General features: G+C 40.6%; 1 protein-coding gene across 1 annotated transcript; it reads left to right on the top strand.

Moving 5' to 3' along the window:
- The first annotated feature begins 8075 nt into the window (after window positions 1–8075).
- Window positions 8076–52842, top strand: tafa5l (TAFA chemokine like family member 5, like). The gene is made up of 5 exons (XM_044039277.1): window positions 8076–9205; window positions 22862–23011; window positions 34851–34978; window positions 48315–48358; window positions 50372–52842. Exons 1-4 carry the CDS (start codon window positions 9109–9111, stop codon window positions 48336–48338), a joined length of 399 nt encoding a protein of 132 aa, XP_043895212.1. The 5' UTR covers window positions 8076–9108; the 3' UTR covers window positions 48339–48358; window positions 50372–52842.
- Window positions 52843–57936: the final 5094 nt, after the last annotated feature.

Genomic DNA, 57936 nt, shown 5'->3' with positions numbered 1-57936 from the left:
AGCCTATCATTTGATCCAGACTAGAGAGGGAAGTGTCATTCTCCAGAGGAGGTCCTTCAATTTGTTTGGGAACACGTTCATTTATTCCTCCTAGCAGAAGGAGAAGGAGGAAGGAGCTGCACATGCTTCATGACAAAAAAGGCAGCAAATACTTTGCTGGTATTTACTTTATGTTGTGGTTTTGACATGGATTTCGTACTGAGCAGAGACTCTCTTCTCTTTTTGTGCCACAGCGCCACAATTTGAACCATGTTTCATAGCACAAAGTGTTTTGTGACAGTGTGAAAGCTCTATATCTGATTACGTGCTGGCTGAATGATTTACTATATTCGAGAACAGAGGCCACACAGTGACAACACGACTTTTCAGCTCCATCTAAAACATGCACGCTAGAAATCCAGAAACGTGATTTATTTATATATGATTGCTGTTATTTTTAGACAGAGTTTCAGTATAAGTGGTGCTAGTGGAATTGAAAGGTCCCACCTAGGAGGATTTAATTAGTGTTCTGAATGAATAACATTTTACCAATTTCTCACTCTGTCCTTGGTAATCAGTTCTGGACCATTAATGAGAGGATGACTATTGACTGGCAGAGCAGACTGCTGATAATTGAATGTGTGGAGGCCATTAAACATTCCTAATCAAACACAAACACTCTAAAGCCACACTTCCTGTAGCATAGACACAGAAATGGAAGCATGTTTGCGGGGCAAGAAAAAAGAAGCTTTGTGCATGCCCTTGTCTACAGTGTGGACTTTGCTTCTTTATTGCACTATAAGTGCCAACAGTTAAGAAGTTGACAGGCCAGAAAATAGGCTGAATTTCTCAGGGCATGGCACCATATTGAATTTGCCATGTTAGAGTTTCGAGAGAGACTGGACATAAAAACAGTTTGTATGCAAACTGCAAATGCAAACATGGGCAGTAAATCAGTGGCTGTGGCTGTGGTTCAGTGTCACTGCTCTTCTATTGACTCAGCATTATTGATCTGACTTCATTATCACCACAACTCATATGAAGGTGTTATGTCAATATTACTTGTTAACACAATCCTCTGCTTTATCCATGTACATTATATATTAAACTGTAACCTCTGGTGATATTTTTGTGGTTGATATTTGTGATGACATTTGGTTTTCATGAAAAGAAACTATATATGTCATGATGTGCATGTTTGTCCTTCAATGGTCAATCTTCAATTATACTTCGACCTGCAGCTTTACTCTAAACTTACTAAACTTACTAAATAAAACTAATCACTTCCTGTGCGCAGCAGAGAGAGCCACATGGAGCTGACGGGCTTAATCAGAACCGTGTGAAGTCGTTTGACAACGGTCTGTATCAAGCAGACGTTTGTTTATATCTCTACAATTTTTAAACGATTGCCTCAAGTGGGACTATTAATGCTGTTTGAATTGGATTGAATTGAATTGGGATGAGTTGAACTGAATTGAATCTATATGAATATGCATGTAGCTTTGTGTTTATGTGTAAAACATGAACAGGGGGAATTGTGAATGGGGGGGTGTGGGGGGTAGTTGTTTGGGAGCTGTGGGGAGTTCCACACTATAACATGACTCTTTATTCAGAATGGCTAGTGGGCCCTGGAACCCTAACACTCAACCTGTGCGTTTTAACGTGGACTTGTGACCCATACTTGTCTTGGTCTGTGGTCTGTTCACTGTTCACTGTCCCTGACTGTTAGAGCCTGGAGAGGAAACCACCACCAGCAAGGCATCACAGTCTGTCCCACAAACATCACTCACATGTCGTCGTCGTCGCTGACCCACTCTCTCGGTCTGCCTGGTTATCTGTTGTATCCACCTAGGATCAGTTTGTGTGCATGTCTGAGTGCATTTGTTTATAAAAGGTTTTTAAGTCATCACACCAAAATCCTCATTGTCGCGATTCCATTCCGTCTTCGCTGTAATGTTCATTCCATCCCAACAGAGCGTTTAACAGCTTCATTAATTGTCAGCGAGCGATGTTTATGTCGTTGTTGACCCTCAAACATGCTTGATTCATCACATGAGCATATATGTAGTTATTATTCCAGTGTGCACTATGCTCACATTACTCAGGCTACAATCATTTTTTAAAGCAAGCAAATGTCATTATGTGCAAATCTATGGAGAGCTATTATGCGTTTACGGTGTGGTGAAAAGATTAGCAGCCCCTGGATGTTTGTAACAGGAAATGTAAATGCACTCTCAAACTGGCTACACAGATTCATTGTGTTATTATGAGAGGAGCAAAACACATTTAATTATGTGAAAATGCCTTTGGTAATTTAACCTTGTGGTTGTTTCATTATAAATGTACAAATATGCATGTTCATGAATTAGCAGATTAGTGTTCTCTTGATGTCACCCAGTGATGATCCATAGAAGGAATCCAGAAAGAAGGAAAAGTCTTCAGTCTGAATCATTATGAGGAGCACGTTGCATCTTCAGTAATTGTGCAAGGGGCCTTGCTGTTCCACTTGAAATTGTTTGTTTTGTCCTTTCAAGGTCTGCTGCACCTCCAAAGCACAGGCGCTGCTTTGCCTTTTCTGTAGCAGCTTGTCAACATGACTCTGTCCATCAGAGCAGAAAGAGAGGTCCAGTCCATGTCCCATTGGAACGGCATGATGCTCACATTGTCCAGATGAAGGGAGCAAGAATGCTTGTAAATACTGAGAAGACACACATGCGAAGCATGGAGAGATGTTTCAGCAGACAGAGGAGACAGTAGGTCAACCCACATGGGTATTGAGACCTTACCTGCAACTTTGAGACCACAGCTCAGAAGTTTTTCTTATCAGTATCTTAATGCTGCTACACTCCCAGGTCTGCAGGAGGTAATAGCCATGACATTAACGTGCAAACGTCTGAAGAACAGACAATTTGTAGCCTAAAAACAATCATGGAGCTTATTTTTATAGGGTCTTGTGAACCCACTGTCCTGGGTATGACACTAAACTGCATCCAGGCGGAGTGAGGAGGTTGTGCATGGGATCAGTGCACCCCAACCTGAAACCTATAAAAAGCACACAGGTGACCGTTACTACTCACTCTGTGACTGTCGAGTGTGGTCGGCACCACAAAACTGAGCAGGCCTTTGGGATACTAGGGTTTGGAACCTTCAAGTCTCCAACGGCAGTTGTCTTGTAACTGGTGGATGAGAGCAGTGCCAGGTGGGCCGGTGTGGTTTAAGGCAGACCTTGACTGTAATCAAGTCTTCCGGCAGCTCGCTGCAAGCACCCCAACCAGAACCAGCACATCTGGAGAAGGCCTAAAGTGCGTGGGTCTCAGGCTCGCCGTAAACAAACTCAAGGCTATTCATGCCAGAACCAACAAGCCTCAACTCGCTGCAACATCAGCCATGCCAACTGGGAGTCCCTCGCCGAGGACTGCACTGTGGAGTGGAGACTTTCCATCATTCAGGGAACAGACCGCATGGAGAATGAACGATATTGCGAGGTAGAGGCCAAGCTACAACAGCGCAGAGAGCGGCTTCTCCTTCCTCGCTCACCACCCACCCTGTCCTGCACAAAGTGTCCCCGACTCTTTCTCTTTGCCCTGGGCTTGAACAGCCGTGTCAGACGCCGTCACTCCCTGAACAGCAACAATTGAGGCTCAAAGGATCTGCTATGGAACTACTGCTCGGACACGAGCAAATGCCTAGAAATAGTAATAGTGTGAACCCAGTCACCAGGTTTGTATGTTTGTGAGCTCACATTTCTCAACAGAACTGAAGAAAATGTCTAGTTGTTTACTACTTGTGGAAATGAATCAACAGTGATGGTGATGACCGTTTTCCTGCTTGTGAATATGGTTGGGTCTCTCTTACAGTTTGGTCATTTTTCACTCTGAAGTTAGTTCGACATTGGCACTCCTGTGAATACAGGCAGGAAACAGCTGGTGTTCTCTACAAGACACAGCAAGACACAAACTTCTCTGAGCTGCATTTCTGTCCTGCTGGCAGTGAACGCTTTTATTCAAAAGAGCTAAAGTTCCTGGCATGAAGAAAAACACAACTTTCAAGTGTTAAGTTTTGAATTCTCCTGATGACTACACAGTTTGTATAGTAGTTTGTATCTGCTCACAGTTTCATTATTTGTGAAGAACAAAGGTCCACTTGAGCAGATGCTTTGATGCACCATATGTTCCTGTGCAGCATGTAAGCATAAGTGAACAGCTGGAAACCAGGGAGTGGAGTTGAGTGTCCACATGGATGTGATTTGTATTAGTTTGATAGAAACAAAACAAACAAAACATTGTGAGATCCTTGCTTTTATCCCAGTGCCCGTGCTCACGGATTTAGAGGCTCTGATTTTGCCTGTTTTCCCTCTAATGATTTGACAAATGTTGCAATTAGCTAAAACAAATTCTGCACCTGTTCTAGTAAACCCGCACTTATGTGACATCTTAAGGCAAAGGCAAGGTAAACAAAACAGAAAATGTGCAGTAATATGCAAAAGTAGTAAAGTAGGAATATGACTTGAAATTTGATTTCTCTGAAATCTGATTTAGGCTCGGTGGTTGACTCAGAGGTGTCACATGGGAAAAAGCTGGGAAATGACTTTGGGTATTACTTAGTCAAGAAGTGAAAATAAAGGAGAAGGCAGCGGCTCCACTGAGGAGTCAGTGAGAAACAATTCTACTTACTGTCAGAGAATCACTGTTGCTATCATTTTAGACTATTTGCACGTGTTAATGCCACCGCTGCTACTTATCTCTCGCAATAACATGAAGTAAAGTGGATGAGACAAAAGGGACGGCCTTTGGTTAGAAGACAGGGACATATGGAGGGCATAAAAATTAAAGTAATGAAGAGACATTTAATTTAAAATACACCCAGTCTGTAATAAAGTATATTCACTACTTTTCAGCCGGGGCACAAACTGTACACTCATGTCAAATATTGGCTCTAATGACAGACGACACTAGCATTAATGAAGTTTTGCATAACAATCACAAATCCAAGCCTCCACAGTCATAGAGCGTAGGCACAAAGATTTCGCATGAATAAATTGCTTTTTTTGAAATGTTTTGTTGAGCACAGCGATTTTAAAGTGCAATGTATTGTGTTTCTGGAATTACAATTACAATCCACTCATGCCTGAATGCAATTAAAAACTAAGTCTGTATATTATTAGTAAACATGGACATAAATGTGATGGATAAAAAAAAAAAAGCGGGCTGGCAGAACTTTTGCTGCCCTGTCAGTCACAGTGATGGATTATGATTAATTACATTGCAACCCCTGCAGCTACATCACCAAGACAGACTGAAACATGGTTCTGATAGTGGGCCGTGCTCCGCTTCAGACGCGAGAGGAAAACAAACCTTGTCACAGCAGCAATTATTTCTTTCATATCATACCTGCAGTAAATAGGCCAGAAATTAGATTTGTGTCTGGATCAGTGTGTGTTGTTGTTGTTGTTTTTTTTAAATATGCAAAGATTGCTCCACATAACATAGTTTGCCCATGTTTTATTCTTTTTAAAGCACACAATCACAACCAAATAAAACTTCATTTTTGGTCGACTCGTAACCAGCAGTGAGATATGAAGCCAGATTCAGAGGAAGACACATTTTGGGTCAGATTTAAGCTATAATGTGTGTTTATTTTTGCAGGGCGAAGTGAGTTTTATGTATAATAATTAAATGTTTTTGGATTTTTACTGAAACAAATATCAGCCTGTCTGGTCTATCATCTGTAGCAGGACAGATTTAATGTTTGGGACGATTATTTTAGATATTTTCTAAAATAGATTTTGTTGCATGTGTGAGTTACAGAGAGAACAAATTGTTGTCGAAGAGTTTATTAGTGACCTCTAACAACCTCTGTTTTTTGTTTGTTTATAAAATTCCTGGAACTCACATCAAAATACTGTCAAGATCTGAGACATGAGACTATTTAAATAGTGTTTTGATGGCAACATTCTCCCAAATATAAATAATAACAAGCATAGGACTGTAAACAAATATAGTCTGATGTTTTATTGTTTCAGGAATAACCATCTTCCTTTGAGAGGTGGCATGAATGTATTTGAGAGATATTGCCTGTCAAATTTTAGATATTGCATCAGTAAGTTTGTTGCACTTTCTTTTACAATGGAATGGAAACAAAGCCTATGTTTTCACCTTTCACCATTCTATAGGGTTTTCCACAGCAGTGTAAGGAAAAGTGTCTTCCTCTCTACAAAGAATCTTATCTCTGGTTAACACGGCATCGAGTGGGCATTAAATTAAGTGCACTCTAATGCTAATTATTTGTTTGTTTTTTATATTTTTGTAAATTGCTGCTCAGTAATGTCTTGTTTTCTTCTTTTTTCTCTCCAGTCCGTCACTCCCCTCCTACAAGTACTGTAAAGCATAGAATATGCCAGAGAATAGAGAATAGTAAAGAAAAGATATTCCACTGACACGATAGTTGTAAAATGTATCTCTAGTATATGAATTCATAATCCATAGTGAATAAAAAGAAAAGCTTTCAGATTGTGTCTTGAATATTTGTCGGCATCTAGATGTGAGGTTAGTCCTGAGATAGTTCAGTGATATCTATAAGGCTGACAGACTCATAAAGAGTTTCCATAAACAGTTAGTTTCCAAAAACACAAAGTGGACACTTTCACTATTGGATTATAGTGATCAGATAATGAACCAGTCACCTTTCTTCTCCTCTTCTTCTCCTGTCTCCCTGTGTGTTTCCCCACAGTTGGCTCAGTGAAGGGAGCTGCTCCAGCCACTTACAGTGATGCTCAAAACATCAAATGCTATCACTTTCAAATATGAGACGCCCTGATGTGGCAGCAAGGTGGAATATCGACAATGTATCACGTTAATACATCGACGAATGTAAAGTCTTTGCCGTGCGAGTAATTTCTCATACATTTACACTGATGATGTGACAGGCCTTGCTTGGCCTGGGCCAATATGTCATCGTAAAAGCCATTCAGTGAGAGGCTGATAGCACAGCAGTACATTTAGGAAACTTCTCCATCTACTAATACAGTGCATTTACTGGTCATGGAATCTGTGTGTGTGTGTGAGAGAGAGGGGTGAGTTATAGTAATGGTCTTTGAGAGGCAAGGGAGTCTTAAATGGTGCCTTTCAGAAGATAGACTGGCATCTGCAGAGCTTTAGCTCTTGCTCTCTCCTTCTCCCTCCCCTCCCTCCCTCTCTCTCCTCACACACACACTTACACTTTCTACATACAGTCTGTGTACCTGATAGTTGATGTGTTATCACACACTGTATCATATGATGACTCCTGCTATAAAGAGCTCTGAGGCTCTGCCCGCGCTACGGCACCGGTCACCTGAAAGAAACATCGTCTCAATTTTGTGCTTCTTCCCAGAATGCAAGTGTGCTAAATGTTTACTGTCGTCCCCAGACCATGCAGCCCTCAAGGGCATTATTCTGTGTGAACGAGGCCATAAAGACACACAGGAAAGTAACAGGTCGTCATATGGGGAGGTTTGGGCTGCTGCTGTGTGTCTGTATAAATAAGCATCATCATGCATGAAATCTCAAAGGATTTTTCTTCCACTTCGAGCTTTGAGAGGGGAATTAGGACAGTGTGTGTGTGTGTGTGTTTTCTTCCTTTTCTGGTATGAACACAGACTCTTTCAGGGTCTTATGGAGACCAAAGCCTGCTTTAATGAGGCAGAATCTCTTTTCTGGGTTAGTTTAAGTTGTAATTGTAGTTAGTTTTGATTTGGCTGTCCAAATTAAACAACAATAACAAGAGGCTGTCCTAAAATGAATAGTGCAGACCTGTGTGTGTGTGTGTGTGTTGTATGGATATCTTTGTGAGAACCATAAGAAGTGAGGACATTTTGCCTAGTCCTCACTTGCTGTCACACCTTAAAATGACTGTTAATGTGTTGAGACCCACTTTTTCTTTTTGGGTTATTGGTAGAAGTGATTGTGATGATTAAGGTTAGGGTAAAGGGCTAGAGGATGTATTATGTGTATGAGTGTCCTCACTCACATACGAAAGAGAGTATACAACAGTGTGTGTGTGTGAGAGAGAGGGGGAGACAGAGAGAGAGAGAGAGAGAGATGGATTAGATGTAAATACTAACTCAAGGTAACTCTAGGCGCAGCAGCAGCAGCAGCAGCAGCATCATCGTTGTCTGAAGAACGAAATCCTCGTGTTCGACGTCGCCTGCATGCAAATGGATCCAACTGCATGGGACAGACTGAGGCTAGTTTAACAACAACCTCCTCTACCAGCACTTGCGAGGAGGGGGGAGCGTTTCAGCAGCTCACCACCAGCACAGAGACATTTCCAGAGCCTCCTCGAAGGCTCACACAGGTGACGAGGAGTGTTTCTAACTTCCACCGCCGCCACTGACGCGCTCACTGTGCGCTTTGCACCGGCGGCACTGCGCCGCGGGAGCCGCCGCTCATGTTTGGACGTGACATTTCGGTTTGCGCTGCGGCTCACATGTGGCCACATATGACGCATTTGCGCCCTTAGAGCTGGTCTTTTCTCGGAGGGGCGCTGGAGTCATGCGTTTTCTGACAAGTTTACTCTGTTCGAGTTGCATGTAGACTCGCGCGGAGCCAGGCTCCAGTGCACAAGTTGTTTGGGAATAAAGATGGTGATGGGATGCTGAGAGTGCAGAGCGCCGCCGACGAGGTAAACAAGGAGGTGACAGCGGCGTCCAGTTGGTTTTGAGCGGCTGCATCCAGCACCAGCACCAGCATCATCAACGTCTCCGTGTGAGGATCCAAACTGCAGGAGTGTGCTGCTGCTGCTGCTGCTCACTCCTCCACCTCTACACTCTCCCAGGTTTTTGCAGAAGCCTGACAGTGAATTTTCTGCACAGCTGCGCAAACTTGGCCAGACCTGACAGTGTGTGTGTGTGTGTGTGTGTGTGTGTGCGCGCGCGCTCTGGGCAGCCTGGATGGATTTGCGGCGCACCGAGGGAATTTGAACAGCAAGTGGGGATTATATCAGTCCCTCTCCTATTATAACCTCAAAATGGATGCCGACAACAGGCTGCGGAGACGCCACTGGATTAGCCACTCGCACACTGATCTGCTTGTCATCTAAACGGCACAGGCGTTGAAAAGTTTGGATAATCTGAAAGGCTAAAGGTGTAGAATGCAGTCTGGAGTGAAGACGCTCTCCGCAGGTGGAGGTGCGTCACTCTGCTGCCTGCTGCTTCTCTGGCTCATCTACTCCCATCTGCTCAGAGAGGGTAAGGGCAAATGCAGCTGTTTATTACTTGGTTAGTCTCTGAGGGCTTCTTATTGGGATGCAGCTGCACATGCTGTGTGTCACATGATGTGATCCCGAGAAAAGAAAAAAAACAACCCAGTGTCCAATAAAACAGCCCTACAGGGACTTGAAACATGTCTCAGCTCACAATTTATGGTGACCTTCTTGTACCTCGTGGTGTTCTGTGATACAGGCCACCATATGGTGCATTTGGTATCTCTAGTATAATAATGTGTGTGGAAATGTTGCACCTGCCATCATGTGATATAGAAAGTGTTCATTCATCTAAATGGCACCATTTAAAAGTTCCCTCAAAGCTTTTAGGGATCACGGTGTGATTTAGTGAAGCCACACATATCACTGCTTTCATGTGGTGCAGACAGGAAAAGACCTTCAAACTTAAATGTTTTTATAATTTCACTCAGTGTAAGGCTATGTTTTCCTATCCATGTTTTCCTCTTTAATAATTGACTTCACTGCAATTACACCCTCGTCCTGACACAGAATAGAAGGATGTTTCCCTGCACTTTATTGGCTACTGTCCATGTTAGAGCATTGTCGATGCCAGTGCTGTCAGAGACACGGAGAACAGGCTTAACTGGGACTTGTTGGGCAATGTTGAACACAAAGTTTGCAGATTAGATCTTTTAATCAAGAATTGACCAGCAGCATAATTACCAGTGTAGAGAGGGGACAGTGCTTACATCAATGTCTGTGGCAGTGTGCCAGCTTACAAAAGCAGGCAGTGATGTGAAAAATGAAGTGCCTGTGCACTGAAATGTGCTTCCTTTGCCTTAAATTTGCAGTGTTTTCTCCCTGAATGCTACTGTCACCGGCAGCTTATTGCTTCCTGTGATTTGAACCGTGAATTGTTATTTGTCTTTCAAGCCTTTGTGAGGAGCAGCAGCAACAACCCTCCCCTTCCCCGTCACATTTGTTATTGACTCATTTTCAGCTGAAAATGATCTCGTTAGTGAGTTATAGTAGAGAATCCTTCAATCTCTTGTGAACTTTCTTACCCTTGATATTTCTATTGTAAATAGATAGGTAAAAGTGCGTAGACACTATCTGCATGTTGCTCACTCCTCTTCTCAGATCTCAGCTGAATTTTAATTTTTAATCCATAATCATTGTCTTTAAGTCCTACACAACTTGTGAGTTATCGGACCAATCAGTGCTGCGGTTTTAAGTATTCCTTATTTCATCATTTCATCAGCCGGGATAATATTAGACCTTGGCTGTTTAATATTTTACTTATTGTAGTGTGTTTTGTGCTGCACCTCATTAGAAAGTCAAATCCCCCTTAACTTCCCAATACCAGATACTATCTCTTCACCACTTCCACCTCCATGACCCCTAAGGCTCTGGAAACTGTGACAACTGTGGGTAAAGCATTGGGCAGAGAGAGGTGAAGCTTTGTGGTGGTGAGTGGCTGTGTCGCCTCCGCCCTCTCCATAGCTCATCTGTCATGGTGGCAAGACAGGAAATCAAAGCACAGCAGTCCTGTCCACGCACACCATTGGGCCAACGCCCGCAACGATGAATGGCCTGTCAGCCACTCTCAGTGTTGCCAGTTTATTCCACAATAAATTGGAAATGTCTGGATTTTCCTCGCCGGACCAGATTCCGGTTCAGCGGTGCAGTCAGAAGTCAGTGGCAGCTTCTCTGCTTAACCACAGACTGAGGAGAGGCGGTGGAGGTGGTGGTGGTGCATGTTGCACGTAGACGCTCAGGTGGCCTTTGTTCAAATTCGACTCACATTCGATTTAAAATGGGAACATGAAAGCAGCTCACTTTTAAGATTCTTAGGTCAGGAATTATATTAATGAATAATTGACTTAATGTATCACCAAGTTTTTTGATAACAGGTTAATTGGCCTGGTCATTTAAAAAAATATTTCTGTTTGTTACATGCGAGTATAGTCTGGTTCCTTTGCTCCTCTGCGAACGTAAAGTTAATGTCTTTTTCCTACAGAAAACAAGATATTTGAAGGCATCCTCATTTACAGGTTTAGGAAACATGGATCATAATATTTCACCATCTGAAATTTGATGGACCAAACAACTTGATTATTTATTAACTAATAATAATAATAAATAATAAATAACATAACTGATTATTTATTAAATAATCAACAGATTAATCAAGGATGACAATGATCATTAAATGAAGCGACGTATTTGCCGGCAAACATCATATAAAACCCTGTTTCAAGTTTCCATTCAAGACGTTTATAGCACATCTGAAAATATTCTTTTAACTGGAGATTAAATGGACTGGCTGTGTAGAAAGTGTGTGGTCGTGAACCCGCAGAGAGAGTTATTTAACCTCTTTAAGATCATTGTTGTGGTTTTCAAGCTCACACCAGTCATTTCAGTCAGCATCAGACAGCTGCTTTCAGCAAAATAAAGTCGAGAGTTTGCATTTAGCTGGTGATTAAAGCTGAAAGTGTTAGTAAAGAAGAGCTTGTAAGAGAGGAAATATTGGACTTAAGCTGGTCACAACATGGTGTGTGAGGTATATGTAAATAGGCAACTGTTAACTAATGCTATTGCATTGAAACAACTATTTCAAATGGACATTTTGTCAGTTGCTGTGTTCTGATGGCATAAAGAAACCAGCTATTGCACCTTTAAGTCTCTGGTAGTTGTCATTCTTGTACTTTTTCCCTCTCAGTCACTTTTAATGCCAATCACTTACCCCCCACACGGCTTTTTCAGCTTCAAATAATGGGATGAAACATTAAACATCCCTTTCTAAAATTTGGGGAGTGACAACCAAATAATGAATTTAAGTCAAGACACATCCTAAAACTGGTGTCTTATTAGGGCCACAGACAATCGTGCTGCTTTTTACAACACATGTCAAAGTTAACGGGTGATACTTGCTGTATGCTTGAATAATCACATCAGCAGCAGACACATGTATCAGTACATCCTGTTATCCTGATGTGCAGTACAAGCTGCCGGTGAGAATGACGGCACACATTTTATGAGAAATGTCTACAGGCTGCACCACTAAAATTTGAGGTGACTCACTTTGGCTTTTACTGTCAGTGCGTGGCTCCACTGGTGAAAGACTCACACTGTGGACTCCAGCACATTTCTGAGACTTCATGTCCAAATGTAATAACGAGACCAAATGGGTTTTATCCCACTTAATTATCCTGGATGCTTTCACAGCCTTAACAAATCAGCTTCTGTGTGCAGTTACAGAAAGACGTCATGGGGTACCAGACTGAGAAATTCAAAAAACCTTTACTTGGTATTCTGTTTAAACTCAGGGAGCATGGGGCTATCCATCCAAGCTTTACACTCATCAGAGCAGCAGAATATTACAGAGCTTTTGAAGAAAAAAGGACGACTTTTATTCTGGTCTTCTTCAAGGCAGCATTAAGCATGCAAAGGGACCCCCACTTCGATTATGACCTTGGCTGTAAATTGTAAGCAAATAGTTGCAGCCTGCTCTATAGGCGGCAGAGCTGTAAATGTATGAGCAACTTTATGGAACAAAATGAAAAGAATTTCTTTCCCAGCTAAAACAGTCTGGCAGCACACAAAGCTCATATCTCCGAGCACCCTGAATATGAATTCTTTCTAGCCGTCAGCTTTGACCTCCCTCGTGGTTGAGTGTGGTGCGCAGCTCAGTTTATTTCTGCATTGTTATTTTCTCTGCAAAGCTCAGGGCTTGAAATTGCTCCTTCATTGGCAGATTGGTGTAAATGATTTGTTATATTCCTGCAGTCTCATGACCTGTTCTGGTTTCTCCCTGATGCCATGATCATATTTCTGTGAGGCCAGTTCTTGAATATTAAAGCCACTGTCACACGTTACTGTACCGTTTCTAGTAGGAGGGCATTCTGGAGGGCTATCTGAGGGAAATGTGAAGTGACTCACAATAGCTTTACAATTCTCTTTGTGTGACATTCAGCAGAGCTGTTTGCTTTTGCAAGGCATATTGTATGTTCACTCTTTATGCCGCGAGCTCGTATTCATCCACGGCCGTTTCTTTTTTCCCCGAGTACACTCTACATGTTAATATCTCTGCTGCGCGTGCTGCATCACTGCAACAGCAATCTATCAGGAGCCTCCATCATGTGTACTGTACAAGACGCGTTGAAGGCCAGACCTGAATTACAGCATCAGTCCTATAGCTGCTGGTGTATTGTATGGGGAATAGTTTACATTTGAATGTCACACAGTGGCAGCTCTGAATGTTGGTGAATGGTATCTCACCAAAAAAACAAAAAAAAAAACTATAAGTCTTGTGCCGCGACGTTAGCAAGCCATGCACATGCACACTCTTGCTTTCTGGTGCGAGGAAACAATCTTGCGCTTGTGAGTCCGACTTCCTCCCAAGGGAGCGCCATGCTACTGCTGCTACGAGAAGTTTCAATTTGTCATTCCCTGTGGGTGGAGCAGTGTACACACCTGACATGAGAATTAAATTTGGGCAAATAGAGCACATCTCTTGCGTCTTAGTGGTTGGGGGTACAATGGCTTTTTCTTTCTTGCTATGCCGGCCCACTGGGTGCTTGTGGTGGCATAAAAGTCTTGAGAACAGAAACTCCATCTAGTATTGTCATGAGGATGTGCGAGCTGGAACTCTTCCTCAGCACAACAAATGGCGGACTGACTGTGGGCCACCATAGCGCTGATTTTACTGCTTGCAGATAAATGAGCTTCATCCTATAATAGCATAACATAACCCTCATCTCCAGAAGTCACCGCAGCTGCTCCCACACTTCCCTTTGCCAGCGTTCCACATTCACTTCTGTCAGATTCAGATTAAACTGCATATTTAGGTACTATCACAGGTCCTCCTACACTTCAGTAGAGAGTTGCCCCCTTGCATAAATATTGATTAGACTGCTATTGAGCACTGAAATGGTATATGTGAAATCACGTGGCAGTGTTCCCTGTAAACGAAGCACATTAAAATGTTTTTTTTTTTTTTAAAGGGTGGTTATATGAGGTACTGACACACAGTCAGAACTGACTGCGCTGTGAACACACATGGATGCTTGCTCTCACTGGAAACGTGGCTCTCAGCAAGGATTTTAGCCATTTATCAAAAGGCACACCTAATACAATCTCTGTAAATCACTCACTGCCCTGCACCAAAGTCAACAGAGACAATCATCATGTTTAGTGCTTTCAACACTTCCTGACTAGGTTCAAGTTCATCCATGTGAGCAGAAGAAGTATACATGATAATGGCAACATAGCACAAGCTTCCCTCCTGTTCACTCAGAATATTTTCCATTGCTCCTTTCCTTCTTTCCTTCTTCCTCTTTTTTCTTTTCACTGCTCTTGTTCTGAACCAGTTCATTTTCAGTGGGAAGGTGCCGACCAGTTTGAGAACTGGAAGCTGTGCCAATGTATGTGTCCTTCCCTCATATAATCACGCTTTAAAAAAAAAAATCAGCTCTCAAATGGATGCTTCGCCGCTCCACTGCTCCGCTGTTGTACTAGTTAAGCAGCAGCAGGTCATGGTGGTGTCACGAAGCGTATGGCGTGGGGTCAGTCGAGCATCTGCCTCTCGCACCTGGTGTCATATTACAAGCTTCCTCGTGTGCTGTACATGTCAAGTGGTGTTAAGGTAATGCACTTGGCACTACCTTGACGGGCATATGCTCTGTCAAATTGCTGTTTGATGTAAACCAGAGTTGTTGTTGTTAGATTGGAATTAACATGAGTGAAGGTTTAGTCTTTGTAGCAGCAAGTGACTAATCCATGATCGATTTATTGTTGAAATCATTTGTTTGAGCAAAATAATTCTTCTTCTTCACTGACATTCCCTCGTGAATATATATATATATATATATATATATATATATATATACATATACATATACATATATATGTATATAGTAGAGTTGCTGGGATGTTTTAAAGTTCCAATAAAAATAGAGGTAGCTGTCCATACTGTCTCACAGAGGTGTATTGGGACAGAAATAAATATGGATGGTTTCATGTATCAGCTGCCATAAAGTGCCCTTTAAATCCAAGTGCTACACAACGTAGATGGGAGGCATTAAAGTGGATGTGACTCTAACAGATATAGAAGAAAGATATATACATGTATTTCATTGCAGGTGCTGTTGGGTGTTATGAGGAAGGATGTTCACCAGCAGACAGCAGTTGTACTATAAGAGAAAATAAATGGATGCAGGTTTTCTTAAATCATAGACCTTCTGATTTTTTTATGTGGCCCATTTTCCAGTTTCATCTTCACAAGTATGGGGATTTGCTACTTGTGTTAGTGGGAGTGTAATATTGTGGGGTTCTTTACTATCTGTGGACAAAACGAACAAAGTCTCACCATTGTCTGACCTCTGCACTCATACTCAATCGATTCTTAGATTTGTAGTAAGACACTGAATTGAAATGTTCGTGTATGTCCGCATGTTAGAGTGTGGGTGAACGTTTAAAGCAGTTTATAAATGCAGTGTATTTCAATGACCTTGTGCTGAAAAATTATCATTTCAGTTGCACATATGAGGCTACAAGAGAATGAAAAAGACATCACTGTATACACTGACCCTGATGTAAACCAACAGATGTCCTATTTAGGATTTGTCGTGGTATGAGCAGTTTAGTCAGTGTTCATTATGTTTGAAACGTGGTAACTGCAGCCACTACAAATCAATTTTGACTGATTACCTGCATCATTAATAATCACAGCATCCCAGTGTTTCTGATCTTCCATAAAAGATCAGCTGAATTCATGTCTGATTTGATGTCTTAATATGATTGTCATGCTCTCAAGGCTGGTATTTTGTTGGCAGCACTGCTTTGATCCTCGAGGATGGCACTTCTGTCAAAAGAAAAAAAGAAGGGAACATGCAGTATTAAAATGAAGATATTCACTCAGACCTTTTATTGTATGCCAGGGTAGTGATTAGATGCTGATTGGCCCTCTCAGGGAAAACTGGTTGGATTTGGTGCCAGGTTGTTAATGCTAAGCCAGCACAGAACAGCTCTGCATTATAGCTGTCTACTCATTAGGAACAATACCGAATACAATACATACTGTAATGTATAATTAACTGAATTAGCTGTACAAGAATTCTTAATAAAATCTGTAGTTTGCTAAATTGCCCTTCGTATAAAAAACACTGTCAGAACCTAACTTCCATCATTTGCGGCCCACAAATAATTACAATCTATAAAGGGAAGTTGTTTTAATATGGAACTGGAATCCTTCTCATTGTTCATTCAGTGCAGATTGTCATAAAATGTTATGGCAAACTCCCAGAGGAGAAGCAGAGCCTTTCCCACAGCTCCATATCTGCTGTAAGTTGCATGGGAACGGTGCAGAGCTTCATGTCATTGCCTGTTAAATCTGATACAACGACTTTATCAGTTAGTTGTTGTCTCGGTCTTAATTAAAAACTGAACAATTATTGGAAAGACTATTCAATTCATGCAAATAACAAAAAGAACAGGAACACAGGGTGCTGACCGGGAACACATACAAACCAGAGTAACAGACAGGACTGAAATATAACATTAACAAACAAATAAAACTATGAACTATAAACAAAAATGAACCAACACAGACACTTAATACACTAGAGAGGCATGGACAATCAAACACAGGTGAAACACATTCGGGAGGTGCAGACCATCAAGACAGGACAGGAAGTCAAATTAAAGAAGGTACACACGAGGAAAAACCTCATAATAAATCAGGAAGCAAATAAAACAGGAAACCAACAACTAAAGGTAGATAAAACACCAACGAGTCAGAAACTGAATAAATATTCAATGGAAATCCAAACGAGTCAAAAACATAAGCCAGAATGAATCCATTGTTGAATTGTTAAGTACATCGGTGTAGCTGGAATAGATGACGTTGTTTACCAGAGAGATGACAACTGATGCTTTTCTATATTCACTGCTCGTTGTTGGGGTCAGCCAATGTAATTTCATCTTCACTTAAACAGCCCCTTCATACCTACCAGTTTTTAGTTTGCCAATGACGCACATTGAATCAGTGGAACATTGTGAAAGTGATTGTGGACTGCTGGCAGCCTATTTCCAGCACAGATATTCAGATAATTGTGATCAGCAGTGTGTCTGATCAAAGTGCTGATATGTGGAGCACAGACACATCTTTGCTCTGAGCCTGTGTGTGTGTGTGTGCGCTTGGATGCCTGTGTGCATATACAGTATGCTGCCGCTTTGTACTTGTATAATGTTGTGATTCAGTGATAAGGTCACCAGGCTGCCAGTCAGCGCTCCAAGCCTCTGTGTGTGTATGTGTGTGTGTGTGTGTGGCTTCGTATCGGCTTCCTATTGCCCTCTATATGTCGTTTCTGACAGGATCCAGATCCTGGACAGCAACGCGCCGCCATCCTTCACTGGGCGCGTTCCTCACTGCTGCCGCCGCCGTATACACATGTCATGGTATGAAATAGAGACGGGGCTAAGTGTCTTCACGGTGCTGAGTGACAGAAACCCCCTGTCACATGAATTAGCTCTCGTATGTTTGATGGAACGCTGGCCGTGGCTAAGGGCACTTTGCAAAGCACCCCACCACCCACGCACCCCACCACTCCTCTGCCGTACTACTCTCTACCTTCAGGCTTATTGCATGAAGCCCATTTATCTGCTGTGTGTTGAAACATGGCAGGGGCGACTGATATCTGATGGCACCTCTGTCCTCCAAGCTCCCAGCAAGTACACAAGGACTTGCCTCAGCAGAAAGAGAGAGAGCAGGGTGGGCTGAGTGGTAATGGTGATGGTAGGTGGTGGAGAGGGATGGGCTGTCCACCTGATGCTATGAAATGAAATGAGGACTGCAGTTCTCTGTAGAGGTGATTGTGTTCTATGACTCCCGACTCTGGTCCAGGTAATAATTTTCTGAAACAATACACCTATCCTATCAGCCTATATTGCAAAGTGTGGCTGCTGCGGAAAACAGAAACTCACCAATCCATTATTTGAGACGGAGAATTGTCCCAACAATCTGGTGAGAGTTAGGCATTGAGTATTGTTACTGCTAATGGAAAAAAACAGTTAATCCCTTCTATGTTCAAAAGATTTTTATGCCAGTTTCATTGTAAGATGTGATATTTGTTGTGCACAAATGGAAGGTTTCTGCATTTGCTACAGAAAATATCTCATCTTATAAATAATAATGACAATATGTTTTGTGAGATGATAATCCAGCATATTGCATGTCAATCCGAGTCTGACATTTATCTACATTTAATGGGACAGTGGTGGAAAACATGTTTCTTTCATAAAGGAGTGTATCACACATCAAGAGGAGATTGTTTTTTTTCTTTGGCCTCTCCACATGAGAACGATTTGGGTAAATATTTGATTGTGATTTTTCTGACATATATTGCAACTACAATTGCATTTGTAATATGAATTTCCATTTCACACCTCTGTAATGCCAGGATGAGAATAACATAGAATATGGAAAAGGATTAAAACTGCAGCCTTTAGAATTTGCTGCAATTTCGATTTGATTTGAAAACCAAACAATTTCCAAAGTGCTTTAACAGCGCGTAACAAAAGCTATGACAGAATATGGTAACAGAATAAAATCCAATAAAAAGAGACATTCAATAGAACAAAAAAAAATCGATCAGGGAAGTAAAACAGAGAATCAACTAAAACTGATTAAGTAGAAATTCCTCCGGGGCTCATGGTTATTGACTGAGAGAATATTTCCCAAGTACGTTTTCACAAACAGTGATCACAGGCACAGACAGTACAGTGGTGCCTCTGGATAATTGTGTACCTGGATGTACATTTGACCCGACAAGCTGTGTATTAAGATACGTTGCACTGGCTGTGGCAGCAGTGAATATACTGTATATGAATGAGGATATGAACAATATGTGTGTGTGTGTGTGTGTGTGAATGGCAAGTTACGTGTTAAGTTAAGCACTTTGAGTGGTCAAGAAAAAGTGCTTTCTAAATACAGGCCATCTTTCTGTCACTTGATTTTATTTGATCCATTAATTTTTACAGCATATCCACCTCTTCCAAAGTACAATATGAACTGAAGTGGAATGATGAGGGCCTTAAAGGAACAGTTCAACATATTAGGAGATGTGCTTTTCCCCTTTCTGGCAGAGTTAGACGAGAAGATCAGTAACTTCATGAAGTTTGTGCTGGTTGCCTGGCAACTACTCAGGAAATCATCTAGTACACGGAACTCCCTGTAAAATGGTGAACTGCCATGTATGACAAGTACTCTTATTCTTAGGTTTATGAGTAACAATGAAAGATTTTGACTTTTATTTTTCAAATGAGACCAAACATGTGTATTAAGCAGGTGTATTTTATTAAGTTGGTGTATATCTATGACTTTTTAAAAATCACACAAATAAACATGCAATAAATGTGGGCATTTCCTAAAGGTCACGTTATCTTTCAAAGCATGAGCAGTCATTGGAGCGCTGTGGAGGTGAATCCATTATACACATAAGTCATACATTATAACCTATGGTGAATGTTGCTAAAATAAAGATTACAGAATCACAATTATTTTTTTTTATTTCAATATTTCGATTATCTCTTCCCATGAAACTTAGCGGCCTTTGCAGCTAAAAAGTCTGAAGCCATTTTATAATTCATTTGTGTTGATCAACAGTCCCTCCAACCTTTGCCATTACTACAGTAATTTCATGCTATAAAAACAGTTAGCGTCTTAGTTAATGAACCTTTGAGAGTGTTGTGAAGCGACTGAAAGTAGCCGTGTATAGGACTGATGGTCGGTGAATGCCAGGGATTGACCTTAAAGGAACTGCAGTACATACTCTTGTCTTCTCTACCTTCACTGAGCTGATTTTATTTCAGTGTCAGCCTGAATGGCTTTCACTGGCAGTTTTCCAGTCAATAAAAAAAACAAAAAAAACAACACAAGACATGATCTCACTTTTTCAAAGTGATTATTACAAAGTGGACAGAAGTTTCATCAACTTTTTATCTTGGCTGTTGCTGGTCAACCTAGTGTGGTCATGTTGTGATATTTTATATCAAAAACTACATTTCATAAAGATGGAACTTTGTGGCTTTGTGTGTTATACACAGTTCTGTGCTGTTTATTTCCCAATACCGAATGCAAAAATACAAAAGGGTGTGTTTGTGCATAGCTGTATATGAATTAATAATACATGTGTCATGTGGTGTCATTAATATATTAGAATATTATGACACCTTGTTTAAAAGTCATTTTTTCTAGGTTTGTTTGCATCCTACAGGACCAAAGGTCATTTATTATCATGTGGTAGTGGAAGTCAATTGTGCTGTTAATATTATAGTGACAAAATATAGTACTCTATTGCTTAACCAATCGTCCATCCTTAAATCCTTAAGTCATCGTTAAATTATACTATCATCCATTATAACATTATATGATAGGAGTATAGGTGTATATACGGCATGTGCGAGCTATGTGCTGCTCCTCCGTCACTGATTAATTTTGCTCTCTTCAGGCTGCAACAAAACTCCCCTTGATTTTCAAAGACCAATATGTCACCTACGTTTCTTCAAAGATTTGTTTTCCAAATGTGTTTTTGAAAGCAGCAGAGACGCCCTGGAGCAGTCTACCGTGACTAAAGCTTGTTTATCTATGCAGCACAAGACTGTTAACAGTTAATAACTCCCTCAAACACACCAGGAAGCACTAAATGAAAGACAATTAAGTGTTCCCGCAGGTTTCCAAATAATTTATCCAAACAAAACTGCTACCTCAACGCAAAGTGTTCTATTTGAAATTGTCAGCTCCAAATGCAGTGGGTTCATTAAATATAACCAAACACTAAAAACATGATTGTTACAGCTCGTTTTTTTTGTTCGCCTGTGGCTGTTGAAAAGTTTTCAGTGTGACTCATCAGAATTGTTCAGAATCGCGCTCAATCTCCTCACCTTGACACAATTCGTATTTGAATGCTGCATGCGTGGCTTTTTGAACTCACCCCGGTTTCAAATGAACACAATTAAATTTAGAATAATATCGGTATGCAATTTGCAAAGTGGAAAGTTGAGAGAAAGGTTTCGGAAGATGTGATTCATCAACATTTGTGCAAGAAAGTTAAGAGAATGACGAATAGTTACTCTTAATTATTTTTATTCAACTTTCTTTCCACCGCCAGTGTACGTAGTGCGTTTGCTGCAAGGACACCCTTGTGTGCTGTAGATTTCTACAGTGTGTGTAATTAATTTAAAGACAAACATAAAACCCAAAAACATGGTTAACCACAGTTTCCTGTCCAGGGGAGTCGTCCATCAAATGTGTAATGTCTAGAGAGCTCTGTAATTCTCAGAGCATGGATAGAAAGTCTTAAAATATCACACTCTCATACTGCAGAGATTTCAGAGCAAGGTTATCAACACTCCTGTTGTCTTAGTTGAGCCTCACTTAGCTTGAAAATGAGTCTTTTTCTGCCTTTGCTGGCTGCATCGACCGTGTAGGGTTGGAGGCTGAACCCAAAGAAGTGTTAGTGCTGTCACCTAGCAACAGAGTCGTGCCTGGACACGGTACAGATCACTCACCTAAACATTTTTTACAATGAATTTGCTATTCTGACATACATGTATGTAGAGTTAGATATTCAATAAGTAGAAACCTGGTGTGTTTTTTTTTTGTTTGTAGCCATGATCTCTTTCCAAAACATCAGCCTTTATAAATGCAATGGTCACCTCATTTATGAAGATATATGGCTATGATTTACCAAACATTTCTTCCAAACAACCTGTCACCAAAAAAAATATCATTAGAAGGCAGAAATATTATTCAATTCATAATTCATTCGTATGTTCAGCAATGCATGGACAAGTTCAAACTAGTCATGGCAGTGGGGAAAAACCTGTCCTTGACTCTGTTTGCTGTAGTTGTGAATAACCTGTAGCGCCTGCCAAAGGGCAGCAGGTCAGTCCCAGTGTCCTTCACAATGTTGTTTTTTGAAAATGTCCAGCGACTTGTTTGTAGAGACGTGAAGATCAGGGTCATGGAACACACACAGGGGGTTTTCTTTTGTTGAATTCATTTGTTTTGTTTACCCAAACCACCCATCGTGGTGTCTGGCGTCTGATAGACAACAATTCTCTATTTGCAAAGCACTAGTCCTTGTCAGGCAGATGCAAAGTCACAGAAGGCTGTAGTGAATTGAATAAACATCCAGTACTCTCGGTTTCACAATGTTATGGGCTGATTACAGTGGAAATGCTGCTCACAATCTCAAAATTGTTTTGATTTGTATTCCTAAAGCTGCATGGAAACAGTAAAACTGACATAGTGTGTTGTTCCTTCCTTTTACATCTTGACGCTCGATGATCGTTAACTTGCAGTTATGACCAAGCAAATAGATAATGATCTTTAAAAAGAGGACCTTTTGTTTTCCACATGATCACTTGAGGCACATTTATGGCAGGAGCAGCCAGCCATATTAAAACTGAGGACGCGTTCTCGCCTTCTGCTTTAACAACAGTGCAATCAGCTTCTCATTTTTCTATCCGGGACTTGAAATGAGAGTAATAAACTGCCGTGTGACCAGGCCGCACGTTGTTAGTACCTTCAAACACCAGTTGCTCCACTGTAATATGTTTATTACGATCTCATTTAGCTAATGTGATGTGCTTTGTCCCTCACTGCTGTGTATTACAGGCCAGTTGGCGGTGGGAACCTGTGAGATTGTGATGCTCAACAGAGACAGCAGCGTTCCCAGGCGGACCATTGCCAGGCAGACAGCTCGCTGCGCATGCCGGAGAGGCCAGATTGCTGGGACCACAAGGGCAAGGCCGGCTTGTGTAGATGGTAAGTTCAGTCACCTCTCTAAGCCAGTGCCCAAAGAAGGCACAATTTACAGTTTTTCATTTGGAGTGAGTTGAGGCTACAGGCCAGCACGTTCAAGGAGAAAAGAGAAAAGAAAGTGTCCTCCATTTCTGTGTCAGTCCAAGCCCTCGTGTTCGAACATGAGGCATCTTTTTATGAAGAAATAAATGTTAAATTAATGAAACAAGGTTCCTCACATTCTCTTTAAGAGCTTTTTCTCTGGCAGGCATTTTGACATAACAAGAACATAATGAAAAATCATGACTGGAAAGTACTGTTCCATTATGTGTCCCACTACAGTGAGCCAGCATGCACATTAACATGTTTACAGCTGGCACAAATGAATAGAAATGCTGTTGTTATTATTTCTGTTAATTACATCTATGCTCTTTCCTGTTGAGAAGTGTCAAAATGTATATTTCATATATACATGTATATATACATATATACAGTATGTATACATATATGCTCTTTCCTGTTGAGAAGTGTCAAAAGGTATATTTCACATATATATATATATATATATATATATATATATATATATATATATATATATATATATATATATATATATATATACATATATATACAGTATGTATATATATATATATATACCACTCCACTTGACTGGACAGTTATAACTGATGGTAGTTGACACTATGACCACTGAGGTCTTCTTCGTGTGTAACCACTGTCTTCTTTACGCTCAGGTACAGGCCTGATTTGTCCTCATTGACCTGCTGTTACGTCTAAACCTCCCTGACATGCTCCGTGCAGCTCTTTGCCTGGAACAATTTAGTACACGTTATATTAAGATGTCAGTTATAAAGTGATCTTTATTGTAGTCTGGATCTTTTATTCAGGAAATAATGGCTATTCTGTATTCATGTGGTTCTGATAAGTAAACTAGCATGTAACAACTGGACACTGCCGAGTCTTACAGCCGTTTGCTTTCACTCTGCAGACGCGTCTGTCAAGGATGCTGTTTGACTAACTTCAGAATCTCCTAAAAAAAAAAAAAGGCTGCTAGAGGCGGACGAGAGAGAAGCTGCGTCTCGCGTGGATGTTTTTGTATACATCCAACATGGCGGCGACTGAAGAGCAGCTGTCTGTCGATTCGGCAGTTGTTTCCATTTTTAGCGACCCTCAGGCAAATGTGGTTACTAGATAGCAACTGTTTCTAGAAATCTAACAACAAGCATGTTTTCTGTCGCTCTGCATACAGCATCTGGCTTATTAGTCTAATTGGTTGCAGGTCTGTGTATCCTTTGTCCGTCGGTCACGCCTCGTGGACGTGGGATGGGACTACACCCTTACCAGGCGCAGTTAGCCAGGCTGGGATTATATCTTAACTGATCTATTCATAATGCTATACAATTACTGATGCTTTTTTTATAGCTGTACACCACAGATGATCTTTTTTTTAAATCAGCCTCCACGTTCATGCTGCCTCTGATCAGTTCAGCGTCTGCTCTGGAGCATTTGATCATATGGTAATATATCAACACGTCCATGCATTTGTCAGAAAAATAATTACATGAGCGAAAATGGACCATTCTAGGCTTCAGCAAAGCTTTAACCTCTACGTCAAATGGAGAATAATATTAATAGAAATAATGTCTTCATCCTCTCTCCATTGAAAGAAAGTGCTTTTGTCATTTGGTTTCCCAGCCATTCAGTCAATAATCACCTTGTGTGTCAGCTTTTTTGGTGCCTTGTAGACTGTTAAACGTCTGAACATGTGATTGATGTTCTGCTTCTGGCCCGTACTCCATCAGACTTAGGAGCACTTGCAGTGACTAAAAAAAAGAAAATCTGAAAAAAATGACTCTAATATGTATCACACAACTTTCACACTTTCAAGTATAGAATAAATCCAGTATCACATAACTTGAATTAACTTGGAACTGTAGTGCGTAGCGTGTATAAACGTAAACAAATGTCTGTTGCATTCAGACCATTGTGAAATGAGTTTACGCCGTCGTGATGGAGTCTGTCAGCTCGACACATCTCTGTTTTTCTTGGTGACGGAGGCAAGTGAGTGTGACGGAACACACAAGGAAGTGCCCTCACAAATGTTTTATGAGTAAGAAAAAACAAAACCAGGGGTGCAGTAATTGAGTGGGACACTTGTTGCCCTTGCCCGCCTGTGCTCTGTAGCTGTATACACAGAAAGGCTCCCTCAGTCAGGTCTGATAGTGTTACTGACACAGCATAAACATAATGTTGATATATGATTACGCACCCCGGCTTTGATTTGTTTTGTGTTACCATGGTTGAAGTCGAGTTTTAATGTTTGTCCAAGCCTTTTCTTTTTGTACGAGAGGATTTCATACTTTATAAGAGCTGTCACTGTGTTATTGGACAGTATCTTGTGGAAGGTGATAAGGCCGATGAAAGGACTTGTTGCTGGACACAGTCCATCTGCGGTGCTGATTGGATCTCACAATATCACAATCACATGCATCAGATGCACCATTAGTTCCATCACGCAATGACTCATGTTGGTTTTAATCTAATAGCCTCGATAGAAGACTGCAGTCCCACAGCCTTTGTCACACTTCCCACTCTACTTTAAACCACCTCTCCTTCTCTGCAGAATCCTCTTAACAGATGCTAATTAACTTACAGAGATCCATGATTACAGCAGCAGGAAATTGATTATTACTGGCTTCCCGTCGCACCACACCCCACACTCCATTAATACCCAGCACTTTAAAGGTGGAACCTGTTGCTCGCAGGCTCATTTAAAGGCCTTCTGTTGACGGCTGTGATGATATCCATCATCACTTGGCTTTTAAGAAGAAATTCTGCATATTGCATGAGAATGCAATGGGGTCTTATGCTGCCACTGTCCAGATATCCTCTCTGACCTTTACTTCAGAGCGTATTCAGTTATGTTTGTCTTTCATCTGAATTCCCATAAATGCGCCTTTGCCCTTCTAAGCACATAAACCAATTTACAGACTTATAAGCATGTTTATTTATTTGTATCCTTCACAGCGGCTTTGCTGGAGTCAATTTTTTTCAGTGGGTTGTTATTAACACACCAAGGGCTCACTGTCCTCAGGGTCAGTTTAATATAATGCTTTCACAACAGCCGCCGCCGCAGCAGCAGGAGTGGATTGCTACTTTTTTGTTGTGTGGTGGACAGAGAGTGGACTTAAATGTAAGCAAAAACATCGCTAAGTGAGTTAGGAAAAAAGCTAAGAGCTCTGTGCTGTTATTGTGTGTTTAGGTAAACTGTAATCTGATCTTCTTTCTGGCGTGTTTAACAAGCTCAGTGATTTTCTTTGGTTTAAAAATCCTTCATGTTCTTCAGACCGAAGAACTAAAGATGAACCATTGTAGAATTGGTATCAGTAAAAATCTGATATTGGAAAAAGAGAGATGTAAAATCTGATATGATGGGAATGCTTCACTAAACACAGACAATAAAAACAGCAGCAGCAGATTAAGCAAGTCATGTTGAGGGCTGTTTTATGTCTTCTTTATGAGAGCAGAATATGTGTTATTCATTTATTCACTTGGTGTTGTTATTGATAGATGCCTAAGTTTGTCATATTGGTATGAACTCAAAGCAATGATCACGCTGATGTGAGTCACGTAAACACAGAAATCAACTCCCTGTCTTGTCTAAACACCATAGCGTATGCAAATCTAGATGCAATGTATAATTTCTGTTATCCAAAATCCATAGCGTTACGTAGTTACATACACACATACACACATACACACATACAGTACCTCTCCTCTGCATTCATTTGTCAAGAGACACACGTTGTGGCCCATTCTCGCTCCCCGTGTTTCCTGACGGTGTCTATACGCTGTTACCCGACAATGAAATGTGGGGAAAAAAAAGAAAAGCGGAGCTGGAGCAACGATCTGTCAGAGCTGCGAGGCAGGTGGTACTGTGAGTGATTGTCAAGCAGTAATGTTGAACATTTGTCCCTGTCTGTTAATAAATTTGCAGGTGAAACGATGGCGGAGCTAAAGACACATTTTGCAGTCAGTTCTTCAAGACGGTGAACACACATGACGACAAAGACAATACTCTACATACTCAATACTAAGAAATCTGTTGCTGTTGTGGACAGATAGAAGAAAAGACGTTCAGCAACTAAACTCAACAAAGAACAAAAAATCACTGGCGAAGGTGGGGGAGGCTCATGCACATGGACGTGGATCAAATAGTAGTTTAACAGGTGTGATGTGCGATGAAACCGAGGCAACCTCTTTGCCTCTTATTCCTTGTCAGAGTGAATCTAGCATGAATGTTGATGAAGTCCTAAGACGCCCCCAGAATCAACACCATGGACAGTGATCAAGACAGATTTATTGAGTGAATTCATTTTCTTGGAGAGACTTTATATGTGTGCCAGTTCCACACGAGGGCCTCCTACATAATTCTAACTGGATTTAAGTATGCAGTGTGTTCACACTGGAGAAGTAATCACCGAAAGGTCTGGACACATAACAAAATGTATGAGGAGACCCCTTGTTCAGCAATGTACGGTACGTACAAGAGAAAAATCACATTTCTACATTTGAATCGCCAATAGTGCTCTGACATTTGATTGACATTTGCAGGTCTTTTAAGATTCCTTCTGTACATGTATTGACCTGGCTCAGTGGCCATGAGATCATAAAGGAAGGCAGCGCGGCTTTGGTGCGAGTAAAAATGTAGTTTATTTCAAATGGAACAGAAAGTGATAGAGAAACACTACCTAAACTGGGAAGATGCAGTGTTATGATCTGTTAAAATCGTGGTGAATGTGGGCGTATGGATGAGAGGCAGGGGTGAGAGATGTAAATGGTACAAAAACCAAAATGAGCTGTGCTGTAGAGCTGTGTGTGTGTGTGTGTCTGTGTGTGTGTGTGTGTGTGTGTGTGTGTGTGTGTGTGTGTGTAAGAGAAAAAACACATACACAGTGTGGATTGGAGATTAGTAACAAGCATGGCTGAGCGATATGACTTGTAAAATCACAATATTACTAGGTTATTTTCTGATAAATGATATAAATCTGGATACAGGCTGTTTCTCTGAGCTTATGAAAAGTTTTCTTTTCTCGTTGTTTGTGCTTCTATGCTTCCTCTTAATTGGTACCTGTTGTTTTCGTTCTGGCTTTGTAATGTTTAATAAAGGATATTCATTATGTGCAAGAAAACAAATGAACTATTTAAAATGCTGCTGTAACACAAATAATCAGGGTTAAAACTGAAGAAGTGAGTGTTGTCATGTCACAATATTGATATAATATCCACATTTCTGGGAAAAAAGCATTTATTTTAACCTCAACAAGGCTTCGCCTCCTGTCTTTTCTGAATTCTGAATTAACTGAGTAGGCCGTAATACATCTGCCTGTTCACTTGTTTGTTTGTTCATCTGTCACATGTAATATCTCAGGTGCATCTGGCTGAATTTGAAATGAAGCTCACAAAAATGACACATCTCAACACTGGAGCATTTCCACATGCCAGTTAAAATGATTGGCGTGTTGGTGCCAGGCGTACAAATCAAAGCTGAATCTTTAATATTCATCCTCTTCTCCGCTGCAGTTTTGACTGAAGAGAATAGTTCAACTTGTGAGTTCTGTCATATTAAATATTAGAAAGGAAAAACAGTACATCGAAGAAAAAGGGCCGGTGCACATAATCATCCACTTTGTTTTCTGCATTGTTGTTTGACCACATTTTTAGCTGACCTTTAAAAGTGCACATAGGAAACACTATATAAATTGCATTACTGTATATATGTATATATATATATATATATATATATATATATACATATATGTATATATATATATATATATATATATATATATATATATATATACAGTATATAAAGAATGTCATCTGTGCAAAATATAATCTCCATCAGAAGCTTGTGGAATGGAACCACTCTGCTGTTTTCTGTAATGAATAAAAAATAAAAACCAAGGCTTATAGTACATCTGATGCTGCCTCTGGGACATTTTCAAATGTATTACAGTGTGCAGCTGGTGACTTAAAGCAGACAATTGGGCAGATATTTCCATCCCTCTTACCATTGTGCTGCTATCCAGACTTCTGTAATGACACATCAAAAAGCTTATCTAAGCCCCGCGGTGGATAAAGTTTGTTATAAGTAAGTCACTAAGAATTCATCGTGATCACTCGCTCTTTTTTTTAATGTACTGAAAATATCTCACCATGCAAGTGAGACAAGTTTCCGTACAGAGCATAATGTCCTTTGTGAGTAACCTTAAGGACATAATTCAAGCGTTTTGTGCTGCTGTGTGTTGCTGTTGTGCAGGTTGAGTTTGCTCATTGTAGAGGATGATGGGCTTTTCCTCGCTTGTGTCCCTGCACTCAGTGTAATCTGCTCCCTGACTCTCTCCCTCTGCCTTTTCTGCTCGACTCATTGTTGCCATGCCACCACATCTCTCTCTAATCATATGAAGCTTGATGACCACCATGATAGGAGTCTGCTGGCTGCAGGGAGACTGTGTGTGTGAGAGCTGAAGCTTCCACTTTTACACCCAACAAAATCGTTATTGACACAGAATGAGTCCTGCTGAAAAGAGGCTTAGCAAAAAAAGCAGAAAGGCTTTTTTTCTCAGATGTATTTGCAGACACACAACCAAGAACAGTCACTGCATAGTATTTGTTTCTACTGCTCAGAAAAGCCAGTGCAGAAAACATGGCTACAATGGAAACAAGCTTTGAATTGGGCGCTGTCCTGTTTCTTATATGTTCCCATTTAGATTTGCTGTAAGTAGGTTAATGCAGTAACCAGGTGCTTTGACTTTGCCTTCACCGACAGAAATCGTGTTTTCATTCACAAAGAAGCTCCATTTTTGTTGTCAGCTCATGTCAATTCTGCTCAACACCCACTGCTTAGAGTTTAGTTCCTAGAGGCTCAAATAACACAACATTCTGGATGTTATTTGAGAATTTATGGATTACTCCTTGTACATAACAAATGGGCCCCCAGTGCAACACTACTCCTCGATTTAATATCAAGAAGCTTCTCCAGGTGTCTCCTTTTTATTGGAGCCTAAATTTTCCAACCAACAGCAAGACCAAGGGATTATATATTTCTGATCATGTTTGAAGGGTATTTATTAGTGCTATGTGAAAATGATATCTTTAGGTACATACTTTGTTGTCCTTCAATAGATGAAAATGAAATGTCTTCTTAGAATTTCAATAATGGCAAACCAATACTAGTGATCTAACACTGGAGACTCAGTGTAGCTTCATAATATTCATGACTAACTGCAAATGTACCCGTTGTAGGTTAGGGTTAAATTGGACCGTTAAAGGATAATCATCTCTTATCTGAATTCCATGCGACTGATTTGTTTTGTGATTAAATCCAGCTCAGGCATTACTAGTGCATTTTACACAACAGCAACAAAAACTACAAAACCACTTTGAAGGGAGGCAAAAAAGTTACAACAGAAAACTCCCCCTTGTAATCCCTTGTAAAAAAAAGTCTATGATAAAAATGTGTCTGCTGCCTCTGTTTTAAATGCATTCACTGTGGATTTTTCTCTTGTGTGATAATTGGAACTGAAAGAACATCGGGCCTCTGGTAGCAGAATGGAGGACAGAGGGCTGAAAATCTGGCTGCTACAAATTGATTCATGATTGAAGCTTAATTAACATCAGTCAGAACCCCTTAAAAGCTGTTTCTGTGTTTCTGGTGCTGAACTAAGCTGTTAGTTAATCTTTGTGGATACTTAGCAAAAGAAGCATCAGCTTTAGTACACAGTTAATTCTCATGGTGATTCATGTGACTTTCTCTCAAACCTTTTTTTTTTTTGGTCTTTTCCAAAACTGCCTCAGAATAAGCACCAGCATAAGTACCGTTATTAAATTACCAGAAGAGACACAATTAATTGCTGGAGGGATTTATGTTGCACATTATGACAGTGAACTTTCCTATGGTATTGTTTCTTCTCTGAGTCACAGGGCCTGCCTCTAAAGCCATGTCTTTTGTTTGTTGTACCTCATCCAAATACATTTTAAATGAGCTGCCTATGGCTTTAGTAAAAAAATTTCCTTAGGTTGTGCAGAGAATGAATTACATTAGACTAACAGTAAGTCTGCTTTAAGTCACTGTTGTGCCTTCTGCCTGGTTCTGAGTCCCATCTGGCAGTGCTGTAGTGTGGGGCCGGGTGGGGCAGGGCTTGGCACTGTGCACGGGGGGGACAGATGGTCTTACGTGTGATCTAGTTGGAGGTCCAGAGCGGTACCCCAGTAGGGACCCTGGCAGCTGAAGGCCTGTCCCAACTTCCACTTTCCCGAGTTAGGACTCCAATGATGATGGCAACATCATCACTGGACAGGTGTTAGCCAGTCAGTCAGACACACCCTCATCCAGCTGTTTCACTACTGCTGAAATATTATTTCCACTGTATAAACAAGAGGGGCGGTACAATTAACCTTTTTTACACAAGCATCAGTCAGTGCACCAGAAACTATGTCGTCTCCACCAGGCTCCCAAAAAATGGACGCATCCAAGTGAAGACTGACAGAGTGGATTTGTCTTCATGAGCACAAGACCACAGAGACACTCATGTGGTTCTGGGTTCTTGGAGAGGAGTTTTATTACATTGTGTAAGCTGCATCAAACATTGTTTCCCACAGCTATCAGATACCTCTTTTACTACTTTAATGTAGCGTATTAGACATCTGACGTGTCAATAAGAGAAAGTGACTATGTTGAGAAGGTATTAAGTGGTTCACTTTTCTCTTCTAATGTATCCACCAATGTACAGTATATTAATCTGCAGACACTATTTTGTTGACTTCCAGATTATCCATAGATTAGTTTCTTTGTTGATGCTGCCTAGTGATTTGGAGCATAGTGAAGCACGTTATATGCATTACAATATGTTTACATAAAACATCTACTGGACTCTAATAATGCCACAAATCTTCTGAAGCATTTGAACCAGTGTGACCGATCCCAGTAGTCAGGTTTATAAGAACATCATCGTGTATTGTGCAAAAATAAAGCAGCGTGCTGTCACTGACGGCATTGAAAAAGCAACAAGGGCAAAATATCAACTGCCCTCATACTGTGGCAGCAGCAGAAAAATGCATTTATTTCAGCCAACCTCCGCGACTCCGAGCTGGCTGGGCTGATGTACTCCACGGTTAGTCAGCACTCTCGCCACTTTGCCAGCTCAGCTTTTATTCCGTAGCCTGGAAATTGAGTTTTGCTTGCCCTGTAATGTACTCAAAACTACATCTGCAACTGACTGATAAATCTACGCTGTGTTGCGCCAGACGGATAGCTGTGAAAATGAAAATTCATCACGGCATGTTGCTGTGTCGGGAGGTCACTTCAGATTTTCATCTCTGCTCCGGGTGAGGCCACAATGACCATTTTGTCTGAAAATCTACTTTTAAAGCTTTAATATTTTCTCAGGCTTAATTGGTTCAGTGAGATGACAGGTTCCTGGCTCGTTCGTAGCCACAGCTCTGTCTCCTAGCTGCGTGACAACACCGGGAGAGCAGATTCTCCTCTGATGTGTCAACAATATGTATTATTTGCTGAGGGACAATGGCTTTATATCTGCAGAGCAATAATTGCATGCTTGTGTGTGTGAATGTGTGGTTACATACGTGAGTGTGCTGCTCCGCCAGCTTGATAAATGCCACAAGATGACAGATCTTTATTGCAGAGCAGCAGTCGGGGTCTGACACTCCAAAGACCAATTCCAGACTGTTAACAAGGCCTGGACCAGGAATACCTCACAGCAAAATGTCACAAGGCCTCCCTTTCCACACCTCTTTACTCTCCCTCCCACTCCCCCTCCGCTCTGCCCTCAGCTCTCCCATGGACATTCCACGAATTGTAGTTCCTCTCTTTCAATTTGCCGACCATGTTACCTCGTTCCACAATATGCTGCCCTGGGGGATCATGGGTAGGCAAGAGCAGCAGCCCCGGCCAGGTCCGCAGAGAGCTGATAACCTTTCAGTGTTGCTTTAGCACACTGTGTAAAGAACAATCAGAGCTTATCACCATTGACGACAGGCGAATGCTAATTCAATATCCTGCAGACACGCTGCAGTCGGAGCGGGAGAGATTCACTGGCTTTCACTGTGACAGCCCAACATTTTCAGCAGACAAATAACTTTTGGAAGATTAAGGGTCTCTGGCCTTTCTGCACTGGAATCCACTTCCTCAAAACAATACACTGCCAGAGAAAAAAGTCCCAAACTCAAATATTGTGATGGACCAGCTTGATAACAGCATGCATTCACCATGATGTCGTTTTTTGATAAGCTTTTGCAATGACACAACGAATATTTCAATCCATAGTTGCACTCTTTTTTTTGCCATTATGTTGTATTTATGATAGTAGAGATGGACCACAGTGTAAATCCAGAAGATTTTCCCCTTGGGTTTAGGTCTTGTGTGTGCGGTTGCCAGTCCATGTGTGAAAATGATGTCTCATGCTCCCTGAACCATTATTTCACAATTTGAGCCCAATGAATACTGGCATTGTTATTTAGCTGACCCCGTTTTTCTGGCCACATAATGTTACGGAACCCAGACCAGACCAACTATATTACAAATGTTAGAGTACACGTATGTGACCTTTGGCAGTGTATTTCTAAAAACAGAGCCTTGTAGATGTCAAATGTATGTTTGGATGATGACATCACATGGAACACGCTTGTTTTGCATTTTCCAAAATCTGAACAAAATTTTATGACTTTTTTACCGTCCACATAAATCATTTAACACTACATTTGGGTAAAGAGAGATTCATGTTCTGACTGACAGTGTTCCTGAATTTCAACTGTTGCGTTCATTTGAAGAAAAAAAAAAATAATAATTTTATTAATTATAAATATTTTTTTTGTTTAATTAATTAGTGTTTGTTTGAATAATGCTTTTTCCTGTTTTTCTGATTGATTATTTTCCTGTTTTTTGGAGTAATTTTTTTTCTGTTTTTTGTGCTAATCCCCCCCCACACACACACACACATCATTTTTTTCTGAATTATCAAGAACTCTCGCAAGAACCTCCAACCTGCAAGTGACTCCCATATTTCCAGCAGTCTCCTGTGTCTTGAGTCACCACGTAGTCAGCCTGAATGCATTTCAAATCAATCATCTTGTATCCATGGAGCATGCCATATCTGATTTCACCATTTGTTCCTTTTTTTCTTGATAAAGACATAAAGTTGTCTTTTTGCTCACAGACACCTGTCACATCTCTCCCGCTGCTGGGATGCTGACATTGTCAGCCAGTGTTAACTTGGTGAACCACAGGTAGTGTCTGCTTCAGCTGTGCACGTTTGGCAAAACACCCGACAGTTACAGTATGACAGCGGAGCAAAAGAAACACCTTTGATGCTGTAATAACAAGTGTCAGCACTGAACCATGTTGAAAGATGTTTCTATTTTTCTCTCTTCCCTGATTTTTGGTCATCCGTCTACTGTCTGAGTTTAAATGATTGTATTATTATCCACGTGTAGACATTTAAAGCTGTGACACTTTCTCAATGGAGACATGGACCAAAAAAAGACAAAAGACAAACAAATAATTGCAATTTTGTGCAGCTGCAGTGAGAACAAGCTTTAGCAGGACAACAATTTATGGACCAACAGCTGGTCTCTAAAGGTTACAACCAGGGGCAATTCAGACATGACGGTTCAACAAGATCCTAATTAAAATACTACAGGCTTGTAGACACATCAACACATGAAGATGCTTTCTTGTTTGTTTTAGAAAATTCTTGACACGCTGTTAGTCTTTCACCTGGTCCACTTCTCTAATCTGCGTCTTTGCCCTCTTTCGTCCTTTCAGCACGAATCGTGCGGAGCCGCCAGTGGTGTGAGATGGCTCCCTGCCTGGAGGGGGAGGTCTGCAGCCTCCTCTTCAACCGATCCGGCTGGACCTGCACCAGGGGCAGCGGTCGCATCAAGACCGTCACGGTAATTTTGAAGACATGACATTAATACATGACATATGCACATAACAGAATCACGGGCCCCACAACCCCCGCTAACTTCCACAGCGGGTGGCTCCCACGGGCTGATAGCGTCATGTGTAGCTTTAGCCCATAGCCAGAGGCAACGCATTCACTCTGCAGGTCAGTGTCTATGTTTCAAACACTGCAGCACATTTACTGTTAAATCAGGGAAGGGAAGAATACTAATGCTGCGCTGCTCTCTCTGAGCTGAAACGCCGAAGCGTTGTCGGTGCATGGCCTGTTAATGGTTTGATAACAAACTGCTGGGTATTACTTTCAATCACAATTCATCCAAAGAACACTAAGAGAGGAACAAGCATGATATCTTAGATATCAATGTAATATCTAGTGAGATGTCAGCAATTAAAAATTCACACTGTGTGCTATGTATCTCATAAACCTTGCTAAGACATCAAATCATCCGTACAGTCGGGATAATACTGACACCTATTAAATCGTAGGCTACGGCAAAACTCATCAGCTATGTCGTTTTTGCCTCCACTGTATTTCACTGTTAGGCACTGCTGCTGATTAATGCATCATTTCATGTGGCATTTTCCTGGTCAGTAAACGTGCGCGCACACACACGCACACACGCGCTGGGAAATGGTCCGAAGATTTCCACAAGCTTTGGTCCAAAACTTTGTTTGCTAGACCATGACAGTGGCCGTCGACAAACATCTCCCACAGTGCGATGCAGGACCACCATTTTGTGTGGAGCAGCCCAATTACCGTGCCACGTATACCAGCTTCAAGTAGATGCTGCTCTGAAGGTTTTGAATGATCAATTCAGTTATTAAACTAATATCAAATTTGAATCTATTCTCTTCAGAACCCACTTGGATTTGAGCTGATTTTGTAACAAATACTGACACAAAAAGCTTGTAAAACATGCTGAAATGTAGGTCATATAAAGTGTCCAGTCTTCAGCCTTTGAAAGACATTGTTTAAAAGCTGAAACACTGCTTTTGTGGTCAGTTTTGTATAAGGCATGAATGCATTCATATACATGTATAAAGGATGGGAAAAGACTACTCGTTATTTTCCTCCCTTTCCCCCCCAAGTCTTCACCTTCCCTCCTACGCATCCAGTCTCTTAAAACCCTACCCTCTCTCTCTTCTCCCAGACCTGTCACCCAGGGAGAAGCATGCGATAGTATATGATCTTTATTGCCAAAAAGTTCCACATGTGTATGTCTGGATCCTGGGGAAACTATAGCAGCTCAATGTTGTGCTGGGGGCGAGCTTCTAAACAATAAACATCAGTACAACACGGCTGATGGAAAACTACTGTGACATCACTCATTAGGATGCAGCTACCAAGCCATGCAACATGCTGCGCTGTTTTAATCACTGGTGAGCACTTCAGCAGGAGGTTTGTGTGCCATTTGATTCATTGTCAGTTTACCTATTACTCAGACCTGTGCATGTGTGTGAGTATCAGAGGTTTTTTGAAATTCAAATGAAGTATGAATACAAGCAGTTGGGATTTGACATAACCACTCAAACAATGATGGAAATGGCAGCAGCTAGTAACACCCTGTGACCTCTCTGTGACTCTGTGGGAGATGTAAATGAAATCAAAGCATGGTTAATATTTAAAACCTTCAATATGGTTGTCATCTGCTCCTCTGTAGGCCACATCCAATGCCTCAGAGCTGCCAATTTATGCTGCAGTGCTAACTGAGCCATTTCAACAACACACAGGATGACCACTTCATTATATTAATCTGATTGTTGAGGTTTTTTTTATTAGAATTATTCACTTAATTGTGAAATCAGTAGCATTATAAATTAGATTAAATGCAGATGAATAAAAACCACACACCTGCAGACTGATGAACAATAGTCACCCTGCAGGCAGTGCTGCTTGTCCAGTTAATGACTGAGTCACCATGGATACAGGTCTCACTGCTGCTCTTTGGTTTACTCCGTACCACTTGGCAAGTTCACACTATGCAACTGTATATGCTCGATGAAAATGCATGAGCGGTCTGCTGTGTGTATGCCATGCCCAAGAAACACAATTATATTCCCTCCACTGTTCCTTGGCTGTATATTTTAATGGTTCAAAGGTAAGCACAGCACAACATATTTTTGTTGTTGTGGTTTTTGGCTTAAATCCTCTCTATTTCATGTTTCCTTGTGCAGCTGCTGGTTGCTTTACCTCAAAAAAAAAGACACACTTTCAAACTATGAAAACAGTGTATTACCACCTGAAACAACATGATGTACATAATTCTTCAATACCAATATAACAAAGGTTCACTATAGTGTATATCAATATAATGTTTTGTTTGTTTTTTTTGTCCACAAATTATTTTAAAACCTCAATTAATTAGTTTTCTTCTATCTGTACTTGAATTATTCATTCTATTGCCACAGTTATCAATATTGACTGATATGGAATTTAATCATAAACTGATGTTTATGATTAAATTATGTTAAACCAATGCCGTTTTAGAGCTCCCCGTTTCTTTTGGAATGGCAACATTTTTAGTCTTTAGTCTTCCTGTTATTTATCAGCCCACATATCAATACTGAACTATTGGTAATAATCTATATATCGGCCTCATTGCTCAAAAGATTGCAGTAGACGTTTTTTCCACTATCATTTTCCAAGGGGAATAAATGTGCTCAAACAGTAACAGATACACAAATATGTGCCTCATCTATGAAGATGTCAAAATAAAAACACACAAAGAGACCGAAGGAGAACACAGAGGGATGGAACTCACAGAGCGAGTGAAACGGCACAACACAGCATGTTGATGTCAGCAAGAGATGACAACATGGCCAGAGCAGGAGACACTGTTTTCCTCATCATCAGGTACACAAGGCCAAAGGTCAGCCTGTCACTGTCTCTGTTGATTTTCACCCTCTCTCTCTCTTTAACTCTCTCACTTGCTGTCTATTTCATCCCTCGCTCCTCTGCGGCACATTTCATGCATATTTTCTCATTGTGTCCTAATCTATCCCGACGGCAGCACACACAGATGAGTGAGTTGCTCTCGCTCTGACATTTCCAAAATAATACTATAATATTATATTCAGTGTTAAGCAGTTGTAGCTGAGCATGATTTTTTTTTTGTTGTAAGACCTAAATTGAGTGGAAAACACAATTGAAGATGAAATGAGAAATCTATAAAAAGGATTAATCGGGCTGGAGCGTGAAGGGGGGGCAAGTACATAGATGACATATGTTATGATGACGAGAAAAGCCGCGGTACATTCATGTACAGTTAGTCGCTTCTCACACTGTGCATCACAGGTTTGACGCCGGTGGACTGAGGCACTACATGACAAATGTATCTGCTCATGCAGGAAATCATGCGTCCAATAAAACTAAAATATTTTTTATGATGTTGATATTGATTCTGCATGTGTGGCTTCAGTTGCATTTTGCAGAATCTAAATTAGCACCAAATCGCCCATTGAATCCAAATGATTACTGCTGCCTTTTTAAGCCCAAGCTCAGTATTTGTGTCTTAATTACAGTTAAAGAACCACTTTGAGCTTCAGCCGGATCTGATCAATCTGTATTTTGTGATCTGACGAGGCAGAAAAACACTTGTTTGAGTGGCAGCCTCATTAATGTTTACAGCGAGTGCAAACATCCTGCAAAGGTAATAAGCAGCAGATGATAGGAAATCTTGAAGAACTTAATTTGACATGTTAAAAAAAAAAAACAGGAATAGCCTCCTAACCTTGAACACCATTTTCACTATTTAATATTTGATGTGTTATATTAAGGCCATAAACAAAAAATAGATAGTCTGAGTTCTCCCTGAAGCCAAAAAGGAAGGGAGAATATATTCAATGGCCACTAGTTGGCAATTCATGAGTTTAAATTGAAGTCTTTAGGAAAATAAGCCTACTTCTCACTTGATTTATAAAGTCAGTAAACATTTTCCTGAGGAGTCTAATGGTCTAATGTGCTAGTTTCAGGTCTTCTTGATGCTAATTTTATAAATGTTGTCCCCATTTATATTTCTTCAGTTATGTTAAGTGTGTTTGCATTTTTTTGTGCATAAATGACAGAGAAAGAAGAGATGAGCTTTGAGCTGCACTTTTTGAATTTAGTGGCTGTTTGATTTAACCATTTATTTATCCTTTTAGGAAACAAAAAAAAATCTCTGCTATCATCTGTTATCTTATAGATGTATGCAGCATGTTTGTGGTTCAGCACCTGACGTAGTAAAGACTTACTGTAAGTGACACAATCTCCATTCAGATGACACATTAATGCAGGCCAATCTTAGGTTTAGCTTTTCCACGCATCAAATATAATTATTAATAACAACATAATAATATTTGTTCATATATATATGTTATAAATATGAATAAAGCAGATGAATGTTATTGATATTGTAAATATCGTGATGTGATGTGTTAATAAAATACACAGACATATTTCAGCCTCCGAAACACAGTTTGCCCTCCTGTGCATGCAGCTCAGGGTGGCACTGCCAGGTCACACTCTCCAGCCTAACCTGCTAATGGAGTTTGCATATGCAGCCCGCTCTCCTCTGCCAGCTCGCCATTAATATGAATCACTCTCTGGAGGCCCCCCAAACAAGCTGGCAATTTGTCTTCACTAGTGAGCTGCTGAAATATCTACACATGATATTCTTGATGGCCGAAAGTGCATTCAGGAGGGGCGGGGCGAGGTGTTATGAGATTGGTTTCATACACTTGACAGGGAGGGTGTGGATATGAATTGCAAGGTTACACAAATGCGCGTGTGCCGTGTGCTGTATGTGTGTGAATGTATGGAAGGTCGAAAAAGCCATCAGGTGGAAAATTGGCAAGACAGAGAGACGAACAGACAGAATTAAGGACAGTAAAGAGATGTCTCTGCTTTCAGGGGAACAAGTGGGCTGCGCGATTGCATCACTTGCTTGGTGAGACCTCTTCTGAGGTCTCTTATCATCTTTTTGCTAATCAAGTGATGGACATGAATTGAAACTCTAAAATGCCTCTTCACCAATCAGATATTATGTTCTTGGCTTCATGTGTTTTTCTAACAGGCCAGAGGCAGCAGAAAACCTGAAACTCTGATTGGCTCATATTCAGACTGCAGTTTATTGACGCTCCGCCCCTGTAGACAATAGTCTACAAACAAATCTTCCAACACCCACAGAGGAAATGCTTTTGCTTGAGCTATTGTGCAGCCTGGACAGAAAAGAATAACAGTTGTAGTTGGATGTTTTTGCCACACCAAGGAAAAATGAACAGCAGACACACACACATTGCACCATCCGGGAGGTCAGAAGGGCTTGCATCATATTTTGTAGTTTTTCCATTTCTCCCCCCACTGACGGCTCTCCTCCAGCTATGTTGTCTTTGTTCCAGTGTCAGACAGGCCGCAAAAACTGGTGGAGTGTGCGTGTAGAGTCCTGTCACCGTTTCTGTAAACATGAAGACATCATTGCCAGTTAGCTCTGCAAGCTTTTGGAAATGATGCCACATGATTAAAAAAAACAAAACAAAAAAAAACAATTCTTGACATGCACAGGAAAAGGATGTACCTTACTGAAAAATCAAATAAAATGAAGCAAAATTATTACCAGATAGGAAGGAGTTGTTAAATTCTCACCTCTTTCATAAGAGGTGAGAATAAAAGGACATGGGCAGATGATGCAGTTGCACAGTGTCATTATGTAACACTTCTCTACCACCTCGTTTGTAAAGGCTTCACTATCCACAACAAACAACCAGGCAACCATGTCATTTATCACCATGGTCACTGCGGTGCTGGCAAACCATCTGACCTGAGACAGACTTATAATGAGTTCACTTCTCAAAGGAAACTGCAACACCATCTCAGGCTTCTTCTCAGGAAACACGACTGTCATCCGACCGGAACGTTGTGGGTTTGATCCCTGGCCTGGTCTATCTGCTGATGTGTCCCTGGGCAAGACACTTAACCCCGGCAGCATGTTGTTATGATAGATGTGTCATAGAAAAAGAGTTCTACACATGAATGTGTGAATGAATGGTTGATTGCATGGACATGAATCTACATACAAATCTTCTGACCATCCATCCATCCATCTTCTGCAGCAGCTTTATCCTCCACATGAAGGTCGTGGGGGGAGCTGTGCCAATCTCAGCTGACATAGGGCGATCGGCGGGGTCACACCCTGGACAGATCGCCAGTCCAACACAGGGACACATAGAGACAAACAACCATTCACTCTCATATCTATGGTCAATTTAGAGTGTACAATTTACCTAATACCCAAATCTGCATGTTTCTGGACTGTGGGATGAAAGTGTGTGTCTGTTACTTATTTGTTGTCCAAAAACTACACACAAAACAAAAGCAAATGGTTGCTGAATTTAAAAAATTACTTCATTCACGTTTGCATTTAAGCATTTAGCAAACACTTTTATCCAAAGCAACTTGCAAAAGAGGAATAAGCTGCATTGAAGAAGTCTTGGAAAGCACTCCACTAGATAGGAACAGTGGACTGATCCAGGGTGAGCCTGCAGAGGTGGATCCAAGTGCAGGGGAAGGGGGGAAGGGTAAGTGCAAGGACAGAAGACGCTCCTGTTCTTCAGTTCTGAACTTCAATTCGTTATGAGGACAACTTGATTATCAATAGAAACACAGAATATCCCAGGTGTAAATAATCAAATGAACGATGGCTGAGTTCCATTTAGTTTTATTAGGATCAGGGTGACACTGTCCTGACGTACATGAACTGCACAGAGCCATTGTTGATGTGGTACGTGCAAATTGCCTATAAAATTAATATTGTCAACTGTTGTCTTTTGTGAATACTTTATATTTCATACACCAAACATCCAATGTGCAGTAAAATACTGAAAATGGTCCTCCAACAAATAACCTATTTTACTCTCACCACCTGTGGTAAAAAAAATACTCATTGAACTGCCAGATTTTTGGACATTCAGGGTGACAGCGATGGTTATGTGATTTAGTTTTCGAGTGACCCCACATGAGTGAGGACAGACAGGAAAGGTGGGGAAAGAGGGAGCGGAAATTGGGAAATGATATGCGACAAATGCTTCAGTAAAACTGGGTGACTTTCTGTGCAGGTACAACTATTAACCTCTGCCAATGAGGTTATGTTTGTTCTCTTCTGTTTGGCTGTTTGTGAGCAGAATTAATGAAATCTGATCAAATCCGGGTTGTAGGTTATGGCATTTTGGTGCTGTTGTGTTTTTTTGTTCTTGAAAGTGAGATAGATCGTGAGGTTTTCCTTTACATGCTTGAAATTTTTTTTTAAATTTTAATATGCTACTAAAAGATGCAGATGCAGACACCCACACAGCTCACATGCTGTACAAACTGCTTTCTTGCTGCTGATGCAACACAACCGCTTTAGACAAAAATATAACATTAGTCAACCAGAAAAGCAGAGCTCTCTGCGTCTGATTTATGACTTTAAAAGCTGCTTTGTCTTCGGGAAAAAAACCTCCAGAATGTTATATTTAAACCTCTAGTCTGTATGAAGTGATTCATAGGTGCTTCATGTGTGTGTATGCCACCGAATAGTGATGTATTACAACAGTGTTTGAAACAAACTGACCACAGTTGGTTCTGTGCAAATGAAGATAATCTATCTGAAATGTTCTGTCGCCTCTTTAAAATAGCATTTTTAAGGCTTAAGACTTGGTTTTAGGGTTAGAATTGCATTTAGGTTAGCGTTAGACATGTAGTTGTGATGGTTTGTTCAGGCTGCACAGGCTTCTTTGTACATTTTATAGCGATATACATTTATATTCTGATAAAAAAATTAATCTATCAGTTCATTCCACTGAGAACAAAATATATCTTCAAAGATTCCTTCATTGCTCTTTTGGCTTTCAGTGTAATTTTTACTTGCATATCACACTTACCCTGATCAGACTTGTGTGTATTTTTTTTTAGCTTATGTAAATTGGAGATTTTTGTTCTTCTGCGACACTTGTGTTTGTCACTGAGCTGCCTTCTGAGGCCTCTTGCCAACAGATTTGTATTCTCAGTGGGCTGCCATCTCTAGATAAAGGTGGTCTTTGATGCTGAAATCACTTTCATCAGGTGCTCTAGCGCTGTGACCAGCAGCATTCATTTAGTCTAAATAAAATGCATAATGAGAGGAGTAAAGTGGGTTATTCCTTGCATAGAAATGCGAACATACAGTAAAGATGTGCCCTGAGTAATAGGATGTGGTATAACTGATCTCGTGTCTTATGCAGCGGAAAAATAGTAGTAGAGGGGAAATCAGACTGAAGGTCATAAATGTTTTCATGTTGAAAAAAGGGGAAAACAAGCCAAACATCAGACATTCAGACATCATGTTCTTCAATTGTCTGCTGGTATTCAGTCTCATGTGCAGTTTATTCAATCCTGAGCACCATTTATTTTACTTTGTACACTGTTTGACAATTAGGTTTAGCAGCAGCAATTCGAACCTGCAATTCCCTGAGACTGAGACGCTGCAGCGCTATGACCAGCAGCATTTGTTTAGCCTAAGTAGCATTATACTGAGAGAAATAAAGTGGGTTGTTTCTTGCATAGAAACACAAACATACAGTAAAAATCTGCTTTAAGTAAAGGAATGGGGTGTAAATGGTCTCGTTTCTAATATAATAAAAGATGTTAGAGAGAAAACCAGGAAGCAAATTCCAAAATATGTCTTTACATCTTCAACAGAATTGTCTATTTTTTGTTTTTACTTTTTGCTGCAGCAGCAGGCTTTGTAACGAGAAAGATCCAAATCTGCAATTAACTGAAACTATCATTTTCAATTAATTGTCAGTCTTGAGTGCGCCGCCATACTTTCTGTGACACATACATCAGACTGTAGAACATTAGTGTCCAGCTCGTTCATTTTATGTTTTCCTGGCTCCCCTCCAGCTCCCCTTTCATATACATTGCTGTTTCGTGAATTAAAAGTCGGCCTGCCATATTGTATGTGACCGCTTCTCTCTCTAGGTCATCATGGAGAACATACTGTGGCCTTCCACTGTACATTTCTGAAATGACTGATGTCCAAACAGCATGCCTGTCCCCGGTAAACACGCGTGGAGTTCACCGAGGTTACAGTTGATAAGCAAACAGACTTAGAGGTTTCAGTTTCATTCTCAGATCTCCTATTCATCAAGAGGAAAGGAAAAATGTGCTCCATGGGCTTCACCTCATCTGTTTGTCAGATGCTATGGCGTGATCATCAGTCTTGAGGAGACAGCGTGTGGACTGATGCAGAAAATATATTGAAATAGGTTAGATTGATAGAGTTGTTATGAACACGGAGAAATGGCTAAACAAAGCCCTCGTGTTGTGTGATTGAACGCGCACAGTGTGCTGCATAAAGTGGGCTTCGTTATTACATTTACATTATCCTCCACCTACGTTGGAAGGCATTCAGATTGAAAATTGTGTTGTGTCTTTTTGTTGTTGGTTTTTGTCTCCTGTGCTGCTGCCGTCGTCGATTAAAGCAGTTCTTTATTCAGTTTTACTTCAGCAGTCATATGTTACACCCCCTTTCTTCTTTGCCTGTGACCGTGGATGAATGTGGTCCCTTCTGCTGTCACTTTTAGCACATTTTTATCCCGCATACCTTTTAGAAATACTGTCATAGGCAGGCTTTGAACTGCCATTTTTGTTTTACCCAGCACACTGCTCGTCTCCAGAGCTTCATCTGGTGTGAAAATTGTCAGAGCCATAGGCCACATTTCAGCATTGGCTTTGTGTAATAAGCAATGCAGAGAGCCTCTTTATGGACTGGACACATTTCACTGAGTTCAGCATCATCCTATTTCAAAGCCCTGGTGCTTTCTGTGCCCTTTGGATCTTTTGTTTATGCATTTTTAATAAATTGTTTAGTGCTTTTCCACTGATGCAGAGTAGACAGCAAAAGTGTATTCATTATTTTCTATTATTAAATGCTGAGATCATCCTAAAAACTTGTTTTTTTAGGCATAAACAGCAGATACCTACAACTACGCAGGCACTTTGAATTTTGTTAAACACCTTATTTATAGAGTAACACAGTTTTTCCAGGGTCTACAGATCAGGATCACAAATGTATGATTTGAGATATTAGGCTATAATTCATCCATAAAAATCCTTTAGTAAGTTTCACTGTGTTTATGTGACAGCAGTAAATGCTTGTTCCATAAACTCAGCCAATGATCGGCTGATAAATTATGGTGCATTGTTAAATATTAAATCACCTGCTCACACGTTTAATAACAATACTCATACGGAATATATTTTAACACTACTAAAGCCATTTACCACATTGTATGTACACACCACAGCTATTTATTTTTGCACTGCTCTTTTAAATGCATTTTAAATGTTCAGGCACTGGAAACTTGTTTGAGTTTTCACAATTTACAACGTGTCTGAATCTATTTTCATCAAACCAACACAATGATTGTGCGTCGCTGACCTTTCAAATGAATCTGCCTTGAAACGGCATCATTATGCAACTGTAATGTAACATTCATTAAAACGCATTCAGACTCCATGACCAAGAACCTTTACATCTGTGAATGTGAAATAAATGGAAACCATATCATTTGTAGTTAAAATGTATGAATTGTTTCTATTTCTAATGGATCAAAAGACTGTGTGTCATGTGACGGAGGGTTTTAGGCGTAATCACAAACTCACTTACTCTTTAGTCTTCCTCCACTGTCAACCTTTAAAGATATCATATGTAACGTACTTACTGTAGGCACAACGTTTCCAACAGTCTTTAAATCCATAGAATTATTTTCAAGGTAACGGACAGGATCATTTTTGTTGCCTCATCCATGTCACCCATGTTTCTGTTAGGGGAACATGGGGGAAACATTTTGAGGGAACATTTTTTGGCACATTCTGCTGCTGAAGTTGTCCCTGTAAAGTGCAGAAACCCCTATAGTGGCAGAAATGACATACTGTGCTTTTAAATCGTTTTGTCAAGTCTCAGGTCTTGAAATTTGAGTCTCACAGGTTCTGCTCTCATCAGCCGTGTTTTCAGCCACTGCACAGTGGGCAGTCGTCACCAGCAGAAGCTCCTCTCTATGGCCGATGCCTTGGTGCATCAGGCTCATCCACACAGAGTCTTCAGTGAGCCATAGCTGTGCTTGTTAACCTAATGACAACAGCAGCTTGAGTGGCTAGTAATGACCTGGACTTCTGTGAGTCTCCAGTGGATGAAATCAACTAAGTCCTGTACAGGAGTCTACTTATTAAGAGGCACCCCAGGGAAAGATTTTTAGTTACTGCAGTGATGGCACAGTGCCTGTCTCTGTAATGGCTGGGTGGATTGCTGGTGAGAATTTTTTTGCAGCTTGAAATGCAACCAAATGCACAGTCTCGGCTTTGTTTAATCTTAAGTGCTGAGAAAATACGCTGTCTGTTCTACCTGCAGTTGTTTTTTCCCTCTCAGACATGTATTTTTTATTAATTAATTAATTAATTACATGTCATTTAGCAGACGCTTTTATCCAAAGCGGCTTACAATTGGATTGAATACAATCAGCCAGGGGTGGAGTCGAACTTGCGACATATACATATATATATATTTATATATATATATATATATATATATCCCTGGAAGTTGTAATGCTGCCATGGCTGTGGATATGTCTCTGATGCGGAGCAGACTCTATAGTAAAAATACTTTGATCCTTAAATATGCCGTGTTGATGATAAGGAAGGAAGTTAATTGAATGCCTTCTTATTTTTGACAGTCTCCACCAGCACTTGCTCAGAGATCGGGGCTACATGCATCTCATTTGGACTGTGAAACTTTTATCATGCATGCACAGTGCACAATGTTTACATGTGATGATGATATGAGGGCGCCCCGAGCTCAGAGACAAGGTCCAAATGTTTGAAAATAACCAATTAGTGAAGCTGTTATTAATGTGTTCCTCATTTTCTCCCTCTCGCACGCCTTATCTGTGAATCTTCCTCATCCTTTATGCCAGCGGTAGATAAATGTGTCTTCAGTGTCCTTGGATTTCCTGTCGTGTAAACAGCAGAGGCAGGGAGCATTGTTTACCCCTCTGCATAGCAGGCAAACAGCCGGCTCTGTCTCCTGCACAGTTACTCCCGTGGGGCCAAATTCACCTTGTTACCCTTTTAATTAGTAGGGGCAGTTAATAGTGCTGTCCACTTCTGCCACCTTAGCACTCTGATCTGACTGCAAGTATCCCTCCAATCGATGGCCACAACTTGGACTGAGACAGGGAAATGAGTGAGAGGTAAAGGGGCATTTGTGGTAGAATTTAAAGAGAATGCAAACACTTCTCCTTTTTTCTGGCTACATTGGAAGGGATAACAAGGTCTCTGGGTTCTGCATATTCTTCTCACCCAGTGTCCCCCCATCCATGTTTCCTCCTTTAAAAATTAATGTAATAAAAAATAAAAAGCCAAGGGTTTGCTCCGAAGATTCTATTGTGTCCTTATAAGCGTTTATCCCTTCCAACTGCTTCCCCTGCACTCATTTCTTTTCTTGTTTTGATTTAAAGATGCAGTGGAAGTACTTAGCATTTAGATGACATGCTGCTGGAGAGGTGTGATGGATCAGTGCCTCTTCAGAGGACTGAATTTCATCGACAGTGCTGCAGCCAGTCGGACAGACAGAGCGACAGATCGCAGGACATCGGGGGTGGCCAGGCAGCGGAATACCAAGTCTGCCTCACTGCTGCAGAAAGACTGGCACAGCCGAGAGGAGGGAGAGAGCAGCGACTGCTGGGAATGCCAATGCAAAGCCTGGGCAGCTGTCTCGCCCTGGCTCCTCTGATTGGCTAAACAGACCATTAGCTTCCTGATTATGATTAGCAGAGTCATTATCTCCAAAAAAAAGTGACTCATTCACCAATATTAAGAAGGCAAGGGAGCTATTTGCTTCCTCTGGTCAAGGAGGAAACTGTGTGTATTTTGTGTGCTCGCTCAGAGATGAATGCAGGAGGCGAGACGTTGTTGATCACTGAGAAACAAAGTGGAACACTGTTTATCACGCGGCCCTGCAGCTAATGTGATAAAAAAATGTTCTGTCTGCGTGATGCCACTGAAACTCGTTAACGTGGATGACGAGGTGGCCATTATTTGCTTGTATTTTGCACTCGAGAAGGGAAAGGTTATAAAAACACAGCGCAAGCACGAAATAACCTTCATCGTCCTCCCTCTTGTCTTGGATATAATGGGAATACATGCCATCTGTGCTTTTAAATGGACATATGTTACTCCAACACCAATATGCTTAAAGAATGTTGGCTAAAACGTGAGCGAATGTCGGCCCTCTGTTCCTCTGATGCTGACCTTCTGCTTTTCTTTTCCAGCCTTTGCCCAAGGAGCCATCGTAGGATGCAGAGGAGCACAGCAGGTATGTGGGTTTTTTAATGAGGCGTTTTATTTGAATCTGCATACCGGGTGTAAGTTCAGGTCACTTTTTGATCACTGCATCTTGTAGGAAGTAGAACCGCTAAGTTTTAATGGAAAGGTCATGAATAGCAGAGTCCATACCTCCCTTCTGCGTTTATAAAAAGGTCAGTATAGCTCAGACCTGGAGTGAGTCTTCTGTTTGTGTCTTTTCATCAAGTATTCTCGAGTAGCACTCACAGCGCTCAGCTTTAATAGAGATTGTCCAGGACTTGGAAAAGACACAATGGAATCCACCATTTCTTAGGATGCAGTCACGCAAAGAAAGAGAAATCAAAGGACTGAAATGCATAAGGGTGGAAACTTAAAAGCTCCACTCTGGCTACATCAAAGAGAGAGGCTACTTTAAGAGTCTGGGCTTTCTATATTCATGGATCTTTTTGACAAACATGATGACTGAAATAAAATGGTACATTTATAAAATAATGATTAAAATGCTCATCTAAAGATTTTTGAAATATTTGTTGACTTCCTTACATTCCCTTTAAATCATTACCTGCATATTAAATGTCAGCAAGTAAAAGAGAGTCATTTGGTGTGACTCTCCCGGGAGGTTTTCCTCCACAAACATTTCTCTTTTCTCTAAAAAAAACGAAGGAAATTTGCAAAAGATTAAACCAAATCCATCTCCTGCGAACATTGACTGAGTACCTGCGAAGCTTTTATGCTCTGCAAAACCACAGGCTTTGGAATCTGCATGCTTTATGTCTCCTAGCCAATATGCTAAGATTGATTTTCCCTCTTCCACCAAGAAAACAAAATGAATCACGCACAATTACCAAGGACAGGGGAAAGAGGGGAATTGGGGCCGTCATAAATATTTATTTGCCATCCCTGAGAATTTGTGCAATTCTGTGTAGATTTGCCAAGTCATATTTAAGTGTCTGAATGATTTATATGGTCAGTCCTGGGTGACACATTTGTCCACTGTCAAATCATTTATGTATTAACGTTTATGGATTTATCCATATAACATATTCATGGCTCAGTTCTATTATCATTCAAATTGGTTTTGTGATCAAATGATTGGCTAAATGAAGCCATTAACTGCAGAATATCGCTGGAGGTGAAAATCTGTGGAGACAGCTCATTGAGTCGTCCCTTTTCAGAATAAGCCTTGTTTAAAAACAGCTTCCTTGAATAAAGTCCATGTATGAAATACACAGTGTAAAACAAACATGTTGAAACATGTTCAGTGCCAGTTGTGCTGTCCTACACCAAATGTGCGAGTGAAAAATCAGTGACATCATGAAGTAAAGTGATGGATTTGTTTGATGAAGCGTTAATCGATGCCCAGCATGAGCATGAGGTTCGCTCACAGTTGTCTCACAGTGAAAACCTTCAGAATATTTCTCACCAGTTTGGTGTATTAATATTATTAAAGAGAGGAAATGATCACATGTGCCACAAGCCAAATTCTGTTAGACTGACAGAGCATGAGCACAGTGACAAGAAGTTCATTTTCTCACATGCTCGAAGTAAAATAAAGTGACAGAGGTGTGTGTGTGTGTGTGTGTGTGTGTGTGTCTCGCTTTCTTGTGTGGTTTATTCAAGTGACTTCATTTTCTAATAAAAAAAAAACACAATAAATGAGGAAGCCCTCTTTGGAACTGACAGCTTTGTGACAAGAAAATGCAATGGTGTAAAAAAATCCTTTATTATAGTGATTATAAGATACATCATTAAAAACAAGACATGCCTTTTTTTTTCTTTGTGCCAAAGACATGATAATCAAGTGAGTGCTGAGTGTATTAGGTTAATTGCACAAATACTTCATCTTGGTGCATATTTAACCTTGCGCTGTGATGCTGTAGCCTTCATTTTAATGGGAACTGTAGGTGTCGTGTATCTGTAAATTATAAATGATCAATATAAATGTGAATCCAGCATCTGTAATTATTGCCAACAATTTACGATTCTTATCTTATCACCGTTTTTCTCTCCCATTTTCCAACAGGCTCAGTGACATCCATGATTCCAAAAGGAACTGATGCCAGTTACTACAACCGAACATTGTGTCAATTCACCGATGAGGCCGACAGCAGGCCTGACTTTCAGTTTTAAAAAATACAAAAAAATTAGTTAAGTCACTACAGTGAGAGAGTCTCGGCAGACACTTTGTGAAAACTCTGAAAAGTCTCAAGTGAGCAGCATGGTCCACCCTCAACAACATCTTCACTGCAGCCAAATTCACAGACACGTCATAGAGCAAACCTCCTGCAAAGAATTGTTATGAACAGACAGTGGACTCATTAAAGTACATACTTTTTTTGCTTTCTTTTTCTTTTTTGCTAGCCACCATCCAGTCTGCAGGGGACGGCACCTTGAAGGTCTTTTTTCGTATCCTTGGTGGTTTGATTTAGACTTTGTCAGAAGATCTTTGAGAACTCGGCCCCTTCATCTTCTTCACTGTCACCACTATGAAACTGCTCGGAGTTATATTTCAGCCAGGTTTCTCTTTCTTTTCTTTTTTTCTCGAGTTGTGGCTGTACTGTTGAACCACACCGTGATGTTCGTTTGGATTTTGGACCTTTTGACACCTTTCTCTCATTTGGTTTGGTGAAACTTTACAAGGCCATAGCCTCCAAAATCTCTGCTCACAAAGTTTGGATAATGTGAATGTGGAAAAGCATGAAAGACTCTTGGAATGTCACAGGAGAGAATTTACACTCTTTCCTCTCTCTCTCTTTCCTTGAATGAAGGACATGATGTGAACATTTTTGGATGATTTAGCTTAAAGCTCATGTTTTTTATGTGATGCCAACATAGACTAGAAGCGCCGTTTTGTCGACGAGCCTCACACATCTTGTGTTCTGTAGTGTGTGTGTGTGTGTGTGTGTGTGTGTACATGCAGAGATACACTGTGAAATAAGTCATATCCAATGCATTATTCATACTCTTGTATATTTTTGGGACACGCCCAGTCTGAAGCTCACCATCTGGCGAAAGGCATTTGTGATTTTACACATGTTGGTTTTCCTTTGAATCTTTGTAGATGAATTCGGTGTTTGCCTTTCCTTCCTTCTTTCTTATGTTTTCTTTAGCACATTATATAGAGATATTTATTTTGGGAGAAATATTATGGACACTGGGTAAAGATCTAAAGTATGTCACTTAAGTTAAATTCTGTAATTAAAATCAATTTATGTGTGATTAAATGTAGTTCAGAATCCTTGACTATATCGATAATATTTTGATATGAAAATATGTTTTTTGGTCATTTTCACTAATGTATTATTTGTATCGTGGATCCCAGTCCAAGCTGAGTATTGAAAAAAGAAAAAGAAAAAAAAGAAAGACGCACGAGTAATTTAAGACGTGGACCAAGTTACAGAGACAAAAAAATTAATAGATAAAACACAGAGAACCACACTACGACAAGCTACAGTAATTTTCACAGACTTAGTGTTGTAGAAAAATTGCAGTTGATTAAATTTTATTCTACAGGTGTTCCCTTTACTGTGTCTGCTCCCTGTATTTTTGTACTAAATAACCCTGTACATCTTAATGTATGCATTTGAAGATATAAAGAGAGCGCCTGCCCCTGGGAGCTGTAGGTGCTATAGCATGCATGTGTGTGTGTGTGTGTGTGTGTGTAGTGGAAAAACACACATTTCCTCCTGATCCCATACCTTTCATTTCACACAGTGTTTATTTATGGCTTTTTGGGTTTGCACTCACCATGAACACATTGTCCCTTTGATTCAACTCACTTTCACCGCTGGAACCACTGCTGCATTCACGCTCTGCAGGGCCGTGACTGCTAAATCGATTTGTAACATTTAGGAAAGGAAAGAAACCTCTGGACTTCCTTCTCTATGTCTTAAAATGTCAAAGGAATAAATGGACATTCACACCAGCGTATATATCGTTAAACTGACTTCTGTAACTTCTTACACTCAGCTGCTGACTCCTGAGGTCTGATGTAGTTTGGGTGAGGGAACATCTACCGTCCCAAGCTGAGGGAATGATGAGAGGAACAAAATGCCTTTAATGGTCATCACATGTCTCTATAAATAATGTCTTGTCCTTTTATTTCACACTGTCCTTGTCATGAAGTAGGGTTTTAAAGCACCAAACAGTTGGCCAATTATTCTCCAAACATGACAGTAAATGAGACAAACGGCAACAGTTGTGCAGACTAAAATGTAATTAGGTAACAACTCCACACATGCTGTATCCTAATGATTTCTTTGCAATGCATTATCACAACAGCATACTGCATTATGAAAGTTGCCTTGAGTGTTCATTCACACTGGTGTGTGTGTGTGTGTGTGTGTGTGTGTGTGTTTATCAACAAATAAGACAAATGGCAAGTGTAGAATGCTTTATTTAAAACAGCAGATGCTTTCCTGAAAATCTAGAAATATGTACAACATGTAATAGTATATGTTCAATTTTGCATTAAATGTGATTTGTTAGTAGGAATCTTTTATTACATTTGAAAAAAAAGAGTGGGAGAAGCCATTGTGGACATACATGAGCTAATCTTGTCCAATACAGTCATATATTAAAACGTAACACTGATTAGAACACTTAACAGTTAACTAACTCATCACATTTTCAGAAATGCTCTTATTTACAAAGTCCATAAATCCATCACTAATCATTTCCACATATCTCCATTTGACTTGCGATTCAAATAATAAATGACTGATGACTACATTTTACACGGGTTAAAACCAACCAATTAGTTATTTTCAGGAAACCTCTTGACATGCAGTATGATGAAAAATATTGTGCTTTCCACTCAGCTGTAAAAAGGAGGCGACATGTGAAACCAGTGCTTCTGAACCAGTATTACCGCTCACCTCCCACTCAGTTAGAGCTGTTCTTTCAGCAAGCTGTGCTGCTGCTGCTGCTTCCTTCCATTATGAATGTCTGCCTTGCCGTCTCAGGGTTTTGAATGTGGGTTGCTGTTAGGAACAACAAATGCTGCTATGACGGCGGTATCCTGCCTCTCTCCATCTATGGTACAGCACAGCTTGTTCACTGGATAAGAGAAAACCCTTCACTTTGCCAGAAGCAGACAATGAGCAGTTATGAAGCTGCTGAATGGCAAGTTAGAAACCACACTCTGTGTTTTCCAACTGCAGGAAGAACTCTTCTGGAAAAAATGGAAAATAAAAAGAAGCAAAAAGATATTCACTCACTCATTGTTTTCCACTCTATCCTGGAGTGACATGGGGTGAAAGGTGGGGCACACCCTGGACAGGTCACAGGTCGCACGGCCAACACACAGAGAACAAGAACCGTCCACTCTCACACTAGAGTGTCCACTTAACTTAATTACCAAACCGCATGTTTTTTGGACTGCAAAATTATCCTTATTGATGTAATTAGTATGATCAGTTCTGGAATGGCTTATAGATAAGAAGAGCATTTGCAAGTCTGATGCGTTGCATGTGTTCGTGTGCAACTCCTGTCGTCCCCTTGAGGAATTCTGAGTAATTAAAAGTCAGACACTGCTACAGCCTCTACATGATGTACCTACCCCTTCTGCTCCCCCCTTGCTAGAAGCATTTATTTCGTAAAAGATTCAACAGTCTATCACATTTTTTTTTGGTCATTTTATTTCACTAGATTTTATGAATTCTGGTGAACATCTAGTTTTTATTGAGCATTATAATATATATACACTTCTGAAAGTTTTCATGGGTGCTTTGCTAGTGCAGTGCTGCCATTGTGCTTCTTCTTGCCTCTTGTCAGACTTGTCAAATCGCTTTGTGCGCGCAGCGCGTAAATGTCTCTGAGTGACATGGAATCAAAACCCTGCTATACTGAGAAACAGAGAGAGTCATATATGAGCTAATTACTAACATTGTGTGAACTCACTTGGGAATGATTTGAATGTAAGGGACATTACTAAGGGACATTAATTTATATTTAATATGTACACACTGCAGCTGCAAAATGTATTACTATGGAAGAGAGATGGTCTTGATAGAAAATGATCGTTCTACACAGACCACTAAGTAGCACAAGCACATGGGAATGTGTCCAGTAACTGATGAATTAAACAGTGTGTGAATATGTGCTGTGGATGTGGATGGACTGACACACACTTAATGTTTAACAGTCATGGAATTGTGGTGGTGCGGGAACAGAAGGAGCTTAATTCCAAAGTGCCACACCTGCTCAGTGTTCATCACGTGTCACACATTTTTACTTTGTGACAGTGCCGGAGCCAGACAGCAGCAACAACCACCATGCAGCATAATAACATCTGACAAGTGATGGAGTCAGGTCTTACAAGCTGTTATTGTTCCGCAATGAGGAAAAGTAACCGTGTCTGTGGCCTGTCATTCTCCTCTTTAATGAAAAGTTCAGGTGTTTCAACCCTGTAGGCCTCCCATCGTTGTGTTCCTGTTTTGCCACCGAGTCCTTGTCGTCCACAGCAGATCCCCGGCCGAGCCTAATGAGACACAAACACACCCCAGAGGCTCTGACTGACTTGCTAAACATGGCGTCATTGAACAGAGCAGCAGTGTAGCGAATTAGCATTTATGCCCACATAAAAATCCATTTACTGATCCATTAGCTTAGCATAGTGCTAATGACTCGCCGGTGATGACTCGCATGGGACATTGGTTAGCAAGTGAATCGTCATTAACGCTGACAGGGCTACATCTCTGTGCATGTTCAGAGTATGCTCCCTTCACGTCTTTGTTTTTCAACATATCAAGAACTTCTTTTTTCATATCTTCTCAAATTCTGCTCAGGCATCTGCATGTTTGGCCAGTGGGAAATGGATGTGCTGCTGTCACAGGAAATCTGTTGCTCTATCCCTCAAACTAATGCCAAGAAGGTGGCTGCAGTCAACAATTACAAGTCATCCCAGCTAAGCAGAGCAGCACAGGCTGCTCAAACCCCCCCGACATCAGTGAGAAGTAAAATATAATCAAAGGCATCAATGCACTGAACACTAAGCAGCTTATATCGACCGAGCGATTTCCTGAAGAGATTTCTGACTTTCATGTTTTGACCTCTCTGTTATAACAGCAGATATTTTTTGTGTCACATTCAGACCTGCTTAGGTGAAGTTATGTGCTGCATGGCAACGCGCCATACCCACTTGACATCGATGAATGTGTAAAGCAGACATGGAGCTGAATTAAATGTCACTCACACCGCTGAGTGATTTCCTCTAAGGAGAGAAGCCGGCATAATGATAACAACGCCACCTTAAAAATGTTTCCATGCTGCTAAAGCTTCTCAGTGTCGGCCCTTTGTGGTGCCTCCACACTGAAGGGGAGTTAGCTCCGGGGGTGGAAGATGAAGGAATAAAATGGTCGTTTTGCTAGAGCAACACAAGCTAATTTATCATTCTCTAGGGGTCAGGCGACGCTCCCCTGGTTGTGAATTTTAATGTTGTTTTTTATGGGTCTTAATAAACTCTATTTTGCTGCGAGCGTTTATGCAGGAGAGCACAACATCCTTCACTTGGCTCATTTAGTGAGTCAAGGAAAGAGGGTCCGGAGCCAAATTTAACCAACTGAGTCATCATTAATTTTCTTTTAAACTCTAAAAGGACAAAGAGAGGTGAAATATTGACAGCATTATGGACGTCGCTCACATGTTTTTGAAGATCTTGGTTCACTGAACATTGTCCACTGCTTTAGTTTTGAAGCGATATAAAAAAGAGGAGAGAAAAGAAAACATATTTATTCATTTCATGTTAATTTAAAAGTGACAGAGCACATTAATGAGCATCAGCGCGTACAATACACATGTAAATATGCCAGAGTTAACAGAAGATGCTAATGTCCGTAGTACCCTGGCAAATAACTTTTTTTTTAAGATTATACAGACAACACAACATAAAATACAACATAAAAATGGTGCACATAATTCATTAAAGAGTAGTTCATAAAAGTGCATTGGCAGTAAAGTGCAGTAACAGAGCCCATGTAAACTGTGGCTCTTAAGTGCATGGCATAAAGTGCTTTGTGCAGTTTGTGTTTGTTGCTTATCTGTGTTTGCAGTTTTGAGTCATGATGACTGAAGGTGGTGTCCCATGTTGCAGGTGGTTACAGCTTCCAGATTTTGGAACCCTTAACTGAAAGCACAGACTGAACAAATGTGGTGCACCAGTAGGGCACCTTACAGTCCCCTCTTGTAGTGGCCCTGGTGGTTGTGCCAGGTGGTACACCTGTGCTCCCAGCACAAGTTTTATTTGCGAGTTGTTCAAGTAAAGCAATTATATTTAGCGACTATTGCATCCATTCTGATTTTTGTTTTCCTTAACTTACTCTTTAAGGGCACTTTTGAGGGAATTATAGTTAAAATATAGTTAGTTATAGTTAGTATAACTAACTATAGATTGCTCATATTGCATAGCCATATTTCTTCTGCTCTTATAAGGTAACTGCTAATACACTGCACATATTTCTATTGAATTTCTATTATTCTAAACCACCTTCTGTACCATCTGTCTGCACGTTGTATATCACATTGCACTTTTCTGCTTTTTTGCACTTCTGGTTAGACACAAACTGCATTTCGTTGTCTTTGTACAGGTAAATTGAATCTAATCTAATCTAATCTATAGTTAGTCTCCTTAACCACACAGCAGACGCCCGCCCAGACAGGTGTCACCCTCACCTTCCTTTCATTACCACAACAACCATGGTAGTGGCCAAAAGTATCTTTGCAGGAATAGCACGCAGCAGACGTCTGCCCCATTTCAGTCATATCAGTGCAAAGATAGTCATTGCACCACCTATTGGCAACAGGAAGTTTGCCTTCAGTGACAAACATTGTTTCATTCACATGAAGCTTTTCAGGTTGTGGTCTACATGTGCTATACGCTGACATGACAAATTATTGATGGCTTCTCATGAAATGGCCATTGCAGTCGCTCCACACCCCGACATGCATGGGGGGTGTGAGGGCCTGTTCAGTGCTGCCTGCAGCCCTAGTTTGAGATTGCATTTATCATTCAAGACAAGACTACTGTAATTCTCTCCAGGGTGAATTGTATCAGGTAGTCCTGTGATCCACAGCTTCTGGAGGATCTTTAGCTTTTCCTCGAAATGAAGTGGGTTTATTTTTGTTTTGTTTTTTTAGCTGCTATCAGCCTGTGGGAGACAAAGTGTTGTTGAGAAACAGCAAGTTTACTTAAAGCCTCTGGTTTTCCAAATATAATCACTATAGGATTTGGCTCCCGTGGGATTTTGAGAGAAGACACTGAATTTTTCATTCCAAAGGATTTCTATTCTGGGACAAAGTACAAAACTGCATTCTTAGAGGAGATATTGTCGTTAGGCAAAAGCATTTCGGAAATATTTAACTGAGTTTACTGTTTTTGAAAAGTGTATCAGACAACGTCTGTGGAATTTAAAGTATAATATTGTACGTTTTTGTTCCAAATATTGTTAAAGATTTGTTGAGCCAGCTCTTCGTCTGCTTGTAAACCTCAGATGTCGGGGCATTAATGATTTGCTGAACACTGTAAATAGAAGATATTTACTTCTCCGTATCTCTCCGCCTCTTCACACATTCATCAAGTTTATCTGTATT

The sequence above is a fragment of the Solea senegalensis genome, linkage group LG11 (genome assembly GCF_019176455.1).
Source record: "Solea senegalensis isolate Sse05_10M linkage group LG11, IFAPA_SoseM_1, whole genome shotgun sequence".
NCBI classification, from domain to species: domain Eukaryota; kingdom Metazoa; phylum Chordata; class Actinopteri; order Pleuronectiformes; family Soleidae; genus Solea; species Solea senegalensis.
Note: the sequence above shows the minus strand (reverse complement) of the source record. Positions and strands in the feature narration are given on the sequence as shown.

Bases quoted from the DNA above. Each gene is read 5' to 3' on its own strand.
- tafa5l (XM_044039277.1), top strand. From the start codon at position 9,109: ATGCAGTCTGGAGTGAAGACGCTCTCCGCAGGTGGAGGTGCGTCACTC. The intron at 9,206-22,861 runs GTAAGGGCAAAT...TGTGTATTACAG, and splicing joins CTCCCATCTGCTCAGAGAGG to GCCAGTTGGCGGTGGGAACC. The intron at 23,012-34,850 runs GTAAGTTCAGTC...TCGTCCTTTCAG, and splicing joins AAGGCCGGCTTGTGTAGATG to CACGAATCGTGCGGAGCCGC.